The 66,532-nt window shown below is 38.2% G+C and overlaps 3 protein-coding genes across 4 annotated transcripts; all 3 read right to left on the reverse strand.

Annotated features, from left to right (window-relative positions):
* Positions 1-279: 279 nt before the first annotated feature.
* Positions 280-8,293, reverse strand: mogs (mannosyl-oligosaccharide glucosidase). Of its 2 annotated transcripts, none has more exons than XM_028017839.1 (5): positions 8,155-8,293; positions 6,826-7,183; positions 6,089-6,312; positions 5,761-5,954; positions 280-4,538 (listed from the first exon to the last, which is right to left on the reverse strand). In XM_028017839.1, the coding sequence occupies exons 2-5, from the start codon at positions 7,172-7,174 to the stop codon at positions 2,768-2,770; spliced, it is 2,538 nt and encodes an 845-aa protein (XP_027873640.1). In that variant the 5' UTR covers positions 7,175-7,183; positions 8,155-8,293; the 3' UTR covers positions 280-2,767. The 2 variants fall into 2 exon arrangements, with proteins under 2 accessions (XP_027873640.1, XP_027873641.1); XM_028017840.1 differs by having other exon boundaries at positions 6,826-7,180; positions 8,155-8,265.
* Positions 8,294-9,398: 1,105 nt separating this feature from the next.
* pdcd4a (programmed cell death 4a) lies at positions 9,399-28,736 on the reverse strand. Its single transcript, XM_028018029.1, has 11 exons — positions 28,269-28,736; positions 19,170-19,469; positions 18,868-18,965; positions 16,315-16,428; positions 15,912-16,133; positions 15,085-15,182; positions 14,853-14,967; positions 13,152-13,259; positions 11,035-11,145; positions 10,680-10,819; positions 9,399-10,477 (listed from the first exon to the last, which is right to left on the reverse strand). The coding sequence occupies exons 1-11, from the start codon at positions 28,312-28,314 to the stop codon at positions 10,426-10,428; spliced, it is 1,404 nt and encodes a 467-aa protein (XP_027873830.1). The 5' UTR covers positions 28,315-28,736; the 3' UTR covers positions 9,399-10,425.
* A 1,397-nt stretch (positions 28,737-30,133) lies between these two features.
* On the reverse strand, positions 30,134-45,964 carry LOC114145250 (WW domain binding protein 1-like). The gene is made up of 6 exons (XM_028018727.1): positions 45,423-45,964; positions 40,581-40,625; positions 40,240-40,278; positions 38,666-38,813; positions 37,259-37,420; positions 30,134-35,825 (listed from the first exon to the last, which is right to left on the reverse strand). Exons 1-6 carry the CDS (start codon positions 45,471-45,473, stop codon positions 34,822-34,824), a joined length of 1,449 nt encoding a protein of 482 aa, XP_027874528.1. The 5' UTR covers positions 45,474-45,964; the 3' UTR covers positions 30,134-34,821.
* Between the last annotated feature and the right edge of the window lie 20,568 nt (positions 45,965-66,532).

Below are 66,532 nucleotides of genomic sequence, written 5' to 3' on the forward strand. Positions count from 1 at the left end.
TAATAAAAATAGATCTTTTAGACAAATTTTACAGACATGTATTTCATATAAATTTTCATTCCTCCTCCTCTCTTTATCATAAAGGCATTCGGGGCAACAGCTGGGTGCAGATAGGTGCGATTTACTTTGGATGGATACTAAATACTGAAAACATTCCTGTCTTCATTGAACAAACCGTTCACCAAGTTTGCAGCTCAAGGATCAAGCTTCAATATCCAATTTTCTTGCAACAATGCACTAATAGTTCAGCCAGTAAAAAGAAAAATCAAACTGACAAAAAAATATTTAAACCATTTAATATTTTGACAAAACAAATCCAATACTTCAGCATTGTTTTCCCTTGCCAGACAAACCACAATGTACACAAAATGTCTGCTATTAGAAACAGTCATTTTATAAACCTTGAGTCTTTTTAGAAAGTGTGAACAAACAAACATCAAAACTGACTGATATTTAAGACATTGAATCAAAAGAGCAATACATGTGAGAAAATGGCACAATTATATATCATAAGCCTGATTTTGCCAAGTAAAAGTACAACTCAAAATTCCAAAACACATGAATTAACCAGCTGCCCAATGAAAACTGTCCTTGGATTTCATCAATTAGGGTTGCAATTTAACAAATACAGATGTCCGTCTTTGTTTCCGACAATCAAGTGGCACATAGTGTGAATGCAGATCAGTGAAGATTTTACAAATGTAGTTATATTAAGACAGCGGAGTTGTACTTAAAAAAAAATCTTTTGTAAACAGTGAAAAAACAAAAGACTGTTAATATCATAAAGGGTTCATCAGGTCCCAGAATACTGACCCTTCTGGTCTGGAAAATATTGGGATTCCCCAAAACAAACAGAGAAGTTTATGGACAGATGATGAGAAAATGTGATGACAGATGTAATTTCAGTTCTCATTTCTGGCATAAAGAGAATAAGATAAATGTTCAATTTAAATTCAGTACACCACTTAAATTCAAAGAGGTTAATGAATTCTATATGCTTCTATAATATTAGGGGTGTACTAACCTTCCAGCACCTTTTTCATTTTAGTTTTGCGTTTTTTCCAATAAATATTATGGGGAGACCTGTTTTGTTTGCTTGATTAAGTGTTGTTCTTACAACAGGTGACTCTCAAATTAGAATATCAAACTTTATTTTAGCAATCAATTTCAAAAATAAAAACTCCAACTCAACAATTCAATAGCTACAGAGAGATTTTTTAAGAATAAATTTTTATCATTATGGCTTAAAAGTTTTTGAACCACGGAGGGAAAATTTTATTTTTTTATAATGTTGAAAGAAAGGAAGAAAAGGCTTGAAACAGAAATTATATGCTATAGCAATGTTATGACTTGCACAATTTTGAAGAAGGGTTTCGACCTGATAGCTGCTCAGCAGTCAGTTACTGACACTCTCCACAAGGAGGCTAAGCCACAAGAGGTCAATGCCAAAGAAGTTGGCTGTTCACAGAATGCTGTATTGAGGCATGTTCTTGGAAAGTTGAGTGGAAGGAAAATGTGTGGTAGAAAATGTGCACAAGCAACACAGATGACTGCAGTCTTTAGCAAGAGTTCACAAGAGATTCGCAATGCTGCAGGAGTCGGTGTTTCAAGAGTTCCCACCCAATAATGTCGACAATTTAAAGTCACTCTTAAAGCAACCTGGGGTGTCTTCACACCTTAGGCTGGTCAACTCCTTGACAGCCCTCACTGATTAAATAGTTCCTGCAAGACGAGCTCCAACAAAATTTGAGAGTACAGACTGTTCAGCATATAAACATACTTTTTGGTAGGTTGACATATACAATTTTTTGGTAATAGTTTTATGTTCTCAGGGAAATTGAATTTGTGGGTTTTTGTGAGCTGTGACCCCAAATAACCAAAATTAACAACAAAAATTTTAAGTACATCACTCTGTAATGCATAATCAGAATAAAATAAGAGTTTCACTTTTTGAATGGAATAACTGAATTAAATTGCATTTATCAATAATATTCTAATTTGTGGGGCATCTGTATATCTGTCCTCATCTTCTGAAAATGAGAGTTTTAATATTAAAGGTTCAAAAGAGTCACAATATTAGAGGATTTACAGTAAAAAATATAAGTATCCATACCCCTTTTAAATTTAGGCTTAAAGAAATATTTTAATTTCACAAAATATTTCTTCTGGTGAGAAATAACGTTAGTGTTGCAGAATGGCCCTGGAGGTTGCGACTTGAATCCGATACAAAATACACAGAGGGAGATAAAGATTAAAGTAATGGTAACGGCATGAAACACCTGGAGATCATCACCAAAGAAAAGAGGAAATATGCAAAAAGCTGATCAGCAGTTTGAAGAAGACAAACCTATATTGGCATCCAATACCTATCTTTGAAGAGGATATAAAAAAGACTTTTTATTAAATGCAAATTATATATATATATATAATTTTGCATTTTATTTGAGAGTTGTCTGTCTAAATTAAAATCAGAACCACACATATTGTTGAGTGGAAAGTGTTCTAAATCAAAATCTAAAAATAATTTTGGGCTATGCTGCATGTCCAATAAGGAAATCAGCAGCAAGAGCTACACCTAACACCTGTTTAAATGTTTTCCAGTGGTGGAAATATATACATCTGTCATTTTTATTAAAGGGTTCATATGAAAATGTGATAATGACAGAAGTAACTTCTCTTCTCGTTTCTGTCACCATAGTCAAGATTTTTACATCTTAACAGTCGATGCTGCCTGAATTAAAGCAACAAAGAGATGGATTAGAGGGCATCAGTAATGCTCAGCCATCATTAATACTGTCAAGGATGACCAGCCAGTGAAGGGGTGGCTTCCTTGGCCCCTGCCAGTGCCATCATTGTACTGTTCCCAGATATACCCTGTTTCGACAAACTGCGCATAAACGTTGTTTATAATATTAGTCCTGAGTTCCTTATAAAGATCAGCTGCCTTCTCTTGGTATGGCCCTTCTGTGTTACCATAGTGATAGAGAGCTCTGACTGCCAGGTAGTTGATGTTGATCCAAACTGGTCCCCTCCAGTATGGGGGATCATGCTCCGTGTTTCTCTCCATATACAGTGGATCAGTCTTCGAGAGAGAGCGCAGGCCAAAGGGCGTCCACAGCTTAGTGGGGTCTCTCATGTCTCGGAGGATGTGTTCCAGTTTTGGCGAGTCGGGCTGGAGGATTTGGAGTAAGAAGGGGAACAAGCTGACATAACCGAGAGCGTTGACGTACTGCAGCTTGGGGGCCCTGCGGACGGAGCGTACGAGACGTGCCACGGGAAACTGATGGCGGGGCTGTCCGGGCGGTACGTACACCTTCTCCCGCTGCAAGGAGACGTTTTGTGTGTGGTTGCCATAGTCACTGAAGGCACGGAGTTGCTCTGACCAGTGAAGGTCATTGAGCAGGTTGTTGTCTCTGAGCACATCGTGCAGGACTTTATAGTCCTGGTGGGGCTCACCTAGAAGTTGAGCTATGCTGGCCATGATGCCTGAGGACAAGGTCATCCAGCAGTGCAAATCCACATGCCGCTCGTCTGCGGAGGGATGAGAGGCCCTTGGGTAATCATCCAGTCCAGAGGTTAAAGTTTTAGGATTAAGGTACAGGTTAGTGTCCTTGTCTCGTCCACGCCAGCGGTACGAGTTGGGCTTTGGCCCCGTCTGTGTGGTGTTGTACCACTCAAACCAGGTCTTCAGCCTGGGGAACAGCCTTCGAAGGAAAGGCAGGGTTGGTCTAGTTGCTGCCTCATCTGACTTTGAAGAGAGCTGTTCAATTAGTTCCTGCAGAGCTAAGAAGAGGGTAGGTGGGTTCGCATTTTCGTTCCGCTGAACAATAAATTCAGCTGGGACTTTACTGCGAGCCTCATCTCCAAGAATCTGCTCACGGGGGATCCAGCCTTCAATGTTCATTAGGTCAAACCAGTGGCCTATCACCTCTCTGGTCAGCTGAGGATCCCACTTACTCAGCAGCAGCTGGTGAAATCCCTCATCCCAGAGGAAGCCTCTGGGGAAGAAAGAGCGTGACGGTACAGCAGTGAATAAAGCACCTCCGGGGTACAGGAGAGGGTATTCATTGTAGACTGACTGCACCACTGACTCGCCATAAAAATATCCCATTCCACCCAACATGTTGCTGAGCGCTGCTTTGGCAAATTTGATATGCGTCTGGCTAAAACCTTTACTCTCTAGTCCAAATATTTTCTCAAACTTCGAATTAAACTCAGCTTTCCTCCTTTCCAGCTCCTGAGTCATGATAGAACCGACGAGCTGGTTGGGGCGATTGTAGAAACTTCCAGACTCAAACAGAACTTCAATCTGGAAAGGCGTCTGAACGGTCACCTGGTGGACCACAAAGTCGCTTTCTTTCCGTGGGTCAGCAGCTTTCTGCTGGTTCTGGTGATGGGGCGGCTTGTAGGTGTCCACACCTATGTAATGCCTCTTCTCACCAGATGGAGGGCTGAAGACAAACCTGCGGTTCAGACTGAGCTTCACAATGTCAGTCAGCTTCTCTAAACCAGGAGACAAGGTTTGAAGATAGTTGTAACTAAAAAAGATGAAAGAAAAAGGAAAAATAGACTTAATTGCTTCCAATCTATTCATGATAACTGACTGATGGAGTCATGGCAGAAGAAAAAAACAACCACCCCCTTTAAATCTAGAATTTTATACAATTTCTTAACTTCTACAGTGTACAAGTATGTACACTCTTTTTAGAGTGTACATACTTTCTTATAAACTTTTCCATTTGAGTTTTTTCTTGGCATGTGGAGACGGTGTAATGCGGTATGTAAATATGAGACTACATTTAACTCCTTGCTAATTCAAACTGCTTTTGGTCTAGTGATTAATATACTAAGGATAATATCGGAAGCACTTTGCTGCCACCTCTTGATCAGAATGTGAACAGCATCTGGTTAACTTTTTTTTTTTTTTTTGCATTAACACCACTTTTGAATAATTTATCATCTAACTTTTGTGGAAGCATAAAGCTGCCACCCAGACAAAAAATAAACTGATTTATTTCACATGAAAACTTTATTGTACTAATAATATACTTTTTATGTTTGTACGATATATCAAATTACAATTTACTTTTTATACTTGAATATATCATGTCATTACAATATACATATTTTCCACATAAAAAAGTTTGTTATAACTATGTTACAGCAAAAACTTATGTATTGTATATTAAAATCAGAGCAGATACATAACCTGATTAGCACAAAGCTTAAATAATTTCTGGTATGTATTTTTTCCTATTTAAAGCTGATATCATTTGGAAATATCACATGTGTACACTGTCATCATAAAGTAAAATGCCAGTTTTATCCTCCAGTGCCACCTAGTGTTTTTCCAAGTCCTGTTTTCCTTTCTACCAAGTTAGACGCTCCCCCCCCCCAATCTAAAAAAAAACTTACCTTCATCTGAAGAATTTTTTTTAATTAATGGCTTTCCATTTTCTTATATTTAGATTTTATTTCTGTATTTTTCTCTTAATCTTCTCTTATTTATGTTTAGAAAAGGCTGTTGTATATGAACAGTTTGTTACATTGTGCCTTAACATCTATAATTAAGATGTTAAGGCATCTTAAACTTGTGAGTTTCAGGAATAGAAAGGTATTCCTTAAACTCACAAACATCTGCCTTTAGAGTCATATTTAGGTTGATATTTCCTATTATTATAGTATTATCCAGAAGTAGCAGTTATTTATTGCTTGTACATTAAAGCAACATTTGTGTCTGGCCTGATTTTGTGTATTTACCTGGCATATTTTGTGCTGGATAATTCCCCAGTGACAGGCTTCCTAAAAGTGATCTTAAAGTTTCCCAGTTCCTCTGAAAAACCAGTGATGGAAGCAAGGCGATTCTTCTCCTCCATGTGAGTCTGAAGCGAGCCCTGCGTGTCTGCTGCGGCGTAAAACATCAGGGATATAACAGGAGGCTGGGAAGCTGAGCTCTGCAGGGTAACGACAAGTCAAAATAAATATTCTGCATTTCTCAAAAATAACTGTAAAATGGCCATCTCAAATCACTCAAAACATCATTCTGACTTTGAAAGGACATATCACAACGAACTCCGTTAACACTCACATGCTGTTTGGCTGTGATCCTCCAGGTCCAGTCTCCTCCATGATCCCCACCAATCCGCTTAACAAACTCAGTGGTTAGGGTGAAGTCGTTATCTCGCATTTCCTGGACGCCGAAAGTCAATCCGTCGTGCATGAGCCAGCTGTAGCCTTGCAAACGATCGCCCTGCTCACAAGTATGCCTCAGGTTCATGTCCGAGTTGGAAAACTGCCGCATCCACATCATCCCTGTGCAAAAATGGAGCAACATAAAAGATAACATAATAAAAAGAGAAATTAATTAGCATCTCAGCAATAAGGCTACATTGTTACAGATGAAAAATTATGTGCTTGTCAACAGTTTCAAAAAAACAAGCATCTTCTTACAGAACATGTAATTTAAGCATAAAGTTATAATATCAGCCTGTCTGGGAACTGTGGATGCAAGCTCACCAAATAGCTCAGTCTGAGACCTCTAGTAGGTAGACTCAAATTCATTTACAAATTTTAATAAAGAAACTTAAGCATCTTAAATTTATTATTTTTTAAATTGCTAACTGATACAAATGTCTGATTTTGTATGAGTTCTGATGCACAAGACATAGTTCAGTATATAGAATAAATAATATTAATAAAACTATCTTAGCCACCAGTCAGAAATCCTGTCCCACAATCTGGTATTTTACACCCAAATTCGATGAGTTCTGGTGAAAATTTTCACAATTTGTAATGAGTTTGTAAGCTGCATTTGTGACCACCTACCTGTCACAACGGACCTGGGGCTTCTTGTTTTCATACCGAAGTAGACCTGAGGCCTGTATGAGCCCCAGAACCTCTCTGAGGAAACCTTTGCAGTGGTGCTATTGGCATCAAGAATGCGAGATGATGGATGCAGAGTCACTACACGCTTCGACAGACTGGACCGCATGTAGACGGCATAGAAGAACCACATGAGGCTGAATATGCAGAGCCCAATGGAGATATTGATGAACAATTTTCCAATGTCTGTTTTCTTTTTTTTCTCTTTGCGATTAAGTGCAGAGGGCCTCTCGTCTCTCCTTGAGTAGGGAGAAGCATCACCTGTCACCACCCTCTTCCTCTGCCTGCCCATCCTGCCCTTCTGAAGAGAACATAGAGGAAAAACATGCATTTTTCTGAAACAATGTAGATTGTATGTGGAACAGAAACAAAGTCACTGATAAGATACCATTTATACAAGAGACATTTCAATTATTATTTCTCCATAAATTGTGCAGACATTATTGTTTAAGCAGGGGCTCGAGGGAAATGTAGAAGCGTTCTTTCAATGCACAGCAACAGGTGGTGGAGGGGCACCTCTGTTATTCTAAGTTACATACAATGTGGGAAAACTCAATAATACGCTGTTTGTATATACATTTTTTATTATTCAGGCACAATTAAACTGTCATATAAAGATGTGTCATATAAACAATTACACAATGGATTATGCCATGTGTTGTTCTGCATTTAATCCTATTTTGTTTGGTATTTTAGGACAAGACGACATACTTAATATTTACTAAAATTTTAAAACGTGTTTATATAAAGTCAAATTTTAAGTATCTATGAGGACAAAAAGTAAGCAGAAAAAATTTAGTCCAGCAAATCTGGATGTTAATTTCAATTACTTTGGCCAGGCATTTCTACATAACTGGGACCACACGGTTTTCGTATTTAACTAAAACAAATAAAAATATCCATAGATACAATCCTGCTATTGTGTGTTTCTTCCTTGTGGGAGCCTTATATAGCTCCCTAGCTAATGTTAAGCTAAAAAGGTGCATAATGCCCCCAAATACGCACAGTCATCATAAACCTGGTTATAAATTAAACTGAGTTTATATGTAAGGTGTTCACGTTTGTTAAATACACTTGTGTGACAGATTCAGCGGGTAACCCGCCGGAGTATTTCCGTTCATGCTTCACGCTGCTGCGCTAAAAGCTAACGCAAGTTTTGACAACTACAGCCAGCTGACGTAAAAATATATCTTCACTTAACCTGGGTTTTGATAAACGCGGCTCTGTTTTGCAGTTCTAGCTTAATGTTCATTGACAAAGTGGATGACTGACCTGTGGAAACACGCAAGATTCTCAGCTGCTCATGATCCTTCGCTGGCTAAGCCTGCTAGCCACTTCCTAGTTCACTGCTGGCTTCCACTGACGTGTACGTACTCCAGTGTTGCGTTGGCTCATCCACACCTGCTATAGCCTTCAAATATAAGAAAGGCGCTGTTTTAAAATGTACTGCATGGTCATTATTATTAATAAAAAAATTATAAAAGCAGGAACAAAAACAAGGAACATTAGAGCCCATGTTTGTCCTCTGAAATTGGATATTTAAGGACATTACCATGAAGCCTCTCCGTGTTACTAACGGAGTTAAGAGACAAAAAGTGCACCATGGATTTTATTTTTGAAACCGCTGTTGCATATTTCAAATTTTATTCCACAAACAATTAACATATACGTTTTCACTAAAACTTTTCTTTTGTTAAAACGCATAACTTCTTAATTTTCTGAAATGTTTCTTTTGTTCTTTTTCAGTGTCCATCACAAGACGCCCAATTTCAAAACATTTTCTATACTTATTTTAGTCAGAAATTATTATTCTGAACTCAAGCTAAGAGCTCAGAGACCCGAGCAATTGCTTATTCAGTTCTTTGAAAGCTTTCATATTTTGTCAAACTCAAATTTCAATGTATCTTATTGAGAATATATGTAATAGGCCATCTTCTGTCATATCTTTACTGTCTTCTAGATGGCTGGTAGCAAACAAACAAGACTTCTCATGTTTGTCTTCTTGTTGATCTTCCATGAACTATGCATGAACGTCACAACAGTGATTTACCATTTTTGCAACTCCTCCAGAGCCAACCTTTTCAGGATCATGACGTAGGTGTGGGCCATCTTCTTTCCATTTTCAGATGCCAGGGGTCTCAAACTCCAGTCCTCGAGGGTCGCAGTCCTGCAACTTTTAGATGTGCCTCTGCTGCACCACAACTGAATAGAATAATTAGGTCATTAGCAAGGCTTGGAGAACTGATCTACACAAGGAGGTAATTAAGCCATTTCATTCCAGTGTTTTGTACCTGTGGCACATCTAAAAACTGTAGGTCTGCAGCCCTTGAGAACTGGAGTTTGAGACCCCTGGTTTAAACAGAGTAAATGTTAAAGCCTAAACTACTCCCCGGTGTTATCCTTTAGCTATCTGAAACTTTCCATCAGCTTGTTTAAGTCAGAACTACCCTGTAAAATCTTGAACCTTCTCTTGCTCACTGTAACGGTCATGAAACGAGAAGGAAAAGAAACACCAATTTGTTGCATTTTTTATTGAATGAAAGATTTCAACTCAAACATCGAGAACAACTTTGGTCAACATGTAAAACTGTTTGACAGAGGGTAGAAAAGTCTCACTGACAAACTGTATTTGAAGGTATGAAGGAGCAAGAATAAGTTCAATGAGGTATTAAACCAATCCCAGCTTAGTTTGACAACATTTTCCTACCCTCTTTAATCTGCTTCTTCAGATTCATCTGCTGACCACAGCAGTTGTCTACATTACTTAATTGCAAGCAAGTCTTTATTCCTCTAAATAACAAATACTTGCTTTATTTTATTTTTTTACATAACTATCAGAACACATGTGAACCCAAATAATGTTTATTTGATTTTCAGAACTGATGATTCATTTTTGCCTATTCAAATGCAGTTTTCAAATAAACAGTGACCAAACACATCTTAATGCAACGGATGCTTTACAAAGTAAACACATGGTCTATGTGACCAAGATGGAAACAAAAAAGGCTCCGATTTTTTTAAAAAGAACTGAGAGAAACAAGAATAAGAATGTACAGAGAACAATTTCTTTGAAATTATTTCAGATAGTCTGTGGCAGAGGATAAGCAGGTTTAGATCTTTGCCGCTGAGCTCCCTGACCGTACAGTATGACCTGCCCCCTCATTATTAGTGCCTGTGTGAAAAACACATGGCAAAAAGGTAGAACAAACAAAAAAAGATTTACCCCTGCCACAACTCAGGCCTAACCACCTGTTTCCCCACAGCGTTAGCTTGAATTATTCCTAACAGGTACAAAGACCGAGCAAGGAGGGTCGCAACAACCCCAGAGATACAGAATATTCTTCAAAAACTGTAATTAACGACATGAAGGGAGCCCAGCGCCCAGGCAGCCCCTCTGTTTGATGTGAATGCTGGTTTGTAAAATAACAACAGGAGAGGAACGTTCCAGGTTGGGATTCACATGGAGGCAGAAACAGAGGCTGAAGAGCGGTAGACACCCTCCCTTCATCTTCGTCCTCCTCTTCCTGCTTTTCCACATGTCGATTAGTTCTTGATCAATCCCCCATCTCCTTCGCTTACAAAGCGCTTCCGCCCTCTGGTGAACATAATAAAATTAAACGTGTTGCACAAATTCTTCTACTTCACCATTCAATTGAACATAAGTAACAAAACGATCTAGAGCCAGACAGTAGCTTTTCTTTGTGGCAGTTTTTATTTTCCAGCAACAAGAATTGGCCTGGAATAAATATAATAAAAGGTTGTAAAAAGGTTACAAAGGTGACTGATAAAGAACTAACCTGAAAGGACAGGCGTCCCGCAGCTGTTTGGTGATAACAGACTCCTGGTAGCAGAGATCCACAAAGGCCTCCATGATGGGGTGGGCATGGGGCACATCCAGACAGATCTCATGCAGCTCGTCATACACGCGCTGGAAACCCTGCACGTATATATGAAGAACGTCAACAGGTGTTCCGGCTTAATTACTGGTCTGTGTGGATCTTTCATTAAATGACCTTATTTTGAGTTAAAAACTAATCAGTTACTAATTTATTTGATGATTGTAATGTATGAACGTAATTCATTCATAACGATTAATCTGATTAATCGTTTCAGCCCTAGCCTGAAAATCCAGGCAAATTTTGTTTCCCTTACCCTGTTCATCTGATCCACTGTGATGAGGCCTGTTTTCCAGAAGGACTGCAGAAGTTTCATCATCATGTGACTGGCAGTGTCCCCATTTGACTCCAGCACCATCACTATAGCCTGACATGAACACAAAGACCCACATAAGAGATGAAACATGATCAGGCAGAAGGCAGCTGTGCTTTTCACCACAAGGTGGCAGAGTATCCACCTTAACAGGATGAAATTCCAACCAGGGGGTTGGACAGGGACAAGGACAGAGCAATTTAATATTGGACCAGATCCTAGAGATGTGAAAGATAAGGTGTTGGGGAGGCTGCAGGTGAAGGAATACATCTGCATCAGCAAACTTTATAGTATCACTTAATACACCAACCCAATTATTATCCTCGTCTTACGCTTTGTAATCGTAGAAGTAAATTCACAATGAGTGCAGCAGTAGAGCTTCTCTCGTTTGCAGATTTATTTAAAAACCATAGGACACTTGAATATTATATTTCAACTTTAACATTTGTGGTGATGCTGAAACTATAAACCGTGCACATAAAATATGTCCACAGCCTTGTTATAATGCCCGTTTTCTTTTTACAATATAATGATCAGATTATGTCACGAAGTGGAGGACCATTTTACACCTTGAGTATGACCCATAACCCATATGAACAAAATGAAAAACAAAAAAATCTGTTTGAATAAGTGTGCACAACTCTGAATTAATGTTTTGTTGAGACACCTTTCAGGGAGAAAAATGACGAGCCTCGGGGCAACATGCAGCAGATTGAGACAGTTTTATCCATCAGGCTGTCAGGATGCTGAATTCCCTCCCTGATCTCTACCCCCCATGAGTCCCATACCCTGATCCCTCTCTCTTTCTCCTCCTCGAATGAACAAAGAATATGTATTTATTTACAGCTGTTGTAAGGATTACCCACAGATTAAGTTTTTATTACATATTTTTTATGTTCTTTTCTCTCTTTTTTTGCATTTTGGGCCAGGGATATGAGCTGGACACCATTTCAGTTCTGTGCACGTCTTGTACATGTGGCAGTTTTGACATAAATTGTGTGTATTAATATGATTATTTTAGATTTTATCAGATATTTCAGTATTTTTGGGTAGGAGCCAAACTTCAAATGGGAAATGCAGGAGGACATACAATTAAAGAAAAGCAGATGGGAGCTCATCTTCACAAGTTGGGAACTAGCAGTTACTTGCATCAAATTGTCTACAATCACAGCAATAAGTTAAAGGTTTAGACAGCTGCAGTTGTGACAAGCCTGAATGAGTGAGAGTAGTATGGGATGTAAAAAAAATATATATGCAAAATTAACAGCTTGGAAACATGAGCAAAAAGTGGCATCTTTCAGTCATTCGCATTACATCTACATGTCAAATAGTTGTTGGGAGAAATGCCAGAGAAAAGCCTGTTCTATCCTAACAACACACACATTAAATATGTGTGCTATCTTGCCACTGTAAACAGTGAGAAGGTAAATTAAAAATATCTCTATAGCTATCCGTCAGTTAGTACATTTTTATTAGGAGATTATTCTACTGCAATCAAAAATGTATTCATTTTAAGACTTCTCACAATTTGTTACTTATTGTAAAGTCAAACTTCGGTAGACAGAGTACACATCATGCAAGTATAGTTGTTAGTTTGTAGAAATTTGTGCTTTTTAGTTTTGTTTTGCAACAGAGACAGATCATCTGCTAAATATGAGCTGCCAGCTTTAATTAATAAAAAAAGAAAAAGAAGAAAACAGAAGTCTCCCAGTTCAGTAATGAACGTGTTGCCAGTGTGTGTGATAAGGACAAATAAATGCTTGATTTACACTTGCAGGCATTTTGAACTAATTTGAACTCGGCTTCAAGATCAGATTTACTGAAAATGAGAGAGTAACAGCCAAACACACAATGTCCTTGGCAAAAAAACAGGAATCCTATTAAAAGCAGAGATTCATAAGTACAGCTCTGTCTTCGGCTTACTTGACAAGACATAAGCAAGAAAGAAAAAGAAACACTTTCTAAAGGTTTTGACCCACACATCTCCGCTTGAAACATGTTGTAATAAACTGGTGAAGAACAAATAAACACCAGAAACAGAGGCAAGACTGACTGAATACCTCATAGACCAGCTCATGATGGAAGTGAGGGACTTCCAAGTCCCGCAGACAGTGCTCTGCCTCAGACACGTCCCCGGATATCAGGTACTCTTTGAGAAGAAGGTTCATCTGCAGCAAACACAAATGAGGAAATCAGTCAGAGTTGATGTTGCTTGGACAGCTAAATCGTTGCAGGGAACCAGGGAACAAATTTAATGCATCAACTGGAGTTGAACAAGATGTCAGACTCACTGAATTATATTTTTGAAGGGTAAGAAGACATTTAACAACAGATGATTGAAATTGGGACGAAAATGATCCCAAACACAAATAAAAACTGATTTTGGGATTTACAAGCATGCTCACAATATGCTGGAACAACCCCAACTTCAACCCAATTGCACATTTTTTCACTATGCTTAAAAGTCAGATCATACCAAAATACTTCATTTGAATCCTTTTATGCAGGAATTAGCCACTGGTGAAGATGTGAGAAAAGTGTCATCCCTGCAAGATGCTTCTAGACATCTGAGTTATAACAATGCTTCCAAGTCATTCAGATGGAAATCTGAATATTTGAGTCCCAAAAATTAAAGAAACTCATGTGGGTGGTTTAAAGGTAAAGATCATAAAATATCATTGAAAAGCTACAGTAAGTTCCAGTTGAGCCCAATCATAGTGAGATTTCAGACATTAGCATCTTATATCAAACGTGATCCTTTATTATATCCCACATTTTATTGTTTCATAGGGATCAATGCACGTTTTGGTGTTGATTGGGAAAGAGGATGTAAGCAAAATGGGAGACGTCCATCAATAATTTGCTGAAAAGTCAGCAGCATTATGTAGTGGGATGTAAAAGTGTGAGACTATTTACTCCTCTGGGGAGATTTTAATTGGGTGTTCTCACATTACCAGATAATCTGGGCCAATAATATTGACACCAAAGACACCAATCGTTGATGGGAATGATGAATGAATGTGGAGAGAGAAAGTTCAACAGCTAATTTAATAGGGAAATAATCCATGTTTCCCACTTTTTACAGCAAATCTGCCACTGATATACATACTAGAAAACCAACATCTTATTTCATTGCTTTCCAATTAAATAATAAATTCATTTCAACAGATTTTGAGATAGCGCTGGAAAGGTTAATTCAAAGAAATTGTCCTAAAGCTCCTGAGTGTGTCAGTCGTCTGTACCTACACTCATCTCAGCCAGAAAATCAAAACTGCACAGGGCAGTTCCAAGGTCTGAAGGCCTCACAATACTCTGACAGCACAACCTGACACAACATTGCTTCATTTCAGAACACAAGCTCTTGTGAATGTTGTGCAACAATGTGACCGGCCATCACTTCAAATCACCCGAAAAGCCCTGATGATGGAGTGGTAACTGTAATCAAAACAAAGCTGCGGCACACAAACAGAAGGTGTGTTGGCCTCTCCTGTGTCCTTGTTTTTAACGTGGACGCTCCTGAGAGGACAAAACGCTCTGCTGACACAGCAGTCCAACAGAGCACTGCCCTGCGGATCTCTACCCAGCATGCATTTCTGGCTTCTGTTAATGTTACATAACAACAACAAAGATCCCTACATGGTCAATACAAACACTTTGTGCCCCAGTGTTAGACACTGCTTAATAAATCACTGAATCATAATTAATTTTAAATGACTTTTTATTTAAAAGCTAAATTCTCTCATTGCTTAGTTTTTGCTCACCTTTTTGACAAGATGTTTAACGGGTCTCAGACCTCCACCAACACCCCACACATTATCAAGACCAATCATCCCTTTTTTCATGGACAGCAGCACTGCAGCACGATCTAAAGTCACTCTGCACAAGGAGAAAAGAAAAAATACCCACCATGTCTATAGTGCTATTTATTAAAATAGTAAACACTGATATTTCTGGAAATCCACAATAAAGTTAACGCAACTTATGCTGGCGTACCTAGCGTGCTCACAGTCCACTTTCCCTTTGTAGCTATCCAGGAAGTTCATGGGAAGGACGTGATCGGCTATGCCTCGGGCTATGAACTGGCCTAACATCTGAAAGAAACAAGAGGAAACAACAACAATCTTTTTACTTAAGCAGACGTAAGAAAGTATTTCAACATTTTTGTTAGCAATGTTTGTTTGATGTGTAGCTTCTTTATAGATTATATAATGTGACAGTCAAAAATATAAAATAATGTGCAAATTTTGCAATTTTGAAAAAATTTGAATTTTAGAGCCCATTAAATTGAGACAAAAGAAAAAAAAACACATTTAACTTGTTCACAGTGTAAAGTGTTTGAAACCAATACCTACTCTAGGTGAATTATGTATTATGTAGATGAACAGTGAAGACTACCTCTATGTAATGAGATATACAGTATATTCAAATACCGTCCAAAAGGCACTGCAGAAAAGAATTTTATTCTTAAAAACAAATAAGCTAATTGTAATCTAAAAAACGACATAATTCTTGTTCGAAATTTTTGATCAGTTAATGCTGTCTTTGATCACTTTCAGTTGATCGTGGCTTAAAACTCGACCAAACTGGTAATGTTATACGGTAGAAAGACCATCTGCAGTAACCCAGCTGACGCAGAACAACCAGCCTACAACATGGAATTGAGGGAAAAAAAAACACTAATGAAAACGGGCTCTGTTCATCTTTAATCTTTTAAGTGTCTGAAGCCCTGCTTTGCCTCTCCTCCCTTCTAAGCAAACGATACCAAGATCAGATCCAGAGCTCTGGTTGACACCGTTTCTCTCTCAGGGTGTCAGGCCTACCTGAGGGGCCTCTGGCGTGTCCAGAATGAGGTCTGGCAGTTCTTTCAGCATCTTATCGAAAGCGTGGGCCATCTCACCCTGCGTGAGCATCTTCCCCGACAGATCGGACAGCAGGCGGGAAGTCAGCTCCCTGTGACTGGCCTTGCCTTCCAGGGACAGGGACACAGCCACGGAGGTAAACTCGTACTTATGTTGGCCCAGGTTGAGCTCCTTCAGCAACACCTGGAAGCACCACAAGATTGAACACAAGTCAGGATCTGTCACTCTATTAACAAAGTATGCTGTCTATTCGCCACTATCATTAATGTTTCTTAACATTTACACTCACTACAGCAACACATTTCTGCCTGATCAATGTATGCATAGAAAAACAAAAAGGAAATGTACAATTTTAATCGTTTACCTCAACCTCTTTTGTGTCTCCGTGTTCAAAGTACTCCAATACGATCGGGTTTACCATTTTTTCTAGTTCCTTCTCTTCTACCTCTGGCACAACCGTTTCATAAACAGTGTCGCCCTGTGGCAAAAACACATTCACATAATGAGTCAGAAATGCCCCCAAATTGTACACGAAGTACACAAACTGCTTTTATAATTACAGTCCACAACAAAAGCATTCACAAGCCTAAAGCTTTTTCACATTTTGCCATGTTTTACAAGTAAAGATAAATAAAACCTTAATAAAACAATTTGTTTAGAGAAAAACTAACACTGCACATCGCACAGTGACGTGAAGCTAAACATGGTGGTGGCAGCATCATGCTCTGGGGATACTGTTCTTCCGCAGACACAGAGAGGCTACTCAGACTTGATGGAACGATGAATTAGCACTACATAAAGGGAAGTTCTGGAAGAGATCCTCTTAGTGGCAGCAGAAGACCTGAACCACCATTCTATAGGTTCACCTCTGGAATGGCCTAGTCAAAGTCCAGATCTAAATCTTGAGAATCGGTGAAAATGGCTTCTTGCAGATGATCTCAATCAAATCTGAGCTTGAGCTATTTCATTTAGATCAAAGAGCTAAACACAAAAAAAAATCCTGAAAAAAAAACTTGGTAGAGACTGGAGCAGACATTCACTTTCCAGGAGCAAAACAACCATAAACATGCGACCAAGTCTGGGGTTGCAATGTGATAAAATGCGCAAAAGTTCAAGGTGTGTAAAGACTTTTGCAGGGCACATTTATTTTTTTTTATTATAAGACTCTAAGAGTTCCCAAATAAGTCATTTTTTTCCCCACACTTTGACATTTTCCCAAGCACACAATGACCCTGTAGGGTTCAGAAATCCTTGATCTACTCCGCAGTCAGACTCAAAGGCCACACTGACTGCTCGTGTCCCCATTTATTTTTCAGTACCATTCCATCCCTGCTCCCTTTCAACATATTTGAACTGACTTTGTGCACCAGTCAAGGCCAAATCAAACCAGCTTCTCTGAGCCAATTCCAAAAACCGTTATCAGGATCTTTTTTTTCTTTCTTTCTTTTTTGAAACAGACAGAAGCCGAGTTCCCAGGCAGTAATGCAGTTGTGTGATCAAAGCCGGGAGACAAACAAGCCAGTCCATCAGCATCACATCCCGCATTCACATGATAACCGGGGTTAAAGATTGAAAACAGCGTTGATTGTGATGGGACAGGGCCATCTGGATTAAACAATCGAGCGAGACGACGTGTTGTTAATGAGCTTTGGCCAAATCACATGCAGTGTTATGTCTCTTCTCTGCCAGGATAGTCACACATACAAACTATGACTGCAGCCAGATCTCTAATTTTCTTACAAGACAAAAAATAAAATAAAATATGTGCAGTAATTATTTTGTGCAGGTGCAGGAGGAGGTCCACAACAAACTACTACTGCTGCTGTTCAGACATGGGAATGATTGTTGATGTGCTAGTGGTCTTTTTTTATACTACTTCACTAACAATGTCATTACTTTATAAGAAAATAAATTTATATACAGTACAGACCAAAAGTTTGGACACACCGTTTAATTCAATGAGTTTGCTTTATTTTCATGACTATTGACATTGTAGATTCACACTGAAGGCATCAAAACTATGAATAATACATGTGGAAATATGCACTAAACAAATTCTAGTTTCTTCAAAGTAGCAACCTTTTGCTGTGATTACTGCTTTGCGCACACTCTGCATTTTCTTGATGAGCTTCAAGAGGTAGTCACCTGAAATGGTTTTCACTTCATAGGTGTGCCCTGTCAGGTTAATAAGTGGGATTTCTTGCCTTATAAATAGTCATGAAAATAAAGAAAACCCATTGAATTAGAAAGGTGTGTCCAAACTTTTGGTCTGTACTGTATATATATATTTTTTTCCAATGACCTGTATGTGTTTGTGAATCTGGCATTTGTGAATGAAACTAGCAATGGGTAATCTATTATTTGTTAGTTTTAATTATGTCTGAATATGATACATATCTTGTTTCCTGGGAAAATACAGTAACAGGCACAAATTTATCTGAATGTCCTAGAGGTATGAAAATCAATTTATGCCAACAATTTCTGTTTAATTTTTACTCCAAAACTTATACTGCTGAGGAAATAGTATAATTTTTTTATTGTGAATAGGAGACAAAGAAATAAGCAGCTCTGCTGGCTTTAAGCAAAGAGATCAGGGATGTCACAATGGGAATGTTGGTATGTTCTTTATATCAGTATTAGAAAAAGGTGCTCTGACCTCTGATCAGGGTTCTCTGGTCAACAACAAAGCTAGTGAGAACATACTGAGTTCAAAGATGCTTCAAAAAATTTAATATCATAAACTTATGATGCTCATTGAGACATATGATGTATATCTCAATGGAACTGGAGAAGTTGAAAGATCCTCTAATGAAATCGACGAAAATGAATTTGTGGAGATGACAAGGTAAATGTTCCATGTCTGGATAAACAAATGACCCAAGAGAGGAAAGAGACATCCCCATAGAGACCCACTGACCTGAGCAGCTTCATCATAGTTGGGGTCCCGTACGTCCGGCTCTTCAGCTTCATAAACCATCCCAGGAGCACCCCAAACTCCTTTTCCGCCTGCCCCACCTGAACACAGCAAAAATAAAAAATAAAAGAAGTTCTAAAACATAAGGTGGGATTTATCCAGTAATTTGCACAGTTAATGAAAGGAAGTCATAATAATTTCAGTTAAATTTTTTCGAGCTGCATGAAGAAAACTAACTTTGAATTTGATCCGAAAACATCTCCATATGTGAAGCTGATAGTAATCAGATCAACAATCATATCTACCTTTCTTTGGCAAGCCTCTGCCTTTGCCTGTCCTCGACTTGCGGTCGTTGTTGTGAACTTTGCCCTTTACGGCGTGCGGGTCGCCTCCTGGCGTCTCGCCTGACTCTGAGACGGACTCGCTTGTCGAGTTACGGGATGAGGACCTGCGCAGGCGACGCTTGGCTTTGGCTTTGAGGCGAGCCTCGTGGAGTGCTTTCTCTTGGGGCGTCCAGTTGCCATTGACCTCCGCCTCGTCCAGTCCATCATCGTCATCACTGTAAGGACAGCTGGCCTCGGGCTGGTGATCCAAAGTAACCGCCCCTGTGGTTAGAAACCAGGAATTTTACACATTTTATCAAAAGAAGACATGCACAGACTAAGCCACAATTTTGTGGTAGAAAAAGTAATTTATAAGCATCTAACTGGTCATCTGTCAGGGCTCCACATTATTAGAACATCTTGCACTAATGATAATAATAGCAAATATTGCCAGGACAATATTAGTTGACAATGAGACATATGCCTATTTTCTTCTTTCTTCTCTTCCTCATCTGTGCTTCGATCACTCTATGATTGAAGCACATAGTATTTTGGCAACATCATTTGAGCATTCACTGACATGAGTCTTTAACTGAGTAACTATTACCTTAGAATAAAAAATACAAGTTCATAAGATGTGAAAAATGTTATCCAACAATCATATTACTCCAAACAGTCCTTTGCCATATAAAAGTTGCACATACTGATATTGCAATTGCGCAACGTCAGATCAACCTGAATTTTTTTAAATTAAAATTCAAACAACTCTGATCAGCAGCCAACATTTCTGAGCAGTCCAAATAAACAGTGAAGAACATTCTCCAAACTCTCTTGATATTTCAAGCTTATTTGTGTTTGCAAAGAGACTCAGATCTGTGTTGTTGGCTATATAACTGCAAAATCATAGTAAGACTATATGAAAAAAACATATTTCATTGCTTTCACTGTGATTTATCCCAACTGCTGGTCTGGCCTTCCCAAGCTCCACATTCTTTCAGACACCACTGCTCTTGACCTTTGTGTAGAGCTGTGTATGCAAAAGGGGTTGGTGTTGCTTGGTGTGCAAACAGTAACTGAACCTAACCACAAAAAAAAAAAAAAAAACGCACAACGATTGAAGACGCCTTTTCTATATCCCTGAAACCTGCTTTTTTCATTTGTAAGCTCAGGTTCGCAACACGGCCGCACAACTCTTTTCACTTCTGCTAAAAGCTGAGAGGTTTGTTTTGGTTTTGTTGTGCGTAATATGCTAACATAAGCTTTTTCTGAAAGGAACTGTTCTTACTGCAGTGTGATTTTAGGTATGCTTGCATGATGAAACTATGGTCACTTATAAAAATCAGCTCCCTAAAATAGCCTTTTCTGGAGGTAATGTTGTTGAATGTAAACTTGAAGTAGCACCAAAATAGGTTCCTGAATGCTGTTTCTCCCCACAATTTAGAGAGAATAGAATGATATCAAGAATTTAGCAAATGCTGCAAGCTAAAACACGTGGTCGAGAAAACTCACCCCTACCTTCCTACATATACAGAGATGCATTGGGTCAAGTTAACATGCTACTACTCCTGTGTGGATGAAATCCTATATTTAGTCAGGTTAAAGTGTGTAGAACAGCACAGAGAGAGAAGAGGAGAGGAGCACAGCTGCAGCGGTGGCAGGCAGGGAGAGAGAGGGAGAACCAAGCACATGCTGGAGAAATGCTGACGCCAGTTGTTTTTTTTAAACAGTGGACCTGACTACATATGGTATGGGTGGATGCAAGTTTGATCACATGGCATGAAAAGCAGCAATGAGGCAACACAGGAACAAGATGTAATTAAAACCTAAATCCCTCAAATAGCAGATTGCAGAGCATGTAAAGGCACACAGAGGTAAACTGAAATTTTTAAAGGAGCCTCTGTCCTCCGAATGGTTCTCCCTTTGGTCTGCTGCACAATAGAGCTGACCAATTTCAGGAAAACAAAATCCTAAGAAACCAACAAATACCAAGCTTTCTTGGAACAATCATTTTTCTTTTCCATGACAGCTTGAATATGCAGTGCAGGCCTTAGACATCATTATCTAAAGCATTCATTGCACTTGCATCTTTTCATAATTTTCACACTGTGCATCGTGCATTTTGATAACAGAACAATGCATTTTCAATAACTGTGCAGACCTACCATACAACTTAAGGGAGATTAGTGTCATAGTAGCAGGACATGATTAAACAATTAGTATTTCGGAACAAAAAATTACACTGCCTTGCAAAAGTATTGTTACCCCCCCCACAAACTTGGTAACTCTGGAAGAGCTGCAGAAATCCACAGCTCCAGAAAAACCTTTTGTTAATCTATAATCTAGTCTTTATACAACTGTGACAAAAAGAAAACCGCTGGTGAAAGATGTCCTGGAGTTTGTGCTGATCTTGAAAAAAATGCTACATGTAATGGAAGTACTACACACCATGTGGTGGCAACATTGTACTGTGAGAATGCTTTTCTTTAGCGAGAACAGGAAAGCTGGTTGGGAGTTGATACACAGATGGAAAGACCAAAAAAAAAAAAGGACAACAGAATCAAAACCGCAATAGTTTAAGTCAAAGCATATTCAAGTGTTTATGGTCCAGTCGTGCTGTCTTCTCTCCTTCATTTCATAATTATGAATACTGTCTGTTGGTCTATCATGTAAAATTCCAATAAAATACACTGAAGTTTGGAGTTTTAATGCAAATAAACATGATCAATTTTAAAGCGTGAATACTTCCAGAAAGCACTGTGAACCTCTAATCAAAGTGGTACAATTCTTAAAACATTGTGTGCTCTGTGGAGTGAAACACTGAAACTTCTTACTATCAATTTTTATTTTTATAAAATAGTAGGAGTATCTTAATATTCTTATTGAAACAGTTATGTTAAATTAAGAAGCACAAGAGGAGGTAAAAAAACACTGCAGATTTCAGTTGAGTCAGCAATCTAAATCTAACTTAACCTGCTCCAATACAAGCACACAGCCACACCCATGGCCTTCAGAAATCTGTAAACAGCCGTCCATGTGTCATCTCTTCCTTCGGCACCTCCTCCTTCTTCCCTAATGTAGGCTACAGGTCCGAGCAAGGTCATAAATTAGGAACTAACCAATGGCTGCGGGCCAAACCACTTCTGCAGCCAACTGGAAGGGAGCACCCAGCAAAATAGGAGCTTGTAGGAAAACTCAAATCCGTTTGCCAAGACGGGCCTTGCAAAACAAGCAGAACAACACTGCCCCCGAACACAGCGAGGACAATGTTGCTCTGTGATAACAGAGCTCGACCGTAACTGCTGAGAGTTGCACAACACAACGGCAGCTCTGAGTGTCGCCGACAGTTGGCTGAAACTGCAGCAGCGAGTAGCGATGGACGTCACCAAGAGTGCTCCAAAACTGGAATAATGATCCTCAAAAACATATTTGCATTTAATCAGCTTACAATCTGTACCAAAGGTGCAGGACAAAGAAATTAAGTCTCTGCAAAGGCTTGTGGGAAGACTCCACAACCTGCAAACCTGCTAAAGTGTTTGAATGTAGGCGTGCATGGAGTAGGAGTGTTTATGAATCAGAAGGGAGTCAGTGGGGCAGAAGTTTCACATGACTCACATAGGGACAGTATTTAATGCTCTAAATATACATATGGGCTGTTTATAGATTTCTTCTGCTCAAAAAAAAAATGTTTTACCATACAAGCAGCAAAACTGGTAGCACAAAAAAAGGATGTTAGATTTATGTTAGAAGAGCAAATTTACATCTATGCAAGTGAAATCTAAGTTCAAAATGTTTACGAACACAAACAGAGTCAAGAACCAAACATTGTAGCTGAAAGAGACACATGTTAACTTAATACACATTATTATTCCTGTATGGCCTCTAAACACATGTCTGAAGGTGACTTATAAACACAACGAGGCTGTTTTATATAAACTTCTGATGCAATAGCAAAAGCTAATGTGCAAAATGTATTAATTTAGGAGTATATTTTTACATGAGGAAAGCAACAAAATCACTCATCGGATTCTCCAAGTTTCAATATGTCTTTAAGAAGGACTTAAAATATGAAGGTAAATCTAACTATTTGAGCTCATCTGGGACATTATTCCACAGAACCGGTGAGCTGACTGAAAAACCTTCCTCACTTTTTGTTCATTTTTGTATGGTCAAAAACTTTAGCTGTTATGGTTGTTCTTAGTTGTACAATGTTAGGAGGTCAGAAGCACAAACGCAGAATGGGCCTTAAAAGTTATTAGTACACAAAGACTGGTGTTTACAGTTAGCCATGCTTGTCACTACTATAGTAAACTGTCAACTTCTAATCATTTTTGTCTTTTTCTTTCTAGAACTAAATCTCCGATTCCCACACACAAAGTGGAATACAGAAACAAATTTAAGAAGCTTAATAATGAGGAATAAACTGAACTGGGTTATAAATCTCAGAGGACTGCATCTGTACTGTTCATAGGTTCATGGTCATTTTCCTTACATCTTAAAATCTTATTTTTTTCATGTATTTGATGGAAAATAATTAAAAAGAGACAGAAAACAGCTAAATTAAAAGAATAGTACTACAGTATTTGCACATACCAGTACTACAGTATTTCTGTTTGCACTTGCTGATTTTTCCAAGGAAAGAGTGAGAGAGAAAAATTCAACTGTTTGATTAAACTTGTGGATTTTATTATTTGTAAGAGCCAGTTGGACAGTGGGATATAACGCTACCATTAGGCATGATACTGAAGACTAAAACTACAAAAAAAACAACAAAAAAAAAAAAAGCAGAACCTATGAGTCTGTGCTGAGATAAAGGAATAAGGCATAGCAGCCTCTCTGCTTTATCTATAAGACATTGGAGGAAGGGTGTGGATGTGCTTTGGGGTTTAACTGTCAGGCTTTTATGAAAGGGAGCCAGAATGAAAACCTTTCCCCTAAATACAGGTTTGTTAGAAACAGTCAAATCTTGTGTGTTAACAGAGGGAAAGACCACACAAGCTACCAGTCAAGAAATGTTTTCTTTTACTGTCAAAACTTGCAACTTTATTTCAAGAAATTTATCAAGTCAGCTTCTGGGGTGACTTTGCCTGACAAGACAGATCCACAAAAAAAGAAACTGCATGTAAATGATTAGGGAAGAACAGATGAACTGGGTACAGGCCTGGTTTAGTCAGCAACTTCCCCAAGCAGATTGAGATATGACAGGGGACGGATGGGTTTGCCATCCTTATACCTGTGGGACTAAATGGATTCAGACAGTGTGAGCAAACATGTCATTAATGCATGAGTGGACCAAAGGTAGACGGGCGGGGCGGTGGGGGGAGGGTGTTCCAACCAGGATGCTCATAGAATGTACTCAATGAGTAATCGGACTTGACATCTATAGAGTTTCTTCCAAGATGGAAGAAAGGAATTACATCAATGTTCACACAAAGGGGGGTTTGTATATTATAGTTAAACATCCAGCTGAAAAGTCAGCAAGTGTCCAACATTAGCAGCAGAAGATGCAGGCTAATAGTAGGACTCTAGAATAAAAAATATATGATTTCTGAAACACAAAAAGATTAAACTGAGTAAAACTATCTGGTATTGAGTTTTACCAAACACGTTGTATTAGAATCTGCAGGACGGATAAGACAAAGAAAAGGCCTGCAAAAGCAGAGAGGTGTGTGCTTGAATAATGCAAGATAATAGAAAAGCCAAAGAAAAGTATTATTGTTTCTGTCTTCACTTTTGTGGAACCTCGTAATTAAAGCCACACGGTCTGGTGAAAACATTCCTTAGGGAGCAAGAAAATGATTTCCAAAAAGGACCTGCAGAATTTGCTGCCACACCCATCATTGCTGCTGAATGACTGACATGTAGAGAAATTTCTGATGAGCCTCATTTTACCACGTCTGCACACTGAAGTCTATGTTATTGAATATCTTTCCAGCAACATTAGTGGGAGGAAAAAAGAAAACCAAAAAAAAAATCAATCACATTGCTCTGGAGCCAGATTTTGTTTGCATAATGGGTGTCTGTCCTGTGTACATCACTGGTTTTGCATTTTGTCCAAAACTGAATGCGCTAGTGCAGTGCTTATATTTAATGTAACTATTTAATTAAGGCAAAGCTTACAAAGAAACCAATCAAAGAGGAAAAGAGGAAGCAGCCATGGAAACGGATTCAGATCAATTTAAGTTCTGGAGCCAGTCGTTGCCCTCTGCAGAGTTTTGTTCAGCCTTTCCATCTACAGCAACATCTATCATGAATTGGTGTCTGGAGAATCAAATGAGTAAGGCTGAAACTCTGTATTAAAAATTATCTTCTGGCATTACTATTCCCAGAAAATGTGATAAAATCACTTGAGAATAAAAAATTTTAAAAAAGCATTTTCCTTGCCCCTCTCTTTTTTTCAATGATCGCTTCAATGTGTGAACTTTATCGTATACATTGCAAAATGTGTGACATATTGGAATTTCCAACAGACTGAATATCTTATTAATGACATGCAAGGTTTGAATTCATGATGCTTGGGATATAATTTCTCCTCATTTACTGCATTCATCATGCTCACATGCAGGGGTACTCTTGCACAAAGCGATGCTGTTTTGATGACATCCTGATGATACATGGTGCAGCTCCCAGCTCAGACTCTTGCTCTCACTACTATTCAGGGTATTCTTCATATTAATTGCATTCCTTAGAGGAAAATTTCACCGACTAGCTGAAAAGGCTTCGGGATATAAGTTCAATTGCACTCACATTTTAATTGCATCGACATCAAATAGTTGATGCTTCAAAATGTCTGCTGGTCACTGCATTTTTGCTCAAGTTTATCATACAAAAAGTCTCGTTCAGCCACATGTGTAATCACATTACTTTGGGTGCTGATACAACGCCATCATTCTAACTTTCATTGGTACGTGAGTGTTCAAAAGAATGTCATAACAGTAACCACTATATGTGATATTAAAACCATTATATCATAACAAGCGTCTTTAAGGTCTGCTTAGTTTGACCCACTATTGGGGGAACTGAATGTCTATGCTGACCCATATTGTACAAAGGAGCAGCCAGCTGCCATCCAGCCACAGACAATGGACTATTAGACAGCATGTCAACAACAACAGAGAGTGCTTCATCGACTGAATCTGGCCGAAGAGAACATTCGAGTTCAGACATCATCATTTCCTCATCCTCAGGTAAGCGCCTTGCAAAAAAAGTGTTCATAGCACTTGAGATTTTGTCACGTTAAAGCAATAAGTTTCAAAGTATTTTACTTGGGTTTTATGTGATGACCAACACAAAGCAGTGCAGAGTTGAGAAACAATTTCCAACATTTTTTTATTAATCAAAATCTGAAAATAGCAGGCTACATCTGATTTGGTCTCGTTCATTTGGATAAACTAAGAATACTCAGTGTAAACAATAACTCTCAGAAGTCAGCTAGTACAGTAAACAGGGTCTACCTGTGCAACATACTACCTAGTGAACATACTCTTAGCTCTTTCACAAAACATTTCCCACAAAAATGAGCCTCCTCTCGCCATTCCTAAATCACAACTGGATACAGAATTGAAATCAGCGTCACAAGTCTTCACACACTGTTCTTTTGAGAACAATAATAGTAGATGAATAATAGTAGATGAATTCAACGGGAGGATTGGCAGCGATCCTCCCGTTGGCCAAGCAAATATTTCAAATCCAGCTGCTTTCCTCTTCCTAGAGTATGATGCCGCCACCACCATGTTTCATAACAGGGAATGATGCCAGCTTTACAACACCTGCGAGCTAAAAACTTTAATTTTATTCACGGCATCTTCTTCTACACCTAGGTGGTTGACAAAAACAAAACTAAAAAACAGAGGGAAATTTGTGGCTTTCTTCTAATAATAATAACTCGTTCCTGACATGTGACTAATGGCTTTTATGTAAACAGATTCATTCACCTGAGCTGTGGCTCGCTGCAAGTCCTCCAGAGTTACTATGAGCTGCTGATAATTTCTCTCCTCGCCTGGCCTTTGCTGGTTGCACGTGATTATAAGCAGAGGCATCACAGAAAAGGGAAGCTGAATACAACTACGTGCCACACTTTTCAGATTTTTATTTGTAAAATATTTTGAAAACCACGTATCTCATGCCGATACTTTTACATCTTACTTTACAAGTGACAGGCCCAGCATATACGTTTCATTATGCAACGTTTAAATACACAGCATCACAGATTATGTAAGCCTTCTCCTGGTGCCTCTTGTTGTGGGATATACGTGCTGACGTCATTTCTTGGCATACATAGAGGGAGCATGGAGCCACTGTATGTGGAGCTCTATTATTAACAAGGAAGAAAATATATTAAAACCGTATTATTGTTGTGCAAGCATTTCTGAGGATATTATGAAGATCGTTTATTTATTCATTGCATGTCAAAAGAATTATTTTAGATGGTATTTTGATTGAGTCTCCCCCAAATAAAAAAAATTATATATATATAAATCAATGTTGTGGATCAAAGCAACATAAATCTGAAGTACGTTAATGAATGCAATAGAAGTGCACGAAAATACAAGTAAACGGTCTCCGTGTGCGCCTTGATGATTCTTGCAAATAAAGCCTACATCGAAAGACCGCGACTGATTCTGCTGCCTCTCGTCGTGCGTGGAATCGTTACTACACGTTAAAATGGAAACGCAAAGACCTGAGTGTGCAATCTCGAGTGCAAAGCGGAAGTGGCCACGTCCAATCAAAAACCGTGGCAGGATTAAATGCAAGACGAGTCAAACAACACAGTTGCCACGCATAAAAGAAACTCGTCGAAGCAAAATAGCATTGGCTTGAGTGCAATAAAAGCACTACATCTGCTCTAAAGTGCAGCGCGTCCCACACGTACGCGGTGCGTCGCTGTGTGTGTGTTTTCAACAAGGGCACATGGTGGAGCATGGCTGGCGCTGCAGCCCATCCCATGCACGGACACAATGCATCGTGGAAAGCACGTCTGAAGGCCCCGTCTTGCAGTTTTAAACGCCACCTCGCCTGTGATTTTTAGGTTTTCATCCCACGCGTAGTCCGCCACAAAACGTGAGGCTGAGATCACGTACTCACCGTCGGCTTGAGGTGCGGAGGACCACGCATCCACTTGGGTCGCCATGGCGCTCTTCAAGTGCTCGGTTAAAAACCCACCTCACAGTCACGGTGCTGGGCTGCAATCAGTGGCAGGAGATCCCCCTCCGCGGAGCAAAGCTGCGCTGGTTTGTTCAAGGGTTGTCCGCACAGATTGAGATACGTGGAGAAAAACTGGAATGACTAAAATGCTTTCCTCTTGTCGTTCGTGGTGCACCGTCCCTGACTAAGAGCTCCAAAGGGGTAAATAAAAAAAAATAAAAAAAATGATGACATAGAGTGTCGAAATGCTACGGAGTGAAGGAGCGAAGTGTCAGTGGCTAAGACCGAAAAAATAAAGTCGTCGGGGGAAGTAGAGCTGGCTTGTTGGTCGGATTGGATTTCAGCAAACCGCCTGCAAGATAAACAAAGTCTGTTTTTAACTTTACAGGAGCGTTCAGAAGAAGAGTCACGTGGAAAAATACACGGATGGGGAGTGGTCAGCGGAGGGGGTGGGTGCTGGTCCGGCCCGACCAATCACAGAGCAGAGCCATCATGCAGAAGCAAAACAGGAGTTAAAATGGTCTTGAATAATTACCGAGGCCATGTTAGTCCAATTATTTATTTTATTTTTTAGTGATAAAATGTAAGGCTACTTAGCTGCAGCTATTAGTTACTGCTACATAATTCTTTTTTACTGCAAACTAAATCTAGCTTAATACAGATATAGAATGATGCTTGGAACCAGAGCTGGGTAGTAACTAGTTACATTTATTATTATTCAATTGCGTTTACTTTTCTTAGCACTGTCGATCATGCTTAAGTACATGCTGCCAAATGTGTAGAGAAACAACTTACCATTCCAGGAAAACTGTTTATCTGCCTTTATTGGCAGGCTATGCTTACGGGGAAAAACTGCAGTGTAGCAAAGAGCAAGGGGAGAGTGTGAGCAGCATGTGCACTAGGATGATTGACAGTGCTAAGACCCTATTATTTGTCATAGGGATACTATGACAACTTCTAAGCCATAAGTTGATTTCAGTTTTTACTCTTTTTTTCTTTTGATTTTAGATAAATGTGCAGCAAACCTAACAGTGGAGCAATTCTTACCTGGACGTAACATACCAGGTGCTGCATCATAAGCACATGCAGGGTCTTGCAAAACTATGTTGCTGCATTTAACACAAAGTAATACATGGGCACTGCCATATTGAAATGAAGGGGAAATTATGCATGAGTTTAAGATTTTTTTTTTATCTTACAAATAAAAATATTAAAAGTGTGCAAGCACATGAATTTAGCCTTCCTATTTTACATTCATAAATAAAATACCGGTACAGTAAAATCTATGGCTGAAACCAATGTGAGCCTTTATGATGAGCCACATGACTCCAAATAAATTAATTTTAAAAAAAAAGGTTTGTCAGTTGCACACTGAGTTTTCCAATGTGTAATTGCATGTCACACCAAATGGGGAGTTATATACATAAACAAATCAGTTTATAAAAACACAATAAGATCATTCATAGTTATTTCTAAAGTCATTAAAAGTTTTTTGAAACACACTTTTAGGATCCTGATTCCAATGTAAAAATATGTGGAAAACGTTCGAGGAGTTGTAACGAATGGCAGGTGGGATGTCGGGATGGTCGACTCGACACAATCAGCTGTAAGCCAAATTACAACACTGATGGTAAACTAGAAATGTGTGCAGAGCTTTCTGGGCTAGTGGTTCATAGGAAACTGTACTCAGAGTGACAGATTCCTATGAGTGGGAGTTTTTAGCACATTGTGCTATGCATCAGAATTTACACCACAAGGAACACCTACAGCAATGCAACACAATAAAGAAAATAGAGACATGTGAATTGATTTTTATATCATATTAACTCATTTATTTTTTTTATCAAAAACAATTTTTGTTGATCACATGTATTTGATGGGAATAAACCCGACACTGAAAAGCAAATAGACAAAAATAAAAAACATGGCCTGCATTCATAATAGCTACAATTTCTAATAGGATATAAAAAAATAACTTGGTATACATGAAACTGAGTATTTTTACTCAAAGGACATTATGACAGCTACCATAAATACTTACAATAAGCAACAATTTTAACAACACAGCCTCACAAAAACTCTCTCACACATGCGTACAACACGCTGAGGAGCTGCAGGTAGAGTTGCACAAAGATACCCTCAAAGTACATCACATGTAGTAATAATATTAATCTGAAGTACTACACAAACAGCCACATTTAGATACTGTTAGGCTTCCTGCTGTTTCACTTCTGCACGACTTAAAGGAAAACAGTTTGATGTTTAGGTGTAATCCAGCTGCAAAAACGTGAGTTCAGAGGAAGAAGAAAACGGCTTCAGATGAAGGAGCAAACAGTCTTCTGCAGACTCTTCGGCACACAAAACTCAAGCAAGGTAACAGTCTAGCATCAGGCGTTGGCTTACAGTTTGGGCTTTTGTAGCTGCTGGAAAGGCAGAAAGGATGTGAACTTCAGGGTGTTTGGCTTTGACTTAGGGACTCCAGTTTGTGCCTTTAGTTTACAAATTACTAGTATTTTACAGAACTCTATAAGGCCTCTTCTGATTTCTTCCGATTTTATTGTCCAGGTAAATTAATAAAATATTTTTTTTCTTAAATCTGTTTAAGTATTGCAAAAAATAAAAAATAAATAAATAAATCTGTAGATTAATTGTTTTTGTTTTGTTTTATATAGTAGAAAATGAAAACACACAAACAAATCACCAAATCTAGTACTGCCAAACAGATAAAAACAAAATAAAGAGAAGGCCTTTAGGGGGAAAAATACCCATAACAGATGTTTTACTGACAAAAAAGGATAATAAAACAAAATTCACAATCATACTTTGCATTTTTGTTCATTCATATAATCTTTTAGATACTGAACAGCAAACATGCAAGCCTAAAGTAGCCTCCAATATCGTGGGTGCCACTAGTAAATATGTGTAAAAAGCCTTAAAAAGAAGTGATATTTTATTACAGGAGTGGTAATTACACATCAGTGATAATCAGTGATATTGCAACCTTTAAATTGTGTTTTAAATTTAAAAGTTGTAATATTACTTTATCACACACACACATGTAGGCGTTGCGTGCAGGGGTGTGTGTGTGTGTGTGTGTGTGTTACAAGATTAATTACAGAAAAACAAGTCATGAGGAATTAATGTGCATCAAGCATTTTTGGAAATAAGCTATTCTTCACTTTTTGATCAGTATTAAAGACATTTTATTCAGAAATTCATTGCTTCATATTTCCCCAGGATATTAATATCCCATGATAGCGAGAAACATTTCTCTTTAAAATGGGAATGACAAGAGAAACCTTTTTTTTAAATGCCCAGTCACAAAGCCTCTGCATAACCATTAGAACTTTCGACATCCCAAATGTTTGTTTTTTTTGAAGAAGAAGAATTTGAGAAAAATATTTTCTGTAGTACCACCATATGTGTACTATGCTGACATTTTAACTGGAACCTTGTGCTTTGACATGAAAAATGGTGGATACGTGAAAAAGTTCTTCATCCCCACTATTAATGGCGGAGAAAGTGTGATGCAGGGGGGTGTTTCTCTTCCAAAGGCTTTTTACACATCTTTAATAAGATGACCATTGTTTTTGAGGGCCATATATAGTATTGCAGATAAATAGTTTTTATTTAATCTCAAAATTAATGCTGCTTAGACTTGTAAATAAAAATATAAGGTAATCAAAGGTAAGACCTCATAATCTCACTTTGAATTTGGGAGGAACCTTCAGCCAAAGAATAAATAGTCTCCAACTGGCATGGCTCACACATCTTTTTTTAAGAGGTAAATGTTTATAACAGTTTATGTCCTATCAATCAGCATGGAATAGAAAAAGGAAAAAGTGCAAGTACTATTGCTAAATACAGTTTATCTTTCTAAAGCTCACAAAATAAAGAAACTTTCAGCACTTTAAAAACATCTGTCAAAGTAGAGCTAATCACAATCTTATGAAAGCATGTAGAAACTACAGAATGGCTCATTAAGTATCTGTATTCATCTATAGGCACAAAATACTTTGATCAACTAAGACCAAATCACTTCTACAAGGAGATTTTCTTTAGTCCAGAGGACGAACAGTCACAAACCACACATTGTACACAGATTAAAAAAAAAAATCCTTTTTCAGCTCATGAAGCTTTACATGAAAAACATAAATTTTAACTGACAATCAAGTCAGCTTTTCAATGTAGACACAGTCAAGAGGCCTTTAGTCAGTGAACTACAAAGACAATTATTCCATTAGCAGAACAAATACACAGAAAGATTGATTTGAAACAATTTTTTGTCTCAAACTTGAACAATTTGTGCTGACGTTAAATCAGGGCTAGACTATATGTATGTTTCAAGATACTGTTTGAAAAGCACAGAAATGAAGAAAGTCTTGGATGTCAAAACAAAACAAATATTTTAAATCAAAATTGGAGTTTCCTTGTGTTTAAATGTAGGTTCTTTCAAAGTTGTGAGTTTTAACTTTTTATGTATAGTTTTCTTTTTCTCACCTTCAAAATGTAGGTTATTTTTCAAAGGTCAAGATCAAACTTGAAATTCTGTTTCATTTTTTTCTATATAGACAAATCTTATGACCAATCCGTAGACAGGTACTGATGTACCTGGCAACAGTGAGGCATATAAGGAAACACTTTGCAGGTAAAAATCATGCGCTGTGTTCAGCTCATTATTTTACAAACATCAATCAAATGAGGCAAAGGTCAGAAAATAAAAATAAAAAAATTCTCATTTCATTTCAGTTCAGTTCTAATATTCAACATTACAAAATACTGAAAGACATAGAACCAGGCCCAGATGTCTGACTGCATTGTCATGATGCAGCTCTCCATGCAGCTTGCCATATTTTGCTTGTCAGAATGCATAAACTTTCTACATTCATCATCAGTTGACAAAAGTTGATTTTAAAATGTTAATGTTATAAAAACTCAACAGTCGGTTCATGGCGGAAACAGACTCATGTCGCCTTTAAAAAAGAGCAACGGTTTACTGGAAACACGCCAAGACACTTTCAATTCAAAGTTAAACACTTGGTAATTATAGTATGCACACCTAACAGTCTGGAACAACAAAGTGGAACCACAATAATACCACTCTAAAGATGTGAAAGCTTTAAAACACTGCTGCTTTCTGGCTTCTTGTACAAGCAACTGGATGCATGCTGGTGAAACCTTTTATTTTTAGCATGTCTGTGTTCAGTATTTGTTAATCCAACTTTGTAGAAAGAAAGTTAAGAACACATACCACCCACTATCCAGGTTTATTTTGAAGCAGCAGACTCCTATGATTCACCCTAGAGAACCTTAATATTTTTCTTAGTGTTTAAACAGGCTTAACAATGTGCTTTGTACTTTAATACATGAAATGAGCAGTGGGATGTAAGGCAGTGGATCCCAATATTTTTGCCGTATTAAATCTAAAACAGTCGAAAGTTGTTCAATAACCAAAAACAGCTGAATTTTAGCTGTCTGACTTTGCACACAGCTGTCCACAATGTAAAAAATAAACATTAAAGATACAGCTTTTTATAGCACATACCCAATTAAAGTTTTCTTTGAGGTCTGACCTACCGATCTCAATTTTGACTGATTCTATATCATCATAGATCTAGATTTCAGAATCAGTCACAGCTGATTAAACATAGAATAAAACAATCTGCATGTTCTTTATAGAGGTAGAAGCTTAAAATGTAGAGAAAACAAGGAAAGAATTACAATATAACACCCTAATCTGTGGCTGTATCTGTATGCAAGAGAACTCAAAAAGTTGTTTATTGGCCAAAAAGGTCGGGAGTTGATAGAACAGGAAAAATAAAAAAATTCTTTATTTGATTTCACTAATCAAAGTAGATCAAGGGAAGACTGTCAAGCTGATTGGTGGATCTCTAGACAAAAGTCTAAATCTCTAGTCAAATCCTTTTTAAAAAACTTTATTATTACAGTTTTAATAATTTTTTTAATCACTATTCATCTCTTAAACTCACCCGTCTTCCCTAAAAGGCCTCTAAAGCCAACCAGAACCAGACACATGGGGTTTCCATGTCAAAATGTCCCTTTGAGGGCAACACTGTATCATAGATTGAAAGACAGAGGAAAGAGAGAAGGAATACCTCTGTTGTGGGTTTTGCATGCAATGCATGCCAGGTAACAGCAAAGCCATTGTTACTGCTAAGTTATCATTGCTACAGCAATGATAACTGAATCACTTTTATTTATTTATTTTTATTTATTTTTTTGTCATAAACCCAGGCATTTCTCTCATCTAATATAAATATTCAGTTTCAAGTTTTTCTGGGAGTGCCTTGTTTGCAAAGTGATCAGAAATCTCAGTCACACCTAGACTCCTCTCTACTATTACAGTAAGATCTGCAGGAGATTTCTTCAGTGATTCGCCCACTCTTCACCTATTCGTCCTGATTTACATAAATGCTGTAAAGCATAAACATCTAACTCCTGCCTACTGAGCCACCTCATGTGAGCTGTCAGGTTAGGAGGACTCCACAGTGATGACGGCCTCATCGGCCTTGTAGATGACAGGGGGAGAGGAGGGAACCTCTTTGCACGGATCCAACACGGATGATTGCACACTGAGTTTTGATATGGGGGAATCTTCTCCGATTTCCTGCACCGCTCCTTCCCCCTTCCCCTCATCCAAGCGCCCTTTCTGCAGCTCCTCTTCCCCTCTCCTCACATGACAGCGACACACCTCGATGCCAGAGTCGCCTGTGAGCCGTCTGTGACTGAAATGATCCTCCTCGTCTTCTTCATCCTCCTCCTCTTCGTCTCTATCTTGTTTTTGCTCCTCTTTATTATTTGTGTTCGGTGAGTGCAGATCCTTTACGGAAGGAGACGGCGTTACATCGCAAGGCGAGGGTGAGGCCTCCACAGCCGCCGGTGGGTCAGAGGGCACGAGGAAATGAACTTGACCAGGAGGAGCAGAAGATAACAGGACGAGGGGGGAGAGAGGGAGGCGAGCGGGATGTGAGAGTTGTGAGTGTAAAGGGAGGGAAAGCGGAGGACAAGGAGGCGAGAGTCTGTCGCTGCCAGCAGAGGAGCGTCGCTGCACTGGTATGACGTCAGGAGTGGCGGCGGGTATCACATCCGGGGAAACTTGAGACGGGGAAGGCGATGACCTCGGCACGACAGCGTAGTCACCCCCAGCTTCACTGGGTGTGGACACACGGCTGCTGTCATATGTCTCGTCGGTCACCTGGACCGAGAAGGAGGTGCTGGATGGGGAGGTGAGAGAGCAGGACTCGCAGGAGCAGCTGGTGTAGTTGTCGGAGCTCTGGGAGGAGGTCAGCCCACTGGTGCCGGGGCCCAGGTACGGAGGACAGGGGTGACGGTGGTGGTGGTGATGGGGGTAAGAAGAGCTGGGCCCTGCTGAGGTCCCTCCCTGGAGGGCAAAGATGGAGCTGTAAGGAGGAGGAGGCGTGCTGGGCTGGGCAGCCACCTCCTCATAGGAGGGCAGCTTCAGGGAAGTCAGGAAACCTGCAGCAAAATTTTAAAATCATTTTTTGTAATGGAAAAGGCTGTATTCTGCCATAAGCTACAAAGAATTACATCCAGCAGCAACTCAGCTGCTGTCATAATTACAATTGACTAAAGCGTTACTTAAATGTTTAAGCACTTTGTAAAGCTGAAACACAAACTTCAGTATATTTTCTAGGAATTTTCTGTAGTAGACGAGCATAAAAAGTAGGGTTGGGTCATATGGACCTTGCTGAATGTCATGATATTTTATAGTATTTACTGTGATAATAATAAAAGGGAAAATAAACTATTTACAACTTTAAAAAAACTTCTGAATTTGAACTGGGGTTCTTCAGGAAACCAAGTACATAAATACATTTGATTTGATCACTCAACTGTACACAGCAACACCATTCGATCATATTTTTGTATTTATTGGTATACACTGTCCCGACCCTATTAGGGACAAAGGTGTTAGAAAATGGTTGGATGGATGGATGGTGTACACTGGTGCTCTCGGGGAAGCAAAATTGGATAAAATAGTAACTATAACAATTCCAGCAATCAAGTTAGCTTTGGAGTTTCAAACATCATTAATTGGAGTTCAACATGGTCATAAGTATGAACCTAAACTGGTGTGCATTTGCATTTAGCACCACTCAATACTTTTTATAATACTGCAAAACCTTTGGGGTCTGTTTCTACTAGAGTGGAATTTCTAGAAACTAAGCTTTTTGCTGATAGTTCTTCACAATGACTCTAACTCAGTCAGACTGAATGGAGAGCATCTGTGAACAGCAATTTTAAAGTTTCTCCAAATTTTCTGAATTTGATTTAGATTTGGATTTTGAGCCATTCTAACATATGAAAATAATTTGATTTAAATCATCAATCCTCTGGCTGTTTCGCTCTGCTCTTTTTGTGATTTTCACTTGAATAAAAAAGAAATCACAATTATGCACTACTTTGTGTTGGTTTTAAGGTGTATAATAGCTTAAAATTTGTGATAAAATACATAATTTACCACATCCTCTGTAAGAAAAGGGAACTTTGTTCTCTCTCCCAGACCTGTGCAAACAACAAGACATAATTCTTTTCTTGCAGTCCTGTTTGGGAGTTCTTGCTGCTGGTACTTATTTGGTGATGAACATTTTGCTCTTTGGGTGTCCAAGAAATTTTGTAAGATAAGTCAGAAGCCAGAACATTTCTGATGGATGATGTAGGCTGAGGATTCAATGAGAACTTTTCAATAGTTCCCATTTAGGTTTTTTGACGTATAAGATGTTGTGGCCAAATGGAACATTTTATTGTTGTTGCCACTGTGAACATTTTTCTTTTACTAAGCAATCTAATCTGGAGCCTCTCAAGTCAAAGAAATGGCCGTGGACGATTTAGTCAAATGAATCACATTTAAAGCTGCTCAGAATTACTTCAGAATAAATTCAACATACTGAGGTCCAACATTGAAGACGGGTAGTTACAGGCTCCGTTATAAGCGATTAGATTGATTTCCCTTTGCCTTTGCTGCTGCTGGATTCTCAGCTTGGCTCGGCGGTGCCGGTAAGCACAGAAACAGCTGAAGAGGATCAGGACCGTCCATAGCAGCCAAAACCCTGTGGGGAGCAAGACAGCTCTGTAAATAAGCAACATTCAGCACGTTCGTCAATCAATCACAGGAGGCCAAAAGGCAGGATCAATGTGTTTTGGCATCACGTGTCCCTATGATCACAAGTGGTTAGTAGTACAAAACGTAAACAAAACCCCTGAGGTTCAACAATACTCTGAAAAAGTTATTTTCCCATAAACCCAATAACTTGTGTGTTCTGTGAGACCTGATGATGTGTCTTTTACAAGCTTCTGGAGGAATTTTGGTGAACTGTTATGAGTGAAAGGGTTAAGTTCATCCTCCGGGATTGGAACTTTAAAAGCTACTCAAGAAAATCTTCACTGAGGCATTTAGAGGTGAAATTGCTGGTATACTTAGATCATTGTCCTGAGTATTGATGGCCAAACATTTGCTTAAAAGCAGATTTAAGCAGAAACACCCCAGTAGCCAAAAACCACCACACTACCACAACTGTGCTTGACTGTATATACGATACTGAATGCTGTGTAAGTATGTAATAAGACCCACACGTTCTACTTTTGTCTCTTCAGTCCGCAGAGTACTTCTGTAACTCTTGGGTATTATCAAAATGTGGTTTGGGGTTTTAGAAAAGGCTTTGTCACCATTTGCAGGCTGATTGATGTCAGTGATTTTTTTTTTAAATCAGAAGGTGTGTTGCTTTTTGAGGTCTTTGAGTCTACTTCATGTTGTTGGATTGGTTCATTCTAAGTGATTTATTGATTCTATGTGCCTGGCAGTAGCCAGACCTGGGTGTTGCTTGTGAAATTCAACCAAAAGCTATGATTAATCCCAGTTAATTTATGAATTACAAGGTAAGAGCTATATTTTCACATAGTGGTAGGCCGATTTTGATATTTTTTTCCTCTATCAAATTGGAAACTGCTCTTTGTATTTTCTTGGGTTATTTTTGTCTGATGCAAAAAAATGTCTTATGATCATAAATTGTGACAAAAAAGCAAAAACAAGACATTTGTTAGGGTCAATTTTTTTTTTTTTTATTGTACTGTAAATATCTGACCTGAAATATTGAATAAATGATCCCTGCTCTTTGTGATGTTTCTAAAATAGTCTACATTTCCTCTAGTCTGCTTTAAAAATGTAGTGTTCGGGTAAAATTAAATATATATAATGTGTTGAATAAAAGTTACAAAAAGTTACAAACATGTCCCTGATAATACCTTTTCATTATCGGAACATTTCATCATAATTTAAAAGTAGTCAATTGACTTACACCAGAGTTCATAGTAATAGGTACAGCAGCCCGTTTCTCCACAGCAGTGTCCTGTTTCACACCGGTAACCTGGACTGTTGTTGGCTCCTGGACAGTACTTGGGACTGACCACAGGCAGCCTGCCAGAGCCGACATGATGCTCCACCACCTGGTGGACAAAGCAAGACACTGCAATGTAACCACAGTCAGCTTCTGTCAACAGATATACGGACATACTAATAAATTTATACTATTACATACTGCCTTTGGGGTTTTTTGATGAACACATACCATTCCACAACAGTAAAATGTTTGCAAATAAATTGGAAGTGTGGTGTCCATTTACATTTTGGATCCTCTTCTCTGATACATGCAAATAAAATCCACAGAGGCTTGTTGGGGAACATTAGTGAACAAACAGTGTCATGAAGACCAAGGAACACAGCAGACATATCAGGAAGAAAGTTGTGGAGAAGTTTAAAACAGGATTAGGTTATAATCCAGTATCCTAAGCTTTGAAAATCTGAAAAATATCTGTCCTATATGTCATCTGAAAATGAAAACAGAATAGCACAATTGCAAACCCATGAAGACCTAAGCCTTCCACCTACACTGACACTTAGGGCGAAAAGAGCATTAATTAGAGAATTAGCTAAGTGGCCTGAGATCCACGATCCCGGTGAGAGAATCTGTTGATAGGCAACTAGGAATTGTCCAGTCCATAAATTAGGCCTTTACTGAATAATGAAAAGAAGAAAACAAATGGGGGGAAAACCTATAACCTTTTGGCCCACAAAATGCTGTGTGTGTTGGGAAACATTGGACATCATCCTAAACACAACACCCCAGTTAATACCAGAATCATGCATGGGGGATACTTTGCTTCCATACGGACAGAGAATCTGTCCAGAGTTAATGGAAAGGCTGGTGGAGCTAAATACTGAGCATTCCAGAAAGAAAACTTGTTAAAGGCTGGAACGGACTTGAAACTGGGATAGAGGCCCACATTTAACCGGACGACAACCCTAAAAATACAACCTCAGCAAGACCATTGCAGTATGTTTCTTGCTGCAATGATCTTGGTTAAAATATATCAATCTATGAGAATGTCCCAGTCAAAGTCCAGACCTAAATCCAATTTAGAATCTGTGGCAAGACATGCAGTGAATGTTCTCAGACACTCTCTGTCCAATTTGAATGAATTTGAACTGGTTTGCAAAGAAGAATGTACACCAATTTCAGATGCTTCAAAAGCTAATAGAGACCTGGTTAAACAGACAAGCAGCTCTAAATGCAGCGAAACGTGGCTCTACTGAGTATTGAGTTGGAAAGGTTTAATACAAAAGCATGCTATAATTTCTGATTTTTATCTACAAAAAAATGTTAAGCCACATATTATCATTTTTCTTTCACATAATAATTAGCACTACTTTGTTATGGACAATCACATTACATCCTAATATATACATTGAAGCTTGTCATTGTAAAGTGAGAAAATCTGATAAAGCGCAAAATTCTTGTGAGGCACTAAACATTTGAGCAGATTCATGATAGTTTTCGTCATTTGCAGGTTATATCTAAAAGACAAACATCACCTTGTCAGCTGTGTTTCGGTCAATCTTCAGCACAGGCACCTACAGAGAATGAGAAATACAAGAAAAGTTGTACTTGAATCGGACAACATCACGCTGCAACTGAACGCAGGCAGATATTAAACACATTGTAAAAATGTGGGAACAACATTGGAAAAAGCAAAGGCATCTAAATCTGGTCTGCACATAGTTACCACACAAGACTCAGAAGTGCTAACGAGCAACAATGCATTGTCATAGCAACAACTAAGAGGCAGGCTGTGAGTTTTTTTTAAATTTTTTTTATTTTTTATTAACCACATGTGGAAAACATTTTTTCATCGTTTAAAAGTTGACCTGCTTACCGTTACAGCTTCAGGTGCAACCAGCTCCTGCAGGGACATTGTCATCTGATAAAAAAAGACACAACGATCAGGACAGAGGACAGCACGAGCGTGATAAGACGGCGATGGCAAGACTAAGCAAACAATATGTTATTAGTCCAAAAGTGGCAAACACTTTTCCAGTCAGAGACTGTCAGCTGCTTGTCTGTTGGCTTATCAAGGTGACAAAGAGGCTCTTAAACACACTGACTTCTCTCTGTGGTATGACATACAGTACAGACCAAAAGTTTGGACACACCTTTCTAATTCAATGGGTTTTCTTTATTTTCATGACTATTTATAAGGCAAGAAATCCCACTTATTAACCTGACAGGGCAGGTTGACCTATGAAGTGAAAACCATTTCAGGTGACTACCTCTTGAAGCTCATCAAGAAAATGCAGAGTGTATGCAAAGCAGTAATCACAGCAAAAGGTTGCTACTTTGAAGAAACTAGAATATAAGGGGTATTTTCAGTTGTTTTACACTTTTTTGTTTAGTGCATATTTCCACATGTGTTATTCATAGTTTTGATACCTTCAGTGTGAATCTACAATGTCAATAGTCATGAAAATAAAGGAAACTCATTCAATTAAAAGGTGTGTCCAAACTTTTGGTCTGTACTGTAGGTGACAGAAATCACCCATATCTGGCCATTTGTACAAAATTTCTTCCTGTGGCCTCCGATGTCCTTCTTACTAGTCTTGCTTAAACACATGAAATATGTAAAGTGGCAAAGAAACTAAGTAGCATCAATATTCTGATATAATTTTTTTTTAACACTTAGGTTTTACCGGTCAACTGTTCGAGAGACAAATATGTTCCTAAAGATGAGGGAACCAGATTTAAATAGACAAAGGTTTGAATAATTAACCTTTGTGATCAGAGAGCCTAATCACAAATGTTAATCAGTTACCCATCCCTGCAAAGGTTCAACATCTTCATGTTATCCAATAAAAGAGAGATCCAGAAGGGAAATCCAGACATGCTTCTTTCCAGTGACACATTCAGAGGGATGACAAAGTTTTTCCCGACCCGAAGAAATACACCTGAAAATCAGATGTTTGCATACACTGTATAAAAACAAACATGACCTGTTTTTCTTACTGTTAGATAATAAAACTTTTTAAACATTTACTGTTCTAGGACAGGTTGGGATTACTAAAATTATCTAATTGAATTGACATAAAATATCATTGTTGTGCTTTTCAAAAAGTTCGGAAAGCCCAGAGGACTTCACCACGGCTTTTTAAGTTTTGTAAATTACGGTAACATTTGAGTTAAATTGAAGCAGACTCGTGGATATTTTGTTGTTTGATATCAACAAAAAACAACAAGAGAGATATCAGGTAGAAAATTGAGGGCCTCTAATTCATGCTTAAATAGAATTTCCAGATTTCTGAAGGTGTCAAGTTTACCAGTTCAGACAACAAGACATATTGCATGGGATTGTCCAGCTGTACTATTCAGTAAGAAGGCAGATTCTGTGCCAAAGAGACGAATGTCCTTTTTATGTGAAAGGGTTATATCAATTCTAGAGCACCTGCAAAATACCTTGTTTGAAATCGGTAGACGGTCCCACTGTCTGCCTTGAAATTATGTTCTCTACCATCATGGACTGAAAGGCCACTAAGCAAGGATAAAGGTTACTCCAAAAAGATTAGAAAATGACAGTTTACAAATGCACTCAGGGTCAAAGACCTTAGCTTTTGGAGACATGTACTGTGGTCTGATGAAACTAAAATTAAAGACTTTGCCATACTTGTATTATCATACATTTTGCGTTCCAACACAAAGTAATGTCTGAGCATCAGTTCGTGACCTTGAGACTTAGGGCACTTTGAGTTATGCACATCAGTAAGTCCATATTGAAAAGAAAAAAAGAGTAGGTTTTGGACTGGCCTAGCCAAAGTCTGAACTTAAATCAGGTTTTGATGGCATTATCTGTATTCATTCTTTATGATTAACATGAAAGAATTAATACAATTCTGCAAAGAAGAGTGAGGTTAGGTCTTCCACATTGAGGTAAAAGATTTATCACCAGTTACTGTAAACACGCGAACCAGTCCCTAGGTTTAGATGACAATTACTTTTTCCACATACAGTCAGGTTAGTTTGAATAACCTTTTTTACTTCCACACTGAGATCAGCATTTAGAATTTACTTTGGTTATTTTTGTCTGACCGAAAAATTTGTTTGATGATCTGAAACTTTAAGGTGTGAAAAAAAGCAAAACTAAAATAAATATGAAATATGCACAAGTATGCACAGAACTTAATTTCTCCAAGAACCTCCACATGGTTTCTTAGTCATCCCTTATCACATCATTAAAAAAAAAAAGAAATCACATGACTGACATCTAAAGCTTCAGCACTATGCATATGACCTCCACCTCAGTGAAGGTCATGTGGGTTGACAGCAGGCAATAGGGGGGAAATATCCACTTGTGCTGCATAAGGGACTGCAGTCAAACCAATGAAATGGAGCTGGGCTTGTTGCACACTAAGACTGCAGCCATGTAAATTAGACATGCTTGCTTAACAACTGACTGCTGCCTGTGGTCAGCATAACTGAACAATGTTGGCCCAGCATTGTGCGCTCCATATCCGGACAAACACACCGACACACACAAACATCAGAAGTTGTGCATATGCAGCATTAAATTTATGGCAAAAAAAGCATTACTTTGACATTTGCTTACTATTATATTGGCCTTATATTGTAGGTAATATAAGGCCACAAATGTGCTATAAACAACTAATACTCAGTGGCTGCTTAATATTTCATAATGCTGTAAAACACAGGTGGAAAAACTTTAAAATATCACTGGTGCTTGTAATATTTGATGAGTAAATGATTGCTTGTCAAATATGATTTTTTTTATTGTCTTCCCTGGAGAAAATGTAAATATTTAAAATAAAATAGACAATATCATCCTGCAATGTCAGAGACATGTTCTGCTGCATAGTGTGAAAATAAATGCCAAGCCAAGACGGAAAAATGCGCTGTCAAAACTCCTGTCATGCAGAGTTCCTGTGGTAAGGCCACCAGACGGCTTTCAAATAAGAATGCGTATGAAATGTAGTCACTCTGAGACCACCAAGAAACCTCGAATGATCCATATCACAGTTCCCCTCAAAGTCCGCAAAGAAATAAAAACCAGAGTGAAACACCAGAAATATAGAAGATGCTAACTAGTCAATAATATTTCTGCTGCTTTTACACTAAATGCTTCAGTTTCAGAAAAATAAATCTAAGACTTTTTAAAAAATCTTCATTTATTTATTTATTTTAAAACAAATGAGTGCTGGAAATTTTAGCCAGTTGTTTTCAAGCATCCCGTAGCAAATATATGCACTTTCTGATGATCGACACGGGGTCAATTTAACAAAAACTCATTAATTACATTTTCCAAATCAAGCAATAAACCAATTTCAGCATCACTGGCTTATCAAAATTTTTAAAAATGACAGAAAATAAATAAAGCTCAATTTTAAGACATAACTGAATGTAATTTTAGACAGAGCATGAAAATTTTGGGTTAAAGATTTTTTTTAAGATTAAAATCAAGAAAAACTAACTAAGAAACCCAGTGTATTGATCTGGGAAGATGTTGTATCCTTTCAACCTATGCTGCAGCCATTTTACTTAAAATAAGATCAACAAAGTTGTACAGAAAAAAAACTTCACATATGTATTTGCAATAAAAGTAACAATGCACTGACAGGCCTAACAGGTTGTCCCCATTCAAACAAACAACTCTACTGAGACATCACAAAGAAACATTTTTAACAGCACAATGTTAAACCACATCCTGCCCACATTACACTGACAGGGCTGGAGAGGAGGAAGATACAGGTAAAAGAGCATCCTGCTGGCTGCAACATAATGTGACAACCACAACCTCAAACAGGAAAAAATTGACAAAATGGAACCTCAAACATGTGTGAGGCATCTTCAGAGTCATTGTGGTCTGGTTACCAGTTTATGGGTCTCATCTTATACCAGATTTTTAAGAGACAGTTTCAAAACCCCAAACATTTATTGCTTTTAGTTTGAAGTTCATTTAATGAGATCCCAGCAAAAGCCCTGAAGTAACCAGAGTTTAACCCATTTCTGGCCCTATGGAACAGAATAACATGGCCTTTTCCCCTCCCTCATCTGTTGCTGTTCTAAGGCTCTGATAGTTAATTAAGCAGCTAATATTAGTGTATACTTCTTTTGCGACAAACAAAGCTATCAAAAGGTGAAAATTCTGCAGAACAAAAACACTGTAAACGTCATAAATGTTTACTCTTTATGTTAATTTAATACGTAAAAAAGAAAATATTTCTTAGTGTTATAAATAACATTAAACAATAAGACAATATATTTTACTTTACAAAAATGTATTTTCTATCTCCTTTACATTCTTCTTTGCAGCCTCATGAAACACTGTTGCTTGTTTTATACAAATCCAATCCTATTATACATTTTTGTTTTATTTGCTTGTGCTTCTTCTCCAGGCTCTCTTAAGATGAGAGTCTGTTGTAAATGTCGTCAAGATCCTACATTTCTACAATTTGGACAAATGTAGACTGCAAGAAGATAAATAGATTTCGACCGACTTTAATGAAAACATTTTAAGCATGAACTTAAAAAAATGCCTTTGCGCTGCGCATCATTAACAAAGACTTAGTGACATGCAGTGATTGTGTGGAGATGTAAAGGTTGCTTTTCAGGAGCCAGGTAGGCCAGAGGAAAGCATGTTGCTGTGCAGAGTCACTCCAGCCCAGCTGTTGACAGCAGCGTGTGTGGATCAGAGCAAACCTGCGCAGTGCCTTACCTCTTGAGCCTTCAGCCCGAGGCAGAAAGTCAGCGTCTTCTCTGGATCCATGAAGACAGCCGAGCATCAGGCTCCACATCAGAAAGCACAAGTTACACAGTGAAGGCTCGATCACCGTTGTCCCACTCCACAGACACGGCACCGTCCACCGCCATTCCTCTCCCCCCACGTCCTCCCACCCTTTTTCTGCCGCACACACCGGACCTGTGTCGGAGTAAACACTGAAAGCTGCGTCAAATCTCACTGTACATGCACGCTGGAGGACACATATCCTATTGCTGCTGCGGGGACGGGTCCACGTTTCAGCAGGAGTTTGTAGCGGAGAGGGACGGAGATGAGCGTGATGTCATGCTTCCTCAGCCACCAAACTACTTGCGCCGAAGAGCTGCGGCTTTGATTGGCCGGAGCTCCCAGCAACAGCCGCACGGAGGCTGCCTCAGCGGGGCTGCATGGCTTTCAGTCACACCGCTCGAACACTTCCTGGAGGAAACCAGGAAAAACATCTGTTTGAAAACATTCCTGAAATAGGGTGACTACATCATAATTTCTTAAATGCGGTCATCTGTTTGACTATTAGTGGAAAAGGTTTGTTTTCAAGTGAAAACAATTCAACTTCAATTTATAAAAAAAAAAAAAAAAAAAAAAAAACTAAGAAAAAACTTTCAAAACATCCACATTTTTACACACAGGAATTGAGCAAGCATTTTGCATTAATTTTCGATGTGTGATGTGTTTCTGATATAGCTATATATAAAAAATATTGACAAAAACATTGTCTAAATGCATGAACAGTGTAACAGGTGTCTGTGAAAAACTGTGCAGGTTCATTAGTCATACATATGTTAAAGCATGTGCTAAGTTAAGCCCAGTTAGTGTGAGCTCATATGTCTTCTTTTGTGATTTCGTCATTGCTGGACGGCAAAAGTGTAACATTGTAATTATAAGCAACAGGAGACATCTATCATCTATCTATCTATCTATCTATCTATCTATCTATCTATCTATCTATCTGTCTGTCTGTCTGTCTGTCTGTCTATTAGAATAGATCTTTATGGTGATTTAGAATTTATGCTCTCACTGCAGGTAACAGTAAAAATAAAATAATAATTAAAAAAACATTTACTATGGCATGTGCAAAATAGACCAGAGTGTATTTAATAATATATTGCCAGGGAATGCAATCCTTTTGCGAGGTACCGAAAAATAATTTCTTTTCCAATGTCCCCTAGCGGGTTCCGTAGTATCATTCTGCCAAAATGTGCAAGGAGTAAGCGCCTTGTGAACCTCATGTATTTCGCTATGTCTGTTAAATTTAGTAAAGTTTAGTTTTTAGATTCAAACACAGTTCATATCAAATATGTTTGCTTGATTTAATAAAAGTTTACTCTGTGCGTTTGACCAAACTGGGAGTGTTATTAATAGTATTGCATTTTTAATCATCTTCAATGCAGTTCTGTCATTTGTCACAAGAGGGCAGCAGGCAACAGAGTTCTGCTTTCTGAACTTCCTTTCTCACAGAGCTTTTAACCCAGGGTTCACTGACCTGCTGAGGAAATATTTTCGTGTTCGGTTATGACTGTCGCAGTTATATTGCACCTTATGAATGTTCATGTAAGAATTTTTATTGTCATTGCTATATAATCATTGTTTGCCCTTCATGATGGGAAATCTCTCCTAAAATTGCACCAAAAGAGAGGCATCATCTTCCTGATTTAGACAATAATGAGTTGTGCATGTTTGGTTTAAATTCGTATTATTTAGGAAAACGCTGCAAATTAATTTGGATTGCATGCGATGATCTACATTCTTACTGCAACATGAATAATAGTAATTTTCTCAAGCATTGACGAGAAGATGTCTGGTCATGTTGTTTCCTGACATATGATACAGTATGACATAACACACTTCCTCTGACATGTTTTTGCAAATTCGCATGCATGCACAAACCCAAATATGACAAACGTTTTGTGGTAAGTATAAGAATTCTTCCATAATTAAACACTTGGAAATCTGTAGTCTTATGTTAAAAATGATCATTTTTAACAGTCAAAGTGGATGTGTGTCAGCACTAATGATGTTAAGCTTGACGTCACATGTCACAATTTGTAACATTGCCTATTAAAGTCAAAATGAAACTTGTTTTATGCCTTGTTCTTCTTTCAGTGGTAATATGGTATTAATCATCTTGCCTAAGTGCCTATTACAATTTATTTCATTGGGATTTTAACTGATAGACCAATAAAAACTGGTGCATAATTCTGAAGTTAAACTAAATAGATCCGTGGGTTCAGAGGTTTTTACAAATACAATTTTGAAAAATGTTACACGTATTTATATTATCTGTAGAACTTCTTCTGCAGTTACAACTGTAAATATTTTGTGATGTATTTCTACCTGCTTTGTACATCTACAGCCTGAAATTTTAGCTCATTTATCTTTACAAAATATGCAATGTTCAATCAAATTTGATGGACAGCTCCCAAGAACACCAATCATAGTCAAGTTATGCTTTTTCCTAAATAAAGCTACTGCTTTCATTTTTTTAATATTTTGAAAACCATGTATCATTTTCCTTCCTGTTCGCAATTTTGCACTGCTTTGTGTTGATTTTATTACAAAAATAACAACAACATAGAAGGAAGTTTGAATTTGCAACTTGTCAAATGAATACTTTTACAAAGACACTGCATGCTGTAATTGGTGTATACTTTCTTTAAATACAACTACTCTGACTTTTTAAGAAGTGAGAAAGTTGCACCTCTTATTTTTTCTTTCTGATGTATTTCAGAACCTGAGTTCATCACACTGTTCAGACAGATGTAATGCAAATTTGAAATCATAGCCATATGGGACTTTGTTTTCTTAGTAAGGTTAAATGAAAGTGATAATTCACTGCAGAGTTGGATTTCACCGAACAAAAATTTCCACTCATTTGTTTAGTTGAAATATACAAATAAGTGGAAAATCCCACAGTGACAAAATGCTTAATGTTTTGCAACCCAATTTATGGGCAGATCCTCATTCATTCCATAGTTACAGCATTTGTATTGTAGACATTTTAATAATAGGTTAAAAATAAAAGATGCATTTTTTTTAAAGGACATTGAAGAATGCTTTGGGTGGTTGCATGGCTTTTGTGTTATTTTTACCTCGGCCCGTCGAGCAACCATCGTAAGTTTGGTCATGATGTTACAATGACGGCAAAAAGAAAAGCTCATTTTATGCAAGTTTTCACTTCCCTTTTGCTGCCTCAACCTCCAACAGAAAACACAGCAGCAAACTAAGCTGATTAAGAATTATACCAACTCCAGGAAATGGAAAGAGCTCTGGTTCTGCATGCATCTGTCTGTAGATACCACAGTGTGAAATTTAGATCCGGTGCCTCATTGACTAATGACATTTAAGATAAAAATGCTACTGTAAATGAGAGCATGATGTGCCTCTGGCCTCTGCTGCATTCCCGAAGAGCAAAAAATCAGCATGTTGTTACCAGCAAATGTTCATTAAAAACAAAGACAATATGCTTGTTTCATTTTGACTTGCTTGTTCAATTGCATCGAACAAATTTGTTTGCATTGTAAAATATACATTTTCCGATTACAATCTCTCTTGGTGTCTATTGCTTTGACTTTGTATTTTAAAACCTGCAAAGCAACATGTTCTCTATGTCCTGAAATGTCATAAAAAAAAGACTGGTTGAAGTCCCATAATGAAAATCAGCTTCTTTACCTCTGTACAAAAATCAAGGTTAACTGCTGCTACACTTGTTGTATAAGATTGACAGCTCAGTGTATCTGAAGAGCAGTGAAGAGAAATTTTACCACAGTATTTTTTTTTTTTTACCCCTCCAGGGGGTCTTTTTGTGGGATCTAGTGTCCCTTATATGAAAGTAGACTGACAGGAAACGGGGAAGGAGGAAGACATGTGGCAAATGTCGTCGGGTCTGGGAGTCGAACCCGCGACGGCCGCGTTGAGGACTCAAGGCCTCCAAATGTGGGTCGCGCTAACCGCTACGCCACCACGGCACGCCCTACCACAGTGTTTATTGATTTTGTTTTTTTTTTAGCAAAGTCCTGAAATAATTTTTAACTAAGGAGGTTTGAAAGTAAAATACTCATTACATGTAATATACTTTTAGCCCCTCAGATCATAAGATCAAACTCTATTTCATCCTTTTCATCTCATGAGGTTTTCAATAAAATTGGTGCCTGTTGCTGTAGAATCCACATAAGACTTCAATGGTTTCACTTGGATAAATTCTCTGTCCACTTACATCAGCAGTACAAGTACAAAAGCAACAAACAACTTGCAAATAATGCACATGGCATGTATTTTTCTAAGGAATAAGATTATGCTGCTGCTGTAAAAAAGGGAATTAATTTTAAAGGATTGCACATCTTTAACGGGGTTGTCATTCATGGTGAGCCGCACTACAGTTTCGCACTTGCAGGCAGGAATCATTTTCATGAAGAAAAGCCCAAGATTCTGTTAGTATCTGCTGGATGTGACTCCTGACAGTTAAACCTGGCATCCAGATCCGTCTCATAAACCGCTCAGTGACCACCTGTCCCTGATTAAGACACTTAAAGGCAGTGGATTCGTTTGCCTCTATGAAGCATGTTGGCAGTATGTTAACATAAGCTCTACCAATCAGCTGTCCCTGAGCAAAGATACAGCTGTCAAACAGTGCTGCACGCAAACGGATACCGCACGGTGTTGAAAAAGTTATTCCTCTCGTGTTTGCAGAAGGATCAGACTTCTAGCCTGAGTGCAAACATTTATCTTTATGCTTTAAGCTGCAGGTCTTCACCTAAAATATCCCAAAACAAACATGACTGTCAGTGTTTCATAGATACAGATGACAATACATCAAAACTCATATTTTGATTGCTTGGTTGCAAACATTGCTTTTTGGTTGCAAAAGTGACTCAATGATACAAGCAACATTTTTAATCAATAATATGTGGGGTTTTTTTTCATCTTTTCATAGTTGCTCTTTAGAATATTAGTGAAAGTTTTCTTCTCACTGATAGTGACTCTGGTTGTCTTGCTGTTTTTTTTTCTGCTGGTCCTCTCTGACAGTCTCTTTTAAAGTGACAGGCCCCACCCTTCTTCAGAGTGCTCAGAACACACACACACACACCCACCCTGCCACAGGCCAAACAGAGGCCCGTGACAAGTCCTGGCAAGCTAGATGAATGTAACTGGGACCCCAACGCCTGTAAGTGCATATTATCAAGTGTTATTGTCACGCTGCTGAGTGAGACGTCCAAAACATCACATGAGACGACTTTATTTGATTTTGTCATTGCGCAGCCTTGACTACAACTAAAAAAAGAACACAACACAAACAGAATGCCTTACGTGTAGTTTGCCTGCAAGTTAAAGATGAGATGACTTACCATCATCAGAGACACCTGGAGTTTGCTTGACAAGTGTAAAAAAGTACATACATTTTCATGTGTTTTAGATAGTCTCATTTACAAAGTCTGCAGAAGTATCCTTACTCCCTATTATATTACTTTACAACCACAAACTTCAATTTGTCTTACTGGGATTTCAACTGATAGACCAACAGAAAGTAGTGTGTACTTGTGAAGTAGAAAGAAAATAATGACTGACAAACCTCTTTACTCTGATAACCAAAATAAAATCGAGTTCAACAAAGGGCCTTCAGAATCTAATTAAGCAGCCCAGGCATGTGCAGTGTAGCCCCCAGTGGAATTACAGATGCTATGTGAAGGCTTCAGGGGTTTTTAGGAAAACATTAATATTTTGGAGAACCTTAATGCAGATTTCAAGGTCAAGAAATGCAAATATTTTTGAAGAGTAAATTAGTTTCAGTGAGATGGTAAGCCTCCCATTTTTAGGTTATTTGGATAGCGATTTAATACAGTATGTGAATGCTGAGTATAACTGGGAAAAAAACATGTAAAAAAAGAGAGAAAAAACTCCCAAACTATAAGGGGTCATATTCCAAATGTTTTCCTTTTCCAAATATTGTTTTTTAATGAATTACCAGAGTTTCTAAAAAAACAAAAAAAAAAGATGAGATTCTGCTTTAGAAACACTTTTTTGTGAGGTTGCAACTGCTGACAAAACATTTTTAATGAGGCCAGGACAAATATAAGAAGATCCTAAAAGACTAGAGAGGAACAGAGAAGAACATACAGGACAAGATGGATGGAGATGAGTAAATTGGGTGACCAGCAACAATTCTGGAAGAAAGCCAGGCCGAGGCAAGATTAATATTTAACACAAAGAAAGCTGAAGTAGTCTGCAAAGAAACTGCAAACTAAAGAGAAAAAGACTAACATCGATCTAAGACAAATAAATCCAAATGCAGAATCTGTGTTCTGCGTTAATTCAGAACACAGAATTAAATCAAGAAACTAAAAAAAAGGAATTAACAAATGGCAAAACTATAACGGCAACAACCAACAACTGAATATGTCAAGACCTCTTCTAACAATAGCAAACCCAGACGTAATCATGGAGGAATACGAAAAAAAACATAACACAAACCTCTGTGAATTGCGACAGTGTCACTACTGACACCAATAACCCTGTTAAAAGTCCTTCACAGGAAGAAAAAACTCTTTGTGCACGCCTGCAATGGCTTTTTAAAATTTGCTGACAGAGGTTGACTAATTCAGTTCCTGGTGCTGCTGCTGCATTTTCCAGCCAGTCCGCTAGATAAAATAATTCCCCTCACCCTCTTTTTGTCTTGCATTTGATGATTAAAGCAACTTTTTTGGTTTAAAAGTTGTTGATTTTAGCATGCACTTTTTACAAACAGCTTTTGAGGCTAGCATTTTCTGTGCCACAGCTGTTTCAACCCCTGCGAGAAATAACGGTCTTGTAAACTCTGCAAAGTCTGTTGTTCTGTAACTGATCCTGCAGCTTGCTTAATGAATTTGTTGCCTGCCTTTGTGCTCATTTTGCTCCATTTTTGTGCACATTTGTTGTTGCAGTTCTTTAAATTCTTAGCTGTCCTGAGTTAACCACTCCCCTAGTTTCTATTTTCTTTCTGTTTTTTTTCTTCCCTCTTGGAGTCCTGAGACACAGTGACCTACTTCCAGTTCCTTCCTCTCTCTGAAGAAGTGTGTGTAAATGGTAAAGTTAACGGTTTCTGTTTTTTGCAGGTTTTTTTTGCTCCAGATCATATTCCAAGATCTTATAAAACATGCTTTTCCCTATCAGTGAGTTCAAGGTCTGCATCAACCGGCAAATACTTGTCCTGTTTGAGGTCTGTAGATAGGGAACTTTGCCATGACTCATTTTCAGGGGACCCCTGGCACGACGAAGCCCTCCTCTGCATGCAAGGAATGCAAGCTAGATGCACCCCAGAAACTCCATGAAAAGCCACACTCATTCAGATGCACACAACAGAACTTTTTAATTGTTTGAACGACAGCAGGGTGTAGACAGAAAAAAGGCAAAAGCAAGGATTTTTCCATCAGAAGAAGCCAAAAGCCGATTTTCACCCTTCTAACTGTGCACAGCTGCATGTTGGAGCTAAAGAAACATTCACACCGGTTTAATCTTTCATGCCGTTCTGCGACTTATACTAAATATGACTTGCACAAACAAACCAACACAGAATTGTCCTTCTTCACGTGTTTCCTCCCCCCCCCCCTTTTTTTTTCTCACCAATTTCGACTCCAGCCACTCCTCTCCACCAACTTGTTTTTCTCTCTCTCTACCTTCCCCCATGGCTGAGTCTGGCAGGGCCATGGGTTCAAAGACATGCACGCACCAGAATGTAGGTCAGCCATCGGTGCTGAGTTACCGATTAGAAACAGCTGTATGTTTGTGGGCCATTCTCTCTCTGTCTGTTTCTCTCTCTCTCTCTCTCTTTCCCTCTCTATCTTTCTCTATTTGTCTGGTGCAGCTAGCAACCACTGCACAACCATACAGAGAAGCATATTCTCCCTGTTGCCCCAGGCTCTCAAGACTTTGCCTTTAGTTCCACTTTATTCCCATAAAACAAATGATAACTAAGGGAATCACAAGAACACACAGTTCTATCGCATAAATATGTAAACAGGCCATACTCATCAATGCTACATTACTAATCTCTGCAGAAACATCATGTGGGAGCATGGTTTGTGTTTTTCTCCTCTTTGTTGTTTGTGCACTGATGAAAATTTCTACGTGAGTTTCTTTTTGGTCTGTTTCTCAGGGCAGTCTGGAATATCTGTGGTTTTGCCTATTGTTCTTGGATGAAACATTACTCAGCTGTTTCTCTTCTGTTTACACTGTAAAAGTTTTCACATTTTGTCACGGTAAACCACAAACTTCAGTCTATTTAATTGGGATTTCACATGACAGACCAAAACAAAGTAATGGATGATTTTGAAGTGGAAAGAATGTGCTTTTTTAAAAAATATATTTTGAGTATGTAAAAATTTAGATATTTTGTAGAATGACTTATTGCTGCAACTGCAGCTGCAGCTCTTTTGGGGTATGTCTCAACCAGCTTTGATATCTAAAGATCAAATTTATCTAGATATTGAGAATTTCTCAATTTCTCAATTGAGAAATTTAGAAACTTCTCAATTGGGCAAGAATGGGCAAATAATCTTGCCCATTCTTTGTTGCCAAAAAGCTGAAGACTGTATAAAAATTATCTGTGTGAATACATTTAAAAGCCTTACCACAGACTTGGATTTCGGTCTTGGCTTTGACTGGGCCATCCTAACACATGCATATTTTTTGACGTGAAATGTTTCTTTCCACGGTCGATCACATCCATGTTTTTTTAAGTTGCTAACAAAAACTGATCTGGAACAATGAAAAGCAACACTACAACAATGTTGTTTGAACAAATAGAATCAAAGATATATAATTGTGGCATGAAGTTGAAGGAGTCCAACTATGCGCAGCATGACATGTTTTCTGTCATTGCTATCATTTAAAATTAGGCTGAATCCTCTTCCTTCCACTTCTTTGTGATATATTGCTGTGGGCTTGAGTATTGCATAAAATACCAAATGGAATACAGAGCACTATAACTGATATTTAGCTTAAAAAGTTGGATTGTTGGGCTATTTTAACACTAACAGTGATTGTTTTGTGAGGCATTCATTCCACTGTCGCAGAGAAAAGACAACCTTTCATTGTTGCTTTTTCTTTAGACAAACGTTGTCCACAGATATTGATTCATTTATTTCTAAGGTACTATTTTCGTCTGCCCAATGAGAATGGAGAATGAAATGATTATGTCCATATGAAACTCTTGTAAAGATGTTTCAGTTGAATTTTCTTTCCAACTCTTTGACTGGGCCGGCACCTCTGCATCGCATAATACAAAATCAGTACCTTAGAGCTGATCCTGCAGGAGTGCCTGAAGGGCAGAGCAATACACAGACAGCCAACAAACACACACACGCACACACGCAGCCCCACAGACAGCCTATATATATTACAAACTACGTCTGTGCAGACATGAACAGGACAATAGCTGACACACCGTGAGTCACACAGACAGGTAGTGGTGCGTGTGAGCAGGACCTTGATGAATGGTGGTAATTACAGTGGTGTTTTGTCTCTGACATTTGTCCCCTCCACACCTTTTGACCACTTGAGAGTGAGATGATGAAAAGCTTAACCTTGGCATTTAAACATTGTTGGTATTTACTCACACAAACATACACACGGCTGATTAGGGGAGTCACACGTGTATCTTTTACAGGGATGAAAGAAAGCTAAAAGACTGCAAGGTTTGTTTTGATTGTTTGTTGGACAATTTGTCAAATTTTTATGTTTAGCTTAACATACACTAACCAGAGACATACATTTTATTTTTGTTTTTGACTTTTTCAACGTGGAATGCCTATACAACCAAAAATAGCAATGGGTTGTGTGCACATGTTAGAATATATTTTGTTTTGTCTTTGCTCATGCGATCAATAGTGTACATATAGTCTCAAAATGGGCACCCTAAGCAGATTGTCACTATGGAAGTGGCACCATCATGCTGTGGAGATTTTTCAGTTTTATTCAGTTTAATTACAGTTTATGAAAGTGTACAAAGGTTTTATGGGAACCGTGGTAATTGGAACATTTTAAGATGAACTTATAGTTCTCTGTTGCAGCAGGTATCTATTTGATCTGCTGGTCATGTGTCCCATATTATCATGGCATGAAATTAACAATTTACAATGAATGTCAAACAAATGTTTTGAGTGAAGGTCCCACCAGTCTCCAAACACAGGAGGCCACTCCAATATCATGACGTGCTTCATTTTTGGCATCTGGAAAAACTAGACATTTGAAGCAACCTTTTCGACTTAAAGAAGGTGATCCTCAAGAATGTATCTTGGGTGGAGGGCCCCTGCAAACTCAATACAAGGAAATGCACCGTCCCAAGTTACCACAACTCCAAAGATCAGAGGCTGGGGCACAACAGGGATTTGTAAACTCAGACATCCTGACAGGGATTCTCAGCAGGATGTCGGACAAATCCAGACCCACAAAACGCAGACTTCACTATGTTCTTTTGGTACTGTGATGGATATCCATACACCCCAATAGTAGAACCACATCCATTAGTGGATGGTCTGTCACCCATCCAACCAAATGACTGGTTTGCATATTTAAAGGGCAGGATGTTTGTTGTTGGAGACCCGCTGTTTGAGTGTATGAATTAGCTTGAGTTCACCAGTTGCCATGGTCACGGATATGGTTGTTTTATTTGAACCCATTCAAACTCACATTCACACCAACCCAGCTGCCCCACCCCACCATTTCAGCCAAAGGGGGATTTGTTTTTCTCGATATTTAGCTACAAACAAAACCAAAACCAAACAGTGCAGAAAACACAGTTTTCACTTACACATTTCCTGAGACACAAGCAGATTTGTGTGCAGAGGCCTGAACCACTCATGCTTCAGCACTCCATGAGACATATGCAGCAGCAACATGATTCTCACAGTCATGCGGCTCTGAGCTTCTGAGGTGAGGGAGCATGTGACAGTTGTTCTGTCAGATGGCAACATGCAGGGAAAGGCCAGGAAACCAGGGGGGTTTCAAGTGCAGAAAATAGTTCAGGATTTGATGCACAAATATACAAAGCTGAAAGACTCAAGGACACTTGAATAGCTTAAGCAACCATGAGCTCAATGTGAAGGTCCACGCTGATGCATATGGACATATGAGAGGGGCAGGAAGAAAGAGTGAGATTGATTATATCTTTTAGCACCACTGCTAGCAAAGACCACAAATCCAACAAAACGCAGAAGAACATGACCCTTAAAATTTTCCCAAAATGTATTCTCAGAGCATATGAAATTTGTATCTTGAAACATATAAACATATCATCCCAAACTGCCTAAAACATGTAATATAGAATTTTTGGTAACACTTAATTTGAAGGGGTGTGCATAAGTCTGACATGACAGTGTCATAAACATGACATAACACCTGTTATGAGCATGAAGGAGTCTTCATGAATGACTGTTGTCGTAAAGTGTCATTCGGTAAATAATGACACTTTTAGTGCAAAGTTGACACTTTTAATTGACTTTGTATGCAAATTTTCATGGAATTTTGTATTAAAAGGGCCATTATTGACAGAATAATGCAAAGTTAACATTATTAATGGACTTTCTATTCAACTTTTAGTCAACTTCACATTAAAAGTGTCATTATTTACCGAATGACACTTCATGACAACAGTTGTAAGCATTCATAGGGACTCATTCATGTTTATGACACTGTCATGTCAGTCATGACACTTTATTTGAAGTCACCTTCAAATAAAGTGTTGCCAAAATTTTTTTGACAACTTTTATATTTAGCTCTGTGAGTCACTGAAACCTCCCAAACCAATAACACATCATATGTGTGAACATAAATCATTCTTAATTTGATTTCTCTTCAAATTAATTAGAAAACGATTTTCTAATCCCAAAAGCAAATTAAACAACCATATTTGAGTTAGAAAGACATTAACTACTTTATGAGGTCAACTTCAGTTTTAGTTTCACCCCTTGCCTTGTTGTTAGCTCTTACGCTAAAGTTATAAGGGATAGAAATGGGCTACGTTAATTTACTGTAAATGGATTTTGAATGGTTGGAACATTACAGCCTTTGAAAGACTTCAAAAGCAGAGACTTTTGAGGGGTGCAGTGGAAAACAAAGTAGGAGAAGCTGCACTGGCAGTTTCAGTCACAAACGTAAAATAAACAAATTCTGTATTGCAAAAAACTGAACACGTTTATGTCTGTTTTTAACTGTTTAAAAATATTTTGTTTGAGTGCTAGCTATTCTTAGTAAGAAAAGAAAAGGAGAAAAACCATTACATCAGAAATAAAATGCTACTTTAAAATATACTGATATAGTTTCATTTAAAATAGAGGAAAATAGCAAAAAACATAGTCAAAAAAATGTACAAAAGAGAAAAATAAAGTTTTGCTATAAAATGTGTATTCTTTTCAAACAGCAGTTGGAAATTTCACACTCTACCTGAATTAAGTGGTAAGCTTTAGGGAGAGACATCAATACAGGAGTAAATAAATGTCTGGGTAACTTTAAGGAGAGTCAACTATGTCCTGTTTCTCCATTGTTCACAATTTTCTCACATCTCTTACATCATTTTCTTGCAAAAGAATTCACATACATGAAACCTTTTACAAAGCTGAGATTGTGAAGGATAGAAATGAACCATGTTCATTTATTGTCAGTTACTTATTATTGTAATATAACTACAACAAATAGAAAGACTGTAAATATTTTTGCAAGATTCTGTGTGTGTAGAGTATTCTTTTCTCTTGATTTGTTTGCAAACACAAACTTCATTGTGTGTTTGTAACTTAACACGACAGGGATTAGAGGAAAATCACTGTTAAAAGTTTGTTGTTGTAATGTGATTGCCTCTGGTGTTTATGTTCTTGTTTATTTTGAGGTTTTTTCCTGATATTTCTGGCTTTTTATAGTCAATAAAGATTTTGCCTTGTTAATTTCTTTCTGCTGTTCATTATTGTTGGTATGCTTTCACCATGTACGATTATTCCCCTTGTGTTTATCTCATCACGTCTTTCCTTTTACACATTTCTTTTGTTCTTCCATATGTTCATTTTGGTTTGTTCTATTATCAGTCTTTTGCCCTTTATTTTCTTTCTTTCCCTCAGTGTTCCCCGCTCACTCCTTTTCCACAGCTCTTCAACATTCCCCTGGTTAGACTCACCTGCTCCCAATTTCACAACATGCCCTCCATATTTAAGCTCCCTGCTTTCCTTTGTTCACTACTCACTTTTTTAATTTCCTGTTCCTGATGTATTCAAGAATTTATCCTTAACAATATATCCCATTTTTGAAAAGACTCAACAGAAAAGCTAAACAAGTGTAGCATTAAGTTAATGTCTGCTTGAGTTATGATACAGTTGGATCTTAGACTTGTGTGGACACACTTAGTCTTACAGTTTCAAGCTAGATCCTTGGTACTTCGCTGGTACGTCACTAATTCTGACTCACAGGACTCTTCCATGGGAGGGATCATGGAACATGTCACATGATTTAAGCGACTGAGACTTGTTGACGTGGCAATGTGGCATATTGCATTAAGCTAATTTTAGATTCCACTCATCCATTACTTTTATAGGTACAACTTGTTAGTCCCTTCAGAACTGTCTTAATTCTTTGTGGTCTAGATTCAATAAGGCTTCAGAAACATTTCGCAGAGATTTTGGTTCACGCTGAAACGACGGCATAGTACACTTGGTGCAGATGTGCTGACTGCACATCGGCATGTTTGTGAAAATGCCAATAGATCAACCGGTTCTGAAGCTCTTATACCAGCCACCTGTAGAAACAATCATGTTAAAAAATAACCCAAATCCCCTTTTACGATGGCTCTGTTTGAACTTAAGTCATATTTACCAACTTTAGACGTCCAAATGCACTGAGTTTTCGCCTTGTGATGTGCTGATTTTCTGTTTATGTTGGCAACAAAACAAGCAGTTATATTTAATAAAGTAGCAGATGACTGGACTGTCTGAACTGTACTTGTGGCCATATAAGAAGAATCATGCAGATCTGTTTATTGCTGTCAAAACTGTTTGCCACTCATCAGCTCAAACACATATGAGATCTTGCTTTCAGTTTTCGCATTCATCATCTTATCTCGTCATGTCTTTTATTTGGATCACACACACTTGGAGCGTAAACGTTTTAATTTCTGATCTTTTTATTGCAATAAGTTTGTAGACGTTTCACTTTCTTGCCTCACTTTAGTTGGGTCGTGACATATAAACTGTAAATAAGAAAAGTGTTTTTCTAATATTGATTCTGTAGACAGAAAATATAAAAGCTGTTTATGGACTTTTGACCCACGTGTGGAGTTACACGGGAAGTAACTGGATAAATCTTGATAACACGTGGAACAAAAACATTGGAGAGACTGCAGCAAGGAACTTTGACCCAAAAGGCATCTGGAACATGGTGCTGGGTGCTTTTTGACAGTGAGCTTGTCAGTGATCAATCAGTGTCAACAAGAAAAACACCTTCTCGAGGCTGCAGTTCAAGTAATAGCTTAAACGGCAACAACTAGTGTCATTCTTCACCAATAAATTCCAATAAAGTATTAACCTTCATTTGGGTTTTTTGCTCCTTTAACCCAAATGTAGCTGCAACTATTTATGTCTCTACAAGCTTCGCCTATTCTTCTTTGCTAAATAACTCAAGCTCGGTCAGATTGATGGAGAGCCTCTACATAGTATAATTTTTAGGTCTTGCCACAAATTCAGAGATGCATTTATGCCTGAACTTTGGTTAATTTTAACAAATGAACATGCCTTGATCTAAAACATTAGACCATAGCTCTGGCTGTATGCTTAGGGTCATTGTCCTGCTGGAAGGTGAACCTCAATCACAGCATCAAATCTTTGGCAGGATCTTATAGGTCTTCTTCCATGGTTGTCCTACATTTTCTTCACATCAATTCCTCAAACCATGATACTGCCACCACCATGTTTCACAATGTCAGTTGCATCTTCAGGGTGTTTTGCAGAGGTAATTTTCATAGAAAAAACAGTTTGCACATAGTCTAAACCTATCCAGTTTCTCCGCTGACCAGGTCACCATTGTCCCCAAGGTTACTGTGTCCCCTACATGGAGGTGGCAAACTGCAAACAGGATTTCTTATAACTTCAGTAATAGTTTTTTTGTCTCGTGACACTCCATGTGGCCAGATTTGCATAGTGCCCAATAGTAATAAAGAGATTGTTCTACCTGATATGTGGATCCCTGCAGCTCTTTCAAAGTTGCTATAAGCGTCTTGGTGGTTCAAACCAAACCAAAAGAAAGACATTGTAACATGACAAAATGTGAAACAGTTTAATAAGTATAAATACTCTTATAATGCAATGTAAGATTAAAAAGGAGAAACAACTCAGGATAGAGCACTTTCAACAAGTAGGTCTGTTTTATCTTGGACAACCTCTGGCAAAGACACTCATTGAATCACAAACCACTCTGCTAAGTGACTACATTTACAGAAATGTTGGACAATTAAAAGTAAAGAATAACCAACCATTTTGGCATCTTTCCTCTCCTTGAACCACCACTGCCAACTTATAGCTGTTGAAACCTCTTTATGAACCATTTGTTAAACCACCACCAAAGTGACAGAGAAGCAACACACTGGAAGGCTTTGCTTCATTTCCTGAGAGAACTTGACACTTTGAAATGAACTCCATAGAAGTGCAGTTAATGAAAGTGAAGAAAACATATGTTGCTGATATCGTTTGCTTGTTGTTTTGCGCCACACCCCCATCTTCATTGGGCCACATCAGGTTTTTTTGAGCTCCACTAAACTTTTCAGTTCTATGCTCCTACGGTAATTACAGCAGAAGGTTTACAGCAATCAAACTTCATTGTAGTTTGATGACGTTTGATGAAATTTGATTTGTATTATGAAGTTTGATTTTGAATTGAGTGGAAACAACAAATGTTTTTATTTTCACTGTTGACTTTTTGATTTAGTTTTACCACACTTTATATTACTACAAGAAAGCTTTTATGTAAATCAAACATAAAATATATCTAAGAATATAAACTGCTTATTTATCGGTTTCTTAAAAATGTGATTGCATTTGATTTAATAGCCTTAATAGCCTTTCGCTATAATCTTTTTTTGTTTTAATGGATGTTATACTCTTATCATTCTAACAGATTTGGCCATGGCTGATCTGTGACATGAACGCCATTTGTCAAAAGAAAAATGCTGCCAATGTGTCAAGATGTTTGGCCAAGATGGACGTTGGACAAAGGAAAAGGAAGAGACAGCGAGGAGAGAGTAGTCATTTGGCTGCACAGGCCTGGGGCATTTGTGTAGTACAAGGCCTGAGCCACTGTGATCACAGAGCATGCAGATGATAAGTCTATAAATAGAAAGAATGGAAGCAGGAGGGACAAAAGCTATTTCCTTTGTAAAGCAATGCAAAAGAATAGCTAGTACTGGAATGGATAAGTAAGAACCACTTGAATGAGTTGTGACTGTAATGAAATAAAACACCCTGCATTTCAAAAGTATTCACTCATTTTTTAAACCCTTTTTCATTTTATCAGGCCTTTTTGTGAAACACTACTGTAGATTCCCAGCTGGATTTAGGTTTGGACTTTAACTGGACCATTCTGATACATGATTATCCTTTGATTTACGCCATTGCTTTGTAGCTCAATGTTTGGAGTTGCTGTCCTGTTGGAAGGTGAACCCTACCACCCCCCTCGACTCTCTCAACCCCTCATGATTGCCAGGGTTGACAAGAGCTCAATCCAGTCCCATCAACTCTGAACAGCTTCTCTGTCCCTGCTGAAAATTGCATCCCCACGGCATCAGACTGCCATGTCATGCTTCGCAGTGAGGATGATGTGTTCAGGATGATGTTTTCTGCCAGATAAAGAGTTTTGCATGTAGGTCAACAAATTTAATTGTAGATTCCTCTGAGTGGAGCGCTTTCTTCTACATGTGTGCTGCATGTCTTACTCAGCCTGTGTCAAACTTTCAATATGTTTAATATGTTTTTCTTTTATCAGCATGACAATCTCTCAAGTCTTCCAAAGAAGTCAGACATGTGGAGTTGACAGGTAATACCCATCCTGCCGACAGATTCTCCCAACTTGGATGTAGGTCTTTGCAGCTCCTCCAAAGCTGGTCACTTGGTTACTTGGTTGCTTCTCTGAGTAATACTTTCTGTTGCCTAATTCTTCTCTACAGCTGTTTCCCTGGCCTGTCTGCTATATTCATTGGTCTCCATGGTGCTGTTTGCTCTAAAAAGTACTAAAGTACTAAAAACCCCTGAGGATTTCATAGAACAACTTCATTTATACCAACACTGAAGTACACACTCTACTTAGTAATTAGTTTACCGTGAAGGCAACTGGTTTGAGATGGATTTTATATAGGGGTAGTGGAGTAAAGCAGGGTGGATAAAACTGCACGCCATATTTTGAGATTTTTTATTTGTAAATTATACGCAGATATGAAGATGAAAGTCCTGCAATAAAATTGGCTTACAATCTTTTGATCAGTCCAGGGAAAACAATACAAAAGTAACATGCAAATGCCAGCATGAAAGTAAAATCCAGGTCCATCCATCCATCCATCCATCCAGTTTCTGTTCACCCTTGTCCCTAATGGGGTCGGGAGGGTTGCTGGTGCCCATCTCCAGCTACGTTCCGGGCGAGAGGCGGGGTACACCCTGGACAGGTCGCCAGTCTGTCGCAGGGCAACACAGAGACATACAGGACAAACAACCATGCACACACACACTCACACCTAGGAAGAATTTAGAGAAACCAATTGACCTGACAGTCATGTTCTTGGACTGTGGGAGGAAGCCGAAGTACCCGGAGAGAACCCACGCATGCACAGGGAGAACATGCAAACTCCATGCAGAAAGACCCCGGCCGGGAATCGAACCCAGGACCTTCTTGCTGCAAGGCAACAGTGCTACCAACTGCGCCACTGTGCAGCCCTAAAATCCAGGTCATGGATCCAAAATTTGGATAATCATGCAACTGCCATTTATCACAAGGTTTTTGCTGATTCTTACATCTTTGTTGCTTTTCAAGTATGGTGTCACCGAACAATTACTGTAAACACAACAGTAGAAAGCCACATATTTCTTCTGAAATTCACATCAGTGACTAGTCAGAGGAAACAGAACTTCCAAAACAGAAGTGACTATGCGCTCATTATGATAAATGCTCGCTTGCAGAAAAGATCCTCTCCAGGTTCAGGTTAACGCACATGCACGGATATGCATAGAGATGGCAATGGGTTCTTACAAGGTCAAACAAGTGTTACACTGGTTAAGTGCATGCTTCATGTGCCTCAGTGAACGTGTGGCTTCCTTCTATCAGACTGTAGTTGTAAAGAGTGTCCTTGCGCATGTGAGCACATGATAAGAGCTGTTCTACTGTCATGACTTTCTCATATTTTACCCTTAAGGACAGTTGTGATATACAGGCAAAAACGCAGCATGAGGTTCAACAGAAGAAAATTCATTAGTTCATTTGTTGTGAAGCAAGTGAGTTTTACACCATGTCTGATTTAATTCTTACTATGATTCCTCAATTATGGAGAGCCATTTCAGCCAAAATTAAATTTGGCTGAAACGGCTCTCCATATTCAACATGATGCAAATAGAGCTAGAGAGACAGAAACTTAAATATAGCTTGATCAGCAGTTGAATGTGGTTTCTGCATGGCCTGAGCTTGGTGAACCAAATACTAGTTTAGTTTTGATAAAGGCCAAGCAACTCAAAACACCTGCATCCTGGACATCACTGCAGGGAGGCTGCATTTCAGAAATTCTCTAAACAAAAAAATGTGAAACATTCTCCACAAATTAAAACATTATCTTCTACTGAGAAATTAACTGTGTTAGATAACACAATGCAAAAGTACTAATAGCTCTTGAACATTTTATCTGCACAAATTTTGAATTGTACTTAATTTTTTTTTCTTGTGCTAGATTAGCACAGATTAAGACATTATAAAATAAAGAGTACTATACATTTTTACACTTAAAGATCTGAAAAGTGTGCATTTGTATTCAGAGGCCTCCTGATTCAATGTTCTATCTACCCATTCACTAAAATTACAGGTAATCTTTTGTAGTTTGTCACTACCTGCTTTGCATGTCGAGAAACTGAAATGTGTGCCAGTTCTTGTTTGCAAAATGGATGAATAGTTTCTGTGAACATCATTTTTAAGTTCCGCCATAGATTTCTAAATTAATTTAGGTCCAGGTAATTTTCAAACAGGACATTTAGCTAAGCCTTTTCGTTGTAGCTCTGTTTGTTTGTCCTGCAGGAAGTCAAAACTCTGCCAACATCTCAAATCTTTCACACCCTTGGCATGTTTCTATTCTATTTTAGAAGTTAATCCATCTTCGGTACAGCTCTCCCCTGTCCCTTCTGAAGAAAAGTTTGTTCACTAATGTTCTCTAACAAACCTCTGAGGCCTCCAGAGAACAGCTGTTATAAAATTATACACAGGCGGATTAGATTAGCAATTGGTTACACCTGATTTTAATGAGGTGTAAAAGGGTAAAAGAGGGCTAAATACAAACTCATATCACACTTTTCAGAGTTCCAGCAGTAAAAACATCTTATTATCATGCATCATTTCCTTCCAATTTGTAATTCCACTTTCTGCTGGACTATTACAAATAAATAAATATAAATCTATTGATCTTTGTGCTAGCAGAGTAGAGAAAAAAGAGCTCTTCATGAGATCATTTATGCAAATGAAAGTGTTGCAAACTTATCATCTAGACATACAGTATCATCTGTCTTGGTGCGGCAGCTAACAGCTGTGAACAGCTTCACATATTTTAGGTGGTTCTTCAGTTTGCACATCACCCTTGTTAAACTTGCTGACATCAGCAGAACTCCAAAGCCACACACTAACTTACAACATAACTCGATATTCTATCTTGCTGTATGGGCCCCATGAGGATCTCATGTGTCGCATAACACCAAGAGCATACAACATAAATGGTGTTTGTGGTCCTTGGGGACGTCATAATTCAAGCTGAGAGTCACTTCCTCATTCTGATGTGTGTTTTCTTCAGAATGCAGTCCAACACATATCTCACTTCTAGGATTAGAAACTGCCTGCCATGCGCATAAAAAAAACTGACATTTGCAAACCTCTTCAAATTCATAACTCCTCTATTTCTACAAAACCTCTGACACTTTTCTCTCATGCTTAGCTGGTGATGGATGGGGTAGAATTTCCGACTATCAAATTCAATTTCAAGAGCTGATCTCTGTCACATGATCTCGATTGACACATGGGTCATAAATCATGACTGCAGACCTAAGACCTAAAAAAAAAAGTAGCTAGCGTAGTAGTAAAAATTTGACTGTTATGAAAGTTTTTTTTTTTTTTTTTTTTTTTTTTTTTTTTTTACAGTTTTGTGTACAATTAAGAGGAACATATGATTAAAGCATCAAATTATGATGAAATTTGAATATAGTCATAGACTGTTTGCCTTCAGTAGCAAAGAGAAATGGCTATCATGTCATCTTCCCCCTTAGGGAATATGAACAGGCATCATGATCTATTTTAAATTAATGTCAAGTGGCTTCTGACTATGTATCTGTGAGTTTTCAGTTGGATAATGTTAAAAAAATATATATGGCTACATCAACACCCTGTGAAATGTTTTAGAAGATAGTCCTGCTCTGTTGGTAAAGAGGTTGTAAAAAATATGACAAGGTGGTTAGCAATACTGTTACTCCCCCCCATGACCCAATTTTTAAAAAATGCTTAAATGAAGGTTGAGTCTTAATTTTTCAGGGTACAATTTGCTGTTGTAATTAAAAAAAAAACGTATTTATATTGAGGCTTTTTAAATACCTGAATTTGTGCATTAAAAAAAGTTCTTATAGTGCATTCATGCTATCACATTTATTAAAAGACGAGGCATGAACAAACATATTTAAAAAGAACTGTGTGTTGCAATGGTGCTTTATCTTCAACTTGGTGTAATGGGCCCAGCTGAAGACTTTCAGGATGACTTGTACAGGAAATAAAGACAAAACATCATCCGTGTGACTGATATCGTGTGTCATGCCACACGATATATGACT

Source organism: Xiphophorus couchianus, chromosome 5, assembly GCF_001444195.1.
Source record: "Xiphophorus couchianus chromosome 5, X_couchianus-1.0, whole genome shotgun sequence".
NCBI lineage: Eukaryota > Metazoa > Chordata > Actinopteri > Cyprinodontiformes > Poeciliidae > Xiphophorus > Xiphophorus couchianus.

What these genes read in the sequence shown, in the direction of transcription:
- mogs (XM_028017839.1), bottom strand. Translation starts at nt 7,174, where the DNA reads ATGGGCAGGCAGAGGAAGAGGGTGGTGACAGGTGATGCTTCTCCCTAC. An exon ending in CCCCAGGTCCGTTGTGACAG is followed by an intron (nt 6,313 to 6,825) that starts GTAGGTGGTCAC and finishes ATTTTTGCACAG; the next exon opens with GGATGATGTGGATGCGGCAG. An exon ending in TCCAGCACAAAATATGCCAG is followed by an intron (nt 4,539 to 5,760) that starts GTAAATACACAA and finishes CATCTTTTTTAG; the next exon opens with TTACAACTATCTTCAAACCT.
- pdcd4a (XM_028018029.1), bottom strand. Translation starts at nt 28,314, where the DNA reads ATGGCGACCCAAGTGGATGCGTGGTCCTCCGCACCTCAAGCCGACG. An exon ending in GAGACACAAAAGAGGTTGAG is followed by an intron (nt 16,134 to 16,314) that starts GTAAACGATTAA and finishes TGGTGCTTCCAG; the next exon opens with GTGTTGCTGAAGGAGCTCAA. An exon ending in TTAAACATCTTGTCAAAAAG is followed by an intron (nt 13,260 to 14,852) that starts GTGAGCAAAAAC and finishes TGTTTGCTGCAG; the next exon opens with ATGAACCTTCTTCTCAAAGA.
- LOC114145250 (XM_028018727.1), bottom strand. Translation starts at nt 45,473, where the DNA reads ATGGATCCAGAGAAGACGCTGACTTTCTGCCTCGGGCTGAAGGCTCAA. An exon ending in TCGGGCTGAAGGCTCAAGAG is followed by an intron (nt 40,626 to 45,422) that starts GTAAGGCACTGC and finishes TTTTTTTATCAG; the next exon opens with ATGACAATGTCCCTGCAGGA. An exon ending in GTCTTCAATGTTGGACCTCA is followed by an intron (nt 35,826 to 37,258) that starts GTATGTTGAATT and finishes ATTTTGCTGCAG; the next exon opens with GTTTCCTGACTTCCCTGAAG.